The sequence below is a fragment of the Pelecanus crispus genome, chromosome 13 (genome assembly GCF_030463565.1).
Source record: "Pelecanus crispus isolate bPelCri1 chromosome 13, bPelCri1.pri, whole genome shotgun sequence".
Taxonomy (NCBI): domain Eukaryota; kingdom Metazoa; phylum Chordata; class Aves; order Pelecaniformes; family Pelecanidae; genus Pelecanus; species Pelecanus crispus.
The window spans coordinates 24,940,378-25,010,342 of NC_134655.1; the positions used below are offsets into that span (position 1 = coordinate 24,940,378).

General features: G+C 51.4%; 2 protein-coding genes across 2 annotated transcripts; one reads left to right on the forward strand and one right to left on the reverse strand.

The window, feature by feature from the left end:
• Window positions 1-2,253: 2,253 nt before the first annotated feature.
• On the forward strand, window positions 2,254-7,603 carry EDA2R (ectodysplasin A2 receptor). Its single transcript, XM_075720804.1, has 8 exons — window positions 2,254-2,340; window positions 3,033-3,211; window positions 4,067-4,152; window positions 4,465-4,629; window positions 5,175-5,321; window positions 5,791-6,281; window positions 6,888-6,936; window positions 7,308-7,603. The coding sequence occupies exons 1-8, from the start codon at window positions 2,254-2,256 to the stop codon at window positions 7,601-7,603; spliced, it is 1,500 nt and encodes a 499-aa protein (XP_075576919.1).
• A 22,314-nt stretch (window positions 7,604-29,917) lies between these two features.
• LOC104032076 (G-protein coupled receptor 83) lies at window positions 29,918-38,103 on the reverse strand. The gene is made up of 4 exons (XM_009484307.2): window positions 37,720-38,103; window positions 36,797-36,922; window positions 35,296-35,429; window positions 29,918-30,512 (listed from the first exon to the last, which is right to left on the reverse strand). Exons 1-4 carry the CDS (start codon window positions 38,101-38,103, stop codon window positions 29,918-29,920), a joined length of 1,239 nt encoding a protein of 412 aa, XP_009482582.2.
• Between the last annotated feature and the right edge of the window lie 31,862 nt (window positions 38,104-69,965).

The following is a 69,965-nucleotide window of genomic DNA, read 5'->3' on the forward strand; positions in this document are numbered from 1 at the left end:
CTGCGAGGGATGTATCCCTAGCTGCAGACCCTTCTGAAGCACAGAAGAGTCCGTAAATATATGAGAGACAGTGGTCATGTGTTCGCAGGACAGTTTCATCAAAAAGACTGCTGGTTTTGGTTTTTGCTTGGTTGTTTTCCACCAGTACGTCTCTCTTGTATTACAACAGCACTTTGGAGAGCTGATGAAAATCAGTCCCCTTGCTCTCCAGACTCCGGTGTCTTGGCCCCTTTTCTGTTGCCTGCAACTCTGTGTCATACATCTTTATGCTCTTGTTACGAGTGAAAGCCTAAACCAAACTCCGTACTCCGGAGCAGAGCATCAGCAGCGCTGACCCCCCTGCGCTGGGCAGGGGCACCGGCCGGCGGGGTGAGGGGGTGCGGGCTCGGAGCTCACCGAGAGGTTGGGCTGGGGCCACTAGCGTGCCAGCCCTCCACAGTGGTGGTGTGCCACCCCTGCTGAGCCTGTCTTCCCCCTTTTTATTTTTGCTGCTGCATCCAGCCGGTCGCTGAACCCTAACGCTAAGCCCTGTGCTTCTCCCTGGGCATTGGCACCGAGCCCCCTCTTTGCCACCTTCTGAGATGGTGAACAAATCTCCTTTATTTATTCGGTAGTGTCAGTAACCTTTACGCTATTTATAGGCAGTGATCATGCCCCTCCCGAGATGCTTGCAAGATAAATTTAGCTCCCTTAGCTTCTCATCACCAGTCCTCCCTGGCTTGCGCCGCCTTTCCTTGTAGCAGCTAACGGGACCCGGCCGTGCGCGGGAGCCGCGGCGAGGGTGACTCACGTTCTATGCTCGTCCGGGGCAGACTTCATCTCGAATGAATCTTGGTCGTTCAGAGCCTGGGGAGCCCGTCCAAGTGTCCGCTTCCAGAAGGCAGCCGGCAAGGGAGTGGTGGGGGATTAAGCAGAGGCGTGCAGAAAAAGCCTGCGGAGGAATGCTGCTGTGGGACGTTGTGTTCGGTGCCCGGGAACGGTGCGGGTGGGAGGGGAAGGGGGTGCTTGGGGGCCCCGCCGCCCGATCCCCCCTTGCTGCTAAAGCCTTGCAGGGACCGGCATCCCTGCTGTGCCTTTCCCCCTCCCCAGGCTGTGGAGCAGGATGGCTCTGGTTGAAATGCCAGGTTTTCCCAGGTGGTTCAGGCTGTTCAGGGTGGTGGTCTTCAAAAGAGCATTTCCAGGTGTTCCCTGTTCCCGGTGGGTGTTCAGAAGTTAGAGAGTTTTGCTCCCAAGGCTGGTTGAACACTGTTTCTCTCCTCATTTGCTGCGCAAAGTTATGGGGAAAGCAAAATGAAGATTGGTCTGGTGGGGGTGGATTTTATTCCGTTTCTGTCATCACAGTAAGAACCCATCTAGAATACGCAGAAATGAACAGACAGCCCCAAAACTCCAAATAAATTGCTCAGTTTTGTAGCTTCAGTCTGAGTTGCTTGTTCAAGGCGAGCCGCCGGTCCCATGTTCCCCTATGAGCCGCCCTCACCAAAGGTGCAAACCGTGGCTCTACTGAGGCTGGGGCGGTTCTGCCGCTAACTTCAACTGAGCCATTAATTAATTCACCTCGGGAAGGCTCTGGACGGTGTGTTCGAGGGAGGTGGGTGCTTGTTCTGCTGGTCCCCTGAGATGTCAGCAAGCGAGCCCGCGCTGAGCTGGAATGTGTGCAGGGCAAGAGCCTGGGCGGCCCGCACGGCTCCCGGCCAGCACAGCGGGGCTGCGTGTGCGTGTCCGTGTCCTGTTCTGCCGGGGACACGGCCGGCCACCGGTGTTTGGTTGTGTCAGACCAACGCAGCCGCGCTGGCCAGAGCTGGGCTGCCGGGTCCCAAAGCTGGGACTTTGATGGGACTGAGCTCTCTACCCATAGTCTGGGGTGCCCAGACCTACAGCCGGGGCTGGCAAAGTCCACTGGCCTCCTGCAAATCAGCGACCTGAGCAATCAGTGGGTCTAGCTTCATTCTGCAAATGAAATTTCATTTGCTCCGTGATGAAGGCTGCGATGTGGCAGCAAAACCAGGCAGTTCATCCCCAGCCTTGCTGGGAAGCCCTTCCTGAGCTGCTGGAGCAGCCTGCCGTGCGGTGGGAGCAGCCAGCCGCCTCCTGCCACAGTGCCGTCCCTGATGCATGAGAAATGCAGACTGCCATCCTGGCCAGGGTGGAAACTTCTGCCCAGAAAAGGGCATGCTGCTCTTCTTAAAAGTGTCGGGGCTGGCTGTGACCTCTCTGCCTTCTCTTCCTCTCCTCCTCAGGCTCCTGGCCCCAATGGGCTGCCAAGAGAGCGAGTACCTGGATGAGCATGGGAAATGCACCCCCTGCAGAAACTGCATGCCCGGGCAGGAGCTTTCCAAGGTAAATCATCTGCTCTGGAAGGACCAGGGATCACCTGGCACCAAGACTTTTACAGTGCTAGGGGAATCCTCTGCCAGCCTGCCTTCAGAAGGATAATCTTAGGTCCCGGCATGTTGGGAAGAGCTGGGACTCAGTGTGAAGGGATGGTGAGCAGTTTCCCTGTTGGGAATCCTCCAAGGATGGGAGGCTGAGACAATGGAAGTAACAGATGGGAAGGGATTTCAGGTTGCCGCTCGGGGTGCCCTCTTTCCTTTTTGCTAATAGAAATCCAAATTTCCTCCTGGTCCGTAGCGCTGGGTGAAGCCGCGCTGCCCGGCCAGGCTGCGGCTGGATGGGTGCGAGCAGGACGCGGCTGCAGGGGGGCTCGGCCCGGCCTCATCGGTGGGACTGGTGCTTCCCGCCCAGGTCTGCCCCGCCAGTGGTGCCTCCCAGGGCACACCACTGCTGGAGCTTTCCTCCTCCCTAAACACGGCCAGCGGGGCCCGGCTGGGCAGCAGACGGCTTCCCCGTGTGTCTCCCTCTGAGCCGCTCCGGTGGCGTCTGCTCTCGGCTGGGTTCCGAGGACCCTTCGCGTGAGCGGTAACCCCCTCCACCCTTTGCCCCCAAAGAAGGGACGCCGTTCCCCTCGGTACCGCTTTGGGACCTGAAGTGGCTCCTCGCCGCAGCCGTGCACCCGACCTCGTGTCTTGCAGGACTGTGGCGACGGCAGCGGGGGAGATGCGCAGTGCGTTGCCTGCCCTCCCAGGAAGTTTAAGGACAGCTGGGGGCATCACAGCTGCAAGCCCTGCCTCTCCTGTGCCCTCATCAACCGCGTCCAGAAGTCCAACTGCACGGCGACAGCCAACGCAGTCTGCAGGGAATGCCTGCCGGGGTGAGTGGGGCCGGATCCTGGCTCACGTGGAGCCGCGGTGGTCGCACCTGGGAGCACGCAGGGAGGGGATGGACAGGGGGGGCTTTATCTGAGGCCACCCAGAACATGGGACATAAGAGGAGCCCAGGTGACCCGGGCTGCCTCTTCGAGGACGCTGCTAATGATGTGCAAGTCAGACCCATCTGATGGCCCCTTGTAGGTCCAAAGAAGGGAACCTGAAGGCTCCCATGAATGAGCAGTGGAAGAAAACTCCTTCCAGGCCTGAGCTGTTCTGTGGGCACCAGGGTGGCTAAGCCCTGGAAGATGAGTGGCTGTAGACCACTACAGTCGGTGGTCCCCAAAGAGGAGGACAGACCGTGCCTTGGGTGATGGTTTAAGGAGTTGCAGAAATGAAGACTGCTGCATACAACCAGCCTGTGACATGCCCGAGGGCTACAAACCGCGTGCTGGCGAGCAGTGGGACTTGGGACGGAGGATCGAGTTGGGGATCTGGTTTAGGAGCCTCTTCCCAGACGCACTTGTAGGCTGGGGCGTTTCTGTGGCTTCCTGGAGCTATTGATCGCTATCGCCCACTTCAGCAGACGCGGTGAGGGGGGGAGGCAGTTCGAATGACTTCACTCCTTGGCCGAAGTGGCAACAGACATGAAAAAGTAGCTGCGGGTACAGCTTCAGCCAGCGATGGGGAGACCCGCTGCCTTGGGGCGTCCCAGCCTGCCGGGGCAGGAGCACGGCGGGGTTGGCTCTCCGCTCCCCGCACTGCCGTGGGGCGGACAAACCGCCTATGTGTCCGGAGCCGGGCTGGCCAGGGCTCGCCGCGGGGCCGTGCGCCGCTGAGACCCTCTGCTCTCTTGGCAGGTTTTACCGCAAGGCGCGGATCAGCGGGCAGCTGGACTGGGAGTGCATCCCTTGCACCAAGCAGACGCCTTCCTCCGAGCCTCAATGTACGTGCCGTGCCTCGCCAGCGGCGGGGCGAGGTGCTCTGGGGTAGAGGGGGTGGTGAGAACATGGTGGAGCGGATTTGTGGCATGTGCTAAGTCATGGTGACCCTGTCAAAGGCGTGCGCTCAGGTGTGCACCATCCTCGCACTGATCCTGCTCACCGGCCAGCCTACGCCGTGGGCCACAGCTCAAGCCGCTGTCCCGCAGACCTGCCGGGGCAGGCATGGTCGTTGCACGTGAAGAGGGACGGGCAGGGAGGGGGTGGCCCAAGCCTCAGGGTTAGGCTCCAGCGTTTCGCGGCTGGTGTGTTTGCAGGTCGGTCCAGAACAAACCTGGTGAAGGTCGCCGTCCCAACTGTACCGCCGCAGGACACAGCCCTTCTTGCACTGACCAGCAGTGCCCTGGTCATCATCGTACTGGTGCTCCTGGCACTCTCCATCATCTACTGCAAGCGGTTTTGGAAGAGCCAGTGCCAGCGAGGTGAGTCAATGCCTGCAGTGCTTCTCTTCCTTCTCCTTTCGCTGTTCACATGTGCCCGTGGCCCCCTCCTCGCTGTGCAGAGCATTGCCCCCCGCGTTGCTGCTCTTGCAGCATACAGTGACCCAAACGTTCCTCTGCTTGTACGGAATAAACACCTCATCCTGGTTTTTATATCTGTAGGACCTATGCAGATATAAAGCAGTGCTTTGCCTGCTCAAAGACACAGAGGAGCCTCCCTCCTCCTTAGTACCATAATTAGGAGGAGGAGAATGCCGTTTCACGGGCAGAACTGGCGATCCTCTCTTCCTGGGGCTCCTCGGGGGCAGGCTGAGGTTGAGTGGCTCTTTGCAGGGCAGGATCGTAGGGCTGGTGAGGGAAGAGGGCAGTAGGTTTGGTGGCTGGAGTCTGGGCACGCTGGCGTCCAGCAGCGTGCCAGGGAGCTGCTGGCTCCCGGCTCCTCGCCGGCGGACATACTGCACAGCTGAGGACATGCTGGGGAAGCAAGCCAAGCCTTCGCTCAGCCTGGTTCTCCTCTATCCTCCAAGTCTTCCTGAGGACTCAGAACTTCTCGGGCCAGCGAGCAATGTTCCCAACTGCAGCAGCGCCTGGCAGATTCCTGTGTGAGGAGCAGATGTCTGGTCCCTGCTGCCTGGGTGTGAAGAACCTGAGCCCCTGCTACAGGCAGGCAGAAGGTACCTGCTCCTGCCGCCTTCCTCTTTCCCTGCGGGGAGGGAGGGTGGTGCTGGGCTCCAGCTTGCACGGTCATAGGACCTCCTGAGGTGCCCTTAAGGCAGGAAGGATGGAGCTGGACGGTGTCCGAGTCCCACCATAATGAAGTTTGGGACCCCTCTTAGCAAACGCTTGCAGACCTTGTACCAGAAATGCTGGCGCGCAGCCCCTGCAGCTCCTGATCCCCCCAGCCCGCTCCTGCTCTCCCTGCGACTGGGGGAGGGACCCACCCCACTCAAAACTTTGCAGAAAGGCCCAGAAGTGTCTTTGCTCACGGTGGTGCAGGGGACAGGGGCCTGGCCCCTGGCAGGGTGCTCCCAGCTCTGCCCCCAGGCCCTGGGCTAGTGGGTTTGATGGTGGGGCTGGCAGACCCCCGGAAGGGGCCGGAGCAGATCTCGGGCTTTGCTGAGCCGTGCCGGTTCCTGGTTTCAGGCCCTGTGGAAGCGGTGCAGTTCATTTCAGACGGGGAAGCTGTGGGTCTCCAGCTCCCCTCTCTCCAGCCGGAGATGGACTTGCCGCCAGCCGTCGCGGTCGGTGCTGCCTCCAAAGCCCAGCTGGGCAGGAGCCTCCTGGAAAGCCAGCCCCTCATCCGGGCCTCGGGCCGTGGCGGCTGCCTGGCCGGCATCCTGCCGCCCTCCGACCCCAGGCAGGGCCAGCCGGGCGCGGCGGAGGCCCTGGCCCCCCTCTCCTCCTGCGCCTCCGAGATGCAGCACAAGTGGCCGCACGCCCCAGTCGAGTGCACCGAGCTGGACCTCCAGAAGTTCTCCACCCAGGCGGAGTTTGTGGGCAGCGAGCGGCCGGAGGACGCGGCGAGCCGGGCGGCGCAGAGGATGCCGGCAGAGAGCGGTGGCGTGGGGCGGGAGGGGGCCCGGCACCCGCCCTCCGCCTGCCCAAATCCCACCGCCGAAAGCGGAGAGCAGCCGGTAAGTTCCTCCGGCCCCGCTGATCCTCCAAACCGCTGCCGGACACCTGGGGCACAGGTGCTGGGCTCGCCGGCGGGTTAGGGACGTAGACTGAGGTTCAACAATACCTGGGACTAAGTGGTAATTACCAAAAATGATTTGCCAGATGTTTAGTGACGCATGACTCAACAAGACCTGACCTGCTGGGGCGGTTTCAAGCACCCAAAAGACCAGAGTCAATTTACTGAATGTATAAGCATAGCTTTAACTGATGTGCTCTCGGGTGGTTCTTGTCCTCTTGCTCTCCAGAAAGCTGACCTGGCAGCCGGGGGAGCTCCTTCCTCCTCCCTCTCTGCTGAGCTCCTAATGAACCCGGTGACTAACATCATTGAGGCTCAGAAAATGTCTGGCAGAGAGATGCAGTTAACAGCTTAGCTCCAGGTGACCGTTTATGGAAGCGGTTTGCTGGCAGGCCCTGGAGCATCCCAAGGAGGTCGTTGGCTCCGTGGGATGGTGCTGCTGGAAAAAGTGCCATTCCTCTGAGCCTCTGTGAGGACCTTGGGAGCAGTGACAGGCATTGCTCTTCTCACCAGCCTGCCACCAACCTTGGGGTCTTTGTCTTGCCAGGTGGATGATGCCCAGAGCCTCATGACTCAGATCAGCAGCACGGCGAAGGGTAAGCGTCTTTCCAGCCTCCTCTTTGTTCTCCAAGTATTGGAGTAGCAGAGAGAGGCAGATTCTTGGAAGGGAGCTCCTCCAGAAGCCCACCACAGCTACGTGGAGGTGCCAGGCATCACAGGGACGTACCTGACTTTCATGGCCTTTGGTGCTAGTTCACAGGGTAGATTTTCTGTGAGGTTGCCTTGAATGCTCCCACCTCCATGTTGCTGAGCTCTGAAAGTGATGTTGGAGGAGATACCCATCCTGGCAGGGTGGCATTTCACCTGCTCAGTGGGGACAGGGGCTGGAGTCTGGCTGCTCTGTTTATCCCTATCCTAGCCGGATAGGTTGGTTTCTGACCCCGCTTTGCTGTGTTGCTGCCCCCAGGTCTCCCAGTAGCAGAGCTGCCCCGTTCCTTGGTGCAGTCACTTGCCTTCTTGTTGGACCCTTCCTTGAACGGTGTGAAGAACTTCAGCCACGTGGCGCTGGAGCTGGGGGTCGCGCCCCAGTTGCTGGGACGGATATCCGGATTTGAGCAGCTCGTCACTCACTTCACCTACTCGGGAGACGCGGTCACCATCCCGCTCCTGGCCCAAGCTCTGCAGCGGCTCCAGCGGTTCGACGCCTTGCTCCTGCTCTGCGACCACTTCGCGCTTAGCCAGGCTCAGGGCCGCCAGCGCTAGAGAGGACGGGGAAGGGACGGAGGAAGCTCCAGGCACCGCGTGTACTGGTACGGGAGAGGATCCGGTAGCCCTGCGGTCACATAATCTCTGGTGTGCACGTGGGGAGTACGTGGAGATGGTCTTTGCATCGCGGAACGGAAGGACGCGAGGGGGAGCGTCCCTCCTCTGGGGAGTGCCGGGAGGCTGCGGCCGTGCCTCCTCCCAGCCTCCGCGCGGGAGGGTTTGCTCGGGCCCCTCCGGAGGCCGTTTTTCTCCGGCTCCGTTGCCCCCCGTGTCTGGCAGTGGAGCGCCGTCAGCCGCCGTGCCGCCCCGCGCTGCTCTCGCTCCGCAGTGAGCCCCGTGCAGCCCCCGCTCTCGGCGTGGGGTCCCTCGGCCACGGGGCTCGGTCTCCGTGGGCAGCAACCCTCCTAGGGGCCCAGCCATCGCCTCCCTCCCGTTCCAGCTTTCCCGTCCTCCGTCTGGCCCATGCTCTGCTTCCCAGATGCTGGTTGCTGCTTCCCCGGTTTACTTTCCACTCGCTCCTCTCCCTCCACGCTGGAGACTGTCCTCGGCGGGGGACCTGGCCGTGGCTGCGACGGTGGGCCCCAGCCCTTGGTCTCGCTGTGCCACCCTGGCGCCTTCCCCTTCGTGTCCTTTTTGTGAAGCGCTGCAGTTTTCTCGCCGGACGCTCAGACCGATGCCGGGGATGGGGTGATGTACGTCCTCTGTACAGCGCAGCGCCTGCCGGCCTGGGGAGGCTGCTGGCTCGCTCCCCGGGCCCCTGCCACGCGCCCCGGCCCCGCGGACGTCTGCGGAGCGCGGAGGCTTTGCAAACCGCCCTGCGGTGACACGGGGCGGCCGCGGCACGGTTGCTTCACTGCTGCACCCCAGGGAGCAGCCGGTGCCGAGCCAGCACCGGGCGGCAGCCGGAGGCTGCAGCCTGTGACCGCGGCTGGGTCGCAGTCAGCAGTGACGTCCCTGCGCCTGTCGCGGCAGAGACCGCTTTATTTTAAAATAATCTTTTTCTCTTTTTTTTTTTTCACTGCCTAAAAATGGCCTAATTTTCTCGTTTCTGGGAGTAGCTGCTAGGGAGGGGAGCACCCTTCTGCTTTTAATTTCCTCCTGGAGGATTTGTCAGAGCTTGCAACGGTCCCGCCTGCGCCGGGCGCCCCGGATTGCGGGTGCTGTGCCCCGGGGCTGGTGGCCGCAGGCGTGCGGGCTGTTCTCCTGGACCTGCCCCCAGCCCCTGGGGCTTTACGCGGGATTTTGCCGGCGGACGGGGCTTGGGGGATGCAGCGGGAGCCCGTGCCGCAGCCCAGCCCTGCCCGCCTCTCCGCGGTCTGGCATGTGTGTCGGGGGCGAGTGCCTGCGCGCAGGGCGAGGCGACGCGGGGGCGGCCAGGCATGCGGGAGCTGCCCCGGCACGGCCGCCAGCCGGCATGGGGCCAACGCGGTGGTGCCGGCGCCCGGCCGCGGATGCCGTTCCCGCTGAGGTCATGGGCAGAGCAGCTGGCAGCGGGGCTGCGGTGGGCGCCGGCGACCCGCAGCCCCTCACGACTGGCGGTTCGACGCCAGGCGCCTGTGAGGGGCATCCGCTGTCACCCCGGCTTGTCCCAGGACCCCCGGGCGGCAGCGCCGGGGCCGAGCCGGTGGCACTCGCTCCTTTGTTGCTTTGCTCCTCAACGCTGTGGCTGGGTCCGGCGACCGCTTTCTGCCTTGGACCCCGTCCCCGGGGTCCCGGGCTGTGGCGGCGACGCGGCGGTCGCCAGCAAGCGGCACTGTTACCCTGCCCGGGCGCCCGCCGGGCATCCCCGGCTGAGCTCGCAGGTTTTGCCTTTTCTCTGACCACAGTACTTGGAAAAAAGCGGGCAACCTTCTGGGAAGGCAGCCCTTTCCTCAGACCTGCCCCAACACGGGTATTAATAGCTGCTGTTCTTTTTTTCTTTTCCCCGTTAAATGCTGTTAAGACTTGAACGCGCTCAGGATGTGGTTAGATAACGGGAGGCATGGGCAGTTTCAGCTGGATGTGACACTTGCTCTCCCCCGCTGTTTGTTTCTTCCAAAGTCAAGGTCGTTTTACTGCTCTTTGCTCTGCAAGACCCAGAAATATTAGACCTTGTACTGTTTTAGGCTGGGGTTAGTCAGGCTCTCGTTACATACTTGGTCTGTTACGGAGCAGTCAGGAAAAGTATTGCTAAAGCAAACGCAGCCCAGGGTCAGGGTTTTTTCGTTTGAAGTTTATCTGCGGCAGGGAGAGAGCGTTTGGATTAATCATGTAACAAAATCGAATAAATATTTAATCCCTCTGTAGACACGCTTAGTCACTTCCAGCGGGAATTAAGATAAATTCAGCTACAGCGTCTGAGTAAGAGCGTTCACGCAGCTCAACTCACCAGCTGCGGCTTTGAAGTTGGAACCGGTCTGGGTGGCTTGTCCCGTGCGTCCCTGCGCACGTGTGTCACCGGTGCCACCCGTGGGTGGGCTCCCGGGGTACCCAGCGCCGCGGCAGCCGGGCAGGACAGCAGAGCTGGCCGCCTCCTGTCCCTCGGGAACAGGGGATGGGCAGGAATGGCTGCTAAATTAAAAACACGGAATAACGAGGGCATCGTCGCACGTGCGTGCGCTGCAGGTCCTCGCGTTTGTCCCTCCTGCGCATGCTGAGTAGTTCTGCTGGTGTGCCAATGGGTGGGCTCTGGACCCAGTGGATGGATTTTTTTTTTTTTTTTTTTTCTCCCTTCTTTAAAGAAATCAACCCCGTTCCCTTCATAGTTTTTAAGGTACACTATTATTTTTCAGCTGTTTGATGTCTGAGCAATATTATGCATGGTCCAAACTGAACCTCTGCCTCGAGGCTGAGGAGGTGGCGCGCAGGGTGGGTTTGTGCCGTGCTGTACGCGGTGCGCAGGGTGGGTGCGTGCCGTGCCGTACGCGGTGCGCAGGGTGGGTGCGTGCCGTGCCACACACCGTGTGCAGGGTGGGTGCGTGCCGTGCCGTACGTGGTGCGCAGGGTGGGTGCGTGCCGTGCCGTACGCGGTGCGCAGGGTGGGTGCGTGCCGTGCCACACGCCGTGCGCAGGGTGGGTGCGTGCCGTGCCGTATGCAGCGCGCAGGGTGGGTGCGTGCCGTGCCGTACGCCGTGTGCAGGGTGGGTGCGTGCCGTGCCGTACGCAGCGCGCAGGGTGGGTTTGTGCCGTGCCCCAGCCGTGCCGCTGGGCACGCTGCCTGCGGCGCTGGGCTGGCAGGAGCAGGCAGCGCGAGGCAGGGCTGGTTTTAGCCGCGTTTAAGTGTGTTTTAACTGTTCTTGGTCACACCCAGAGCCTCATACGTGGTCCCGGTGCAAGTCGCCGCGGTTGGTGCTCCAGGGAGGCTTGACCCCGCACGAGAGCATTGCGGGACGGGGCTTTTCAGCGGTGGAGCCCCCTCAGCTCCCACCCAAGGGCTGCTCCCCGCTCTCGCTGGTGTCCGTGGCGGGCACCCTCCTTTCCAGCTGCGGTGACAAAACCGGCTGTGTTTACACGGGCCAAAATTTCTACAAGTGGCCTTTAACGCCCCCCCCGGGACCCCTTTGGCCGGATTGCCACAAGCCCAGCAGAAGCCCTCGGGAGATGGGGAACCACGAGAGCCTGGAAAACGGGGCAAAACGCTGCAGCTTGGACATCGGAAGCGGCGGCAGTCCCTGGGTGGTGAATTCCTTTAGCTGGGAACCAATGGACTTGATACTTGACTTTTGCTTTTTAATAGTATTTTCAGCACAACACATGGAATGTAAGGGAAGGAAATTCCCATAGTGCTGGATCTTGCGTTGCAGCGTCAGGAAGCTGTTCGTGCCAAGCTGGCATGGCTCAAAAAGAGTGGAAAGAAATCAAATAATTCAGCATCTGTGCAAACTTTAGCTGGGGCTGAACAATGGAAATAACGCTTGTGCGGCGGGATTATTTTTTTTACAAGCGATTGTTTTTGACACCACTCTTGTCTGGAAGTCTGATTTGCAGAGGAATTTATATGATAAGTTTAAGTCCAGCCCTGTTCTGGAAAGCTCTTAAGCACAGATTTAAAAATAGGCACATACTTAAATCCTATTAAAATGTTCATTGAAATGAACAAGTGGTTAGTACATCCTTGGGTGCTTTTCTTGAACAGGGTGCTTATAAGAATTGTACCTTCAGTATGCTCTTGCAAAAGCAGGCAGTACTGAAGAAAACTTGGTTTGAATGATCTGGGCACACTTCTTGGAAAAGTCTGCAAGTGTTAGGGGGAAATGCCCTATGTCTTTTGTTTGGATTACTTAATAATACAGACTCTGGTGCTTTTTAAAAAAAAAAATAATTAAAAGAAATACATTTCTGTAGCCATGGTTTACCTAGGGGAATACATGGTATTTTTTATGGTGGATGTTATTTTTCTTTAAGGTTACGAATAGGTTATTTATATTTTTGTAAATTCTGTGTCACTACCGTTGTAATTCTGAAGTAGAGTTGTTCCTGTTGTTGTTTGGGGTGATGTCTGTATTCAAATAAAGCAGTAGCTGAAGCTCCTGCCCATTTTGTTAAACAAGGGATGTGTGCGTGCCCCACATTCCTCCCAGACCTGGTGCTCTTGAATGCTGTGTGTTTGTAGTTAAATAAATTTCAGGGTTGGAGGTGGTGATGCTCGGTGAGTTTTGATTCCTTTCCCTCCGCCCGCGGGTGTCTCTGTTGGGTGGGAGCGTCGGGACGGGCGTGACGCCCAGCCCCTTGCCCGCGACGCCCAGCCCCTTGCCCGCCCGCGGCTACGGGGCAGCCCCAGCCCGGGGGGCATCCGTGCGGCCGGGGCGGTGGCCGCGTGTGCTAGCCACGGGGGTCCCGCGGAGCAGCACGCCCGGGAGGGGCAGGTGGCCCTTTGCAAAGCGGACGCTGTTGCAGCCGAGTCCGTCGTCCTCGTGATGCTGGTGTGGGAATGGGGCAGAAGCAGCTTAAATGGGCGCTGCTGGAGAGGAGCAGCCGTGGCCCCCGGCCCCTTCCCCGCGAGGTGCCTGCCCCGACCGGGGGCAGCGGCTGCTATTTGTTCTGCAGGTTTGATCTTCCTCAGAAGGGTCAAATCCCAGGCGGGGTTTGTCGCGGGGCCTGGGGATGGGGAGGTGGCAGGGACCCCATAGACGATGCCCAAGGAGCTCCTGTTCCTGAAGCTTCGCTGAGGAGCAGTTGTTCTTTAAGCTCAGTAATTACAGTGCTCGTTAAGTCTGTTCATGCCCTTACACTTGGTCTGTTTGAAATAATTATTAGAATGAAGGATACGATTTTCTTTTCGAATTAAAGCTATTATACTTGTCCAGACTCTCGCAGGCTTTACAGGTGCTGGCACTGCTTTAGCTCATTCCTGGTGTGAAGATACCCCCACGCGATGCTGCTGCGTGCCGCCCTGCATCGCTAACCGTGCCTCTGCCGTTACAGCAGCGCGGTAGGCACGGATGGAGAAGCCTCTGACATCAAGGCCCGGAAGAACAGTCACTCATCACTGAATGCAAAACCGTAGTATCGGTAGAGGTACTCAGCGTGCGTGGCTTCCAAAGAAGCCTTTTCCATGGAGTTCCTTGGGTGCGTGGGGCCTCTGCTCTGACAGATGCTTGAAACGACACACCCCGAGTTAGCAGCGCGATGAATCTGCTGCTGCCCTGAGAACAGCCAGCTGTACTGAAGGGCTGCGAGGAGTCGGTCTCTACCTGCACCGAGCCCCGAGTAAAACCCGAGGTGGATGGCGCGGGCAGGCGTGCGGCAGGCTCCGGAGGAGCCCGGCCCTGCCACGGGTGAGGCGCAGGTCTCCTGGCCTGGCTGCGAGCCCAGCCCGTGCAGAGCAGCTCGCCTGGGGCCGCTGGCTCGCTGCAGGGAGGCTGTGCTGGAGGCGGATCTGCTGGGAGAGCAGCCTCTTGCGTGCTGTCGGGATGGGAATTCAGCGTATGCCTTGGCTTACCTTCGAGTGCCTCCTGCTTTTGGGGCTCTAACCATCCAGGACTTCTCATTCTCAGGTGTCTGAGGACCGGGCATGCTGCAGTAGGTAAGGTGTGGGTGGGTTTGGCCCTACCTCAAGGGTCTGCTCTTCTGGAGAAGTCCCTGGGGTGACCACTCCCATGTAAAGCAGATGTTTACACCCAAACCAGGAGCTCCCTCTGAAGAAGAGGTTTACACCCCGCTCTGCTTCTTGCCTCAGAGCATTTGTGTTGTCTGGTCTCGCCTCATTTTTGGCTGATGCACAAGGTATGATGATGATAAACCGTGTTCCCCTCAAAGTACTTGGGGTTCTTGTTCTCGGCACTGTGATAAAAGCAGACATCTGTGGTCCGGAGCTGGCAGGAGGGCCATACTGTATGCAAGGAGGGAACGTGGGGTTGAAAACCAGCTCCTAGGTGGTCAGAAGGCAGCTGACTCCCACCTCTGCAGTTCCTGGTGCCGCCTCGGCCACAGTTCGCAGAGAGGCTGGCAGCATATCAAGATGCTGGGGTACACACGGTCCTCACCTCAACTGCCTCCGGGAGGAACATCTCCAGCTGGGATGCAGAACTGATACAAAGGCATTCAAAGCACACGGGGTGACTGCTTGACAAGCCTCCAGTTCCAGAGCAGGATGCCAGTAAATGCCACTTGGCCCACACGAGGCATGTGCGCTGGGCGTTCTCCGAGCTGGTCTCTGGAGCAGGAATGCAGACGTGTGTCCTGCCTTTCACAGCAGCCACAGCTTGCAGCCAGTGATCCTGCCAAGCCAAATATTCCCGACCAATGGGTTTTTGCTTTAAAGAACTTGGCTGAAACGTGTAGGGTGTTGAGATACAGCACTTGCATCCCCTGATGAAGTAACTGCAGAGGTGGAGACCAGTCACTAAGTCCTTGTGTAGACCAGTAAACTCTGAGCAGACTTCATCTAAGACCTGAGGTGCTGTTGCAAGGCAAGTGGGCTCTTTGCATCTTTCTCACAGGGGGCTCCCATCTGAGGGCACGTCCTTCTGCCCAGCGAGCACTGAGTCGCAAAGGGGAGCTGATGGAGAGGTCTGGCCAGGCTGAAGGAGACATTCCCGCTAATGAAATGCTCTGCATGGGATGCTGCTTAGCAGCCTACAGCAAGAGCCGGGCTAATTAATGAGCCCTGTATTAACAAGGACTGCATGATCTGTAACAGTTAACTCACATGAGCTTTCTAAGTTTTCCCTCGTGTGCAGACTCTGGATGCACAGAGCAAGTATTTTTACAGTAAGACCTTTTTTCTGAAACCCTGTGTTTGCTTGTCCACCTTTGGGCTGAGATAATCTGGACTAAAAACAATGGTGCATGAAAAATATGGACCAAAAACCTGCACTTACAGGGAGGAGAGGCAGGAAAAGGGACCGCATGACCAGAGAAAGGCTGCTCTTTTCTCTGTAGAAAAGGGTCAGAAGAGGGAAGCATGTGCTCCTCGGGGCAGCTTGGCTAAACTGCGAAGCTGGGGTGGAGCAAGCAAGTAGCAGAAATGATGAAGAGTGCTCAGTAACACCTTGGCAAATGCAGGTTTCCTGCTTTTGCACTTCATTCGCTTGCCTACCCTACAGAAGCCTGTGATGTTCAAACGCAGCCCAACAGGGGCCGAAGAAAAGCGAGCCACCACAAGTAAGAGAGGCAGAAAACCCGCTGGTAGCAAGCGGAGGCGAGCCCTGTGCCGCTCGGCTCTGCAGAGGTGTAACCCGGCACAGCTGCTTCGTTAGCGCACACCGATGCCTGGTGGCATTCACTCGTGACAGAAGAATCTTTCACAAACGGTCAGCGTGCATTTCAGGTGGGGGAAAAACTGTCCGACCAAATTTTTGTGTCCGTCGAAGGTAACTTAAGCCAAGCCATTAACATCTACTTACCCAGCACGAATAGTTTGGCAGAATTTAGGTAGGCACCAAACCGCACCTGGACTTGGAGGCTCGCCAGTGAGGAAACCACCTTCCTCCAAAGGTTTCCTTCAGAAACCCACGACAGGCTGTCCTCGGACCCGAGGGCGGGTGTCGGGGTTCAGCCCCAGGCAGCAGCTCAGCACCACGCAGCCATCGCTCACTGCCCCTGCCCCGATGGGATGGGGAGAGAATCGGAGGAGTGAGAGCGAGAAACACTCCTGGGGTGAGATATGGACAGTTTAATAATTGAAATAAAATAAAGTAAAATAATAATAATAACAATATAATAATAATAGTAATAACAATATCCAAAGCAAGTGATGCCCAATGCAATTGCTCACCACCCGCTGACCGATGCCCAGACAGTTCCCAAGCAGCGATCGCTGCTCCCCGGCTAACCCCCCCAGTTTCCATACTGCCCATGACGCCGTATGGTATGGAATAGCCCTTGGGGCAGTTGGGATCAACTGTTCTGGCTGTGCCCCCTCCCAGCTTCTTGTGCCCCTGGCAGAGCATGGGAAGCTGCAAAGTCCTTGCCTGGCATAAGCAGTGCTGAGCAACAACTCAACCATCAGCGTGTTATCAGCATTATTCTCATCCTAAATCCAAAACACAGCACTGTGCCTGCTACTGGGAAGAAAATTAACTCTATCCCAGCCGAAACCAGGACAGCGGGAGAGCCATGGAGAAGAGGAAGGAGGGGAGGAAGGCACTGCCGACGCTCTCCGTGCTGGTCCCTGCTCTCAGCCCGGTGCCCCGGCGTGCGAGGTTGTCCCTGCCACGCGGAGCCGGCTGGCAGCAGGGCCAGGGCCGTGCCCTGAGCACCCGCCGTGTCGCCAGGGCCAGCGGCACAACGCCAAGCTGCTGCAGCGCCTTTAGGTGCGGGCGGCGGGGGACGTGGCCATGCAGCAGCCGCCCGCAGCGGAGGGGTCGGCCCCGCTCTCTCCAGCCTCCCCATGCGCGTCCATTGCGAGCAGGGAAGAGCAGAAACCCCAGGGGAGCGATGGCAGGGAGAGAAGGGGATTCGCAGGGGTGAACTCAAGGAGAAAGCCAGGAATTAAATCTCAGCTCGTTTTCACGTCAGGAGGGACAGGCCCGGGTGATGCTCAGCTCCCTTGTGCTCTGCTGCTCCTCGCGTGGGAATTGCTCATCCCCGGAGGCATCGGTCACACTTAGCGCCGGAATAAACGACCTCTCCCGCTGGGCTCATCTTGCTCAGCCGTACACGTCTGCGCTCTGCTTGACAGAGTCATTGTGGCACTGAACCTTTTAAATTGGCTCTGCACCAATTTCCGTGTGCGCCTGTCTCCTCTGCATAGGGGGCTAGAGGACAGTTAAATTTCACTGCTAAAAATGAAGACTTAAATCCATTAGAGAGAACTGTATTTCCAGTCCCAAGTTTCTTTCCTTCTCCACTTTCGTCTCCTGCCCCACAGATTATTTTTTACCGTTCTCTGATTTTCCCATTTTGTATTTCCCACAGGCTTTCCCCTGCGTGCACGGTTCTCATATTACTGCTTCTCTGCAGGACACCAGGGCAATTAAAAGTGAATGAAAAAAACCCGCACATTTTACAGCACGTATTATTGAATGTGTTTGCCAGGAGACAGAAATCCATTTTTCTTCTATGTTCCAAACTCACCTGTCAAACCTGGGGGCTGACTCACAGGGACTCTCCAGATGCAGCCTTCAAAAAGCAGCTGAAAAGCTTCGCAGCCGTGCGTTTGGGATGCCAGCGCCTCCAGCTGCTTTGCGTCACCCGCGCAGTAAGTGCAAACATCACCCCGTGGCTTTGCTGGGCAGACGAAACCGCAGCCCGGGGACTGGCTCTGCCCTTCGATTCCCACCAAATCCGGAGAAGGGGACAGCCCCCCCGGCCCACGCTGCCCCGGCTGTGCGGCCGGGGCTGGGGAACCCGGCACGGTGTTCGGAGCGTCAGGGGGACACTAGCGAGAGCAAACCCTCTCGATGGAACCAAACTGGGAGCAACAACGACCACCACCAAAAACAACAACAAGAAGATTAAAAATGGAAGCCTGATTCCTTTTGTTGGCAGCAGAAGTTCATTTTTAAGGAAAAAACATCGCGGCCCCAATCATAAAGCCTTACTGATGAAAAACACTCTTTGTCTTCAGGGACAGCCTGTTGCCAATAATTATTACTATCTGTCAAAAACACATTATTATCCCAGTGAAATTCCTGTATTCCTTCCCTGCGTCCTGGTGGTAAATGAGTTTTTTTGTGACTGGCCAGCCTATTTCTGTGTGACAAATACTATGTTAACGGGAGCCAATAGGCTGGATAATGGGCTGATTTTGGATTCGAACGCGGCTGCGTTGGGGAACAGAGTTTTAGCAAAAGAATAAAGTGGTTTTGCAACCCACTCAATACCTTTTCAAACTCACCCTCATCTCCTCTGAGCTGGTTTTAAGGAATTATTGGATTAAAAATAAACACCCCAATCAAGTACAATAACAATAGGGCCAATTTGCATCATTTCTTGCCTCCTACAGTTAATTTAAAACAAATAGGAGCAACGAGCACGTGATGCCTCCGAAGGCCGGCTCTGTCCTGCGCCAGCCCGATGCTGCTTGGGCGAGCGCTGCAGGACCCGGGGCACGTGGCCGGCTCCGCTCCGTCGGCAGAGCTGCAGCAGGAGCGGGGCAGGCTGTGAGCCGCGCTCCTGTCCCCGCCGAGGTCTCACCCTGGTCGTGTCCGAGAGGGTCCTCCCAAAGCGCGGCCCCCGTGCCCCAGGCACCGACTGAGACGTGCACGTGCAACGCGCCACGGAAGGGTATTTGAAATGGCATCCTGGCATCCACAGTGTGTGTATGTATACAGACATGAATATAAAGAAATAGAAATAATAGAAATAGAAATATATATAAATGTAATGGAGGAAAGGCTCATATCCTCCACTTTGTATGGAGGGGGGCAGAGAATATATTAGCAATGCTTAAAACAACAAACAGGAGACCAGTGCAGTTCCTCCCACCTTTACCCTCAGTCTCTCCTTCCTTTGCAATTACCAGGGGAAATGCAAAGGCAAAACAAAAAAATTGACGCCTTGGCTTCAGCAAGCACAGGTAAATCGATTTAGGCTTGGCGGCTGAGGCTGCTACCAGTCTGGCACAAGCTGAGCCCAGCGCAGGGGGACAGCAGCGGCTGCCTGGCCGAGCTGAGCCGGGAGGAGAGGCCGGGGGAGGTGGGATGCGGGATGCGGGAGAGGCAACGCGGGGCGGAAAGCTCGAGGTGCTGCTGGGCTAGGAGGGGGAAAAGCAGGAGCCGTCGCCGGGAGCGCCGAAGGTTCACGTTGTCCCTTGGCCATCACACACCATCGCCCCAGACAGGAGGGTGTGCGGTGCCATGAGCACCACTTTCCAGCCAAGAGCTCTGGTTTTCACGGCCATTGACTTTGCCTCACTAAGTAACTTCCATGCATTTTTTTACCATACTCTGTCTGCCTCAGACTAATCCTGTTTTTATTGGAGAACTCCAGATGAAAGAATAAAGCTTGTCCCAAGAATGAGGTTAGTGGAAAACACGTTTCATACAGATACGCATGTATAACATTTCATTAATCATATCTGGCAGACTTTTAGCTGAAAATGGCAGTACCTATAGCATAACGCACAGCAAAAGAACGCCAATTTTCACGAGCAGCCTTAATTCCCTACCTTTTTACTGTTAGGTTCTCCAGCTCTCATGTTCTTTACAGCCATGTTTTAGAATGTTTTGGAGCAGAATGTTTTGGTAAAACCCAGCATAACTTCCTCGAACATTTTGCTTTGGCTTGCAGGCCAAGGCAGACGCAGGCTGCGGGCTGATTCCCCGGGGGTACCAGCGGCCCGTGCCAGTGAGCACACCGCCTGCAGCAGCGTTTGCAGGCGCTCCCCCTTCCTGCTCTGGTTTTGCTGGTACGACACACAGTGTCCACACCCCCCTCCCCATGGAGAGGAGCTCCGAGAAGATCTCAGCATCTTTTACAAGCAGGAGCTAGGCTGCCATTAAACCCTGTGACCATTTTAGTTTCCAGGCGCTTGGTGCCAAACGTGGAGTCACCACGCGGGAGCCAGCAAAGGGGCGATGAAGCACGCATGGTCAGCCAGCAAAGGGGCGATGAAGCAGGCACTGTCAGCCAGCAAAGGGGCGATGAAGCAAGCACTGTCAGCCAGCAAAGGGGCGATGAAGCAGGCACGGTCGGCCAGCAAAGGGGCGATGAAGCAGGCACGGTCAGCCAGCAAAGGGGCGATGAAGCAGGCACGGTCGGCCAGCAAAGGGGCGATGAAGCAGGCACGGTCAGCCAGCAAAGGGGCGATGAAGCACGCATGGTCAGCCAGCAAAGGGGTGATGAAGCAGGCACGGTCAGCCAGCAAAGGGGCGATGAAGCAGGCACGGTCGGCCAGCAAAGGGGCGATGAAGCAGGCACGGTCAGCCAGCAAAGGGGCGATGAAGCAGGCACGGTCGGCCAGCAAAGGGACAATGAAGCAGGCACGGTCAGCGCTACCTTTGCCTCTGGCGAAGCCAGCCAGGCTCCTCAGCTGCCCGCGCGGATGAAGGGGTCTCTGTTCAGGTCCAGCTGCATGCACAATGCGCTCCTGTGAATGGTACCTTAGTGTAAAGCATCCCTTCCCTCTGCCTTTCCTCCTTTAAGTTCCCTGGCTTTGGCCACAGCCCGTTTTATTTCCCATTCTATTAATTTGCTGCTATGCCAGTTTTCTGAGCTAATGAAAATACGGTCGATGTTCTTCACTTACCAAGCATTAGGGCTAGACATGATAAGTGCTCAAAGGAGCAAACAGATAAAAGGTTGTAAAACAGAACTCTTAAAGTTTCTAAAAGACCTTTAGTTTTTCCAACAATAAAAATCATGGAAACCAGCATACTACTTGGGCTTTCCGTGCTATTTTAAGCTTCTATAACAGGGGATAGTAGCCAAGCTGATGTTGCCAGTGTCCTTCCTTTTCTGTTTTTTTATGGTCCCTTTTTATACCAGTCTGCAGGCGGTCAGCTGAGCTGCAGGCTGGACTCTCCCTGGGCACCCTGCAACCCGGTGCCTCTCCCAAAGGCGCGCCCTGGGCGCCGGGCTCCTGTGGGGCCAGCTGTGCCACAGCTGGCTGGGCCGGCGTGTGGGCACTGGGACCGGGGCAGCTGATGAGTGAAATCATCCACAGGGAAAGGGAGAGAATCTTCCTCTAAAGCCTGTTCTAGAGCTGAGGCGTCTGTCCTCCTGAGCAAGCTCTTCTGTCACCCTCAGGTAAGACCTATATATATATATATATATATATGTGTGTATATATATGTATAAATATATAAAATAACCTTTCCTGTGGCAAGAACATGTGAGCCAGCTGGATTTTATGTTTGAGTTCAGAGGAAAAGAAGAGCACAAGCCATAGCCGGTCCTTTTTCCTGAGGCCACCAGCCTCCCTTTGCTCTCACTCGCAGGCTTCAGCAACCCCGCTGCTTTAAAATGTAAGGATCGCTTTGCAGGGATGCACCGAGGACTAAAATGAACGTCTTAGCTGCTAATTCCCCGGCCCGAACCCCAAGAGCCCATGGTTTCTGCCTGGCCCCCTGTGAAATGGAGGCAAGAGCAGAAGACTGACGGCTGGCAGCGGGGGGCTCCGGCTGGGCACAGGGCTCCCACCGGCACCCAGAGGGTCAGAGGGCGCTCGGCCGGGGGCCGTGGACGGAGCTGAGGGAACCAGCATAGGAATTGCTGCTGGAAGGTCTTGCACACCCAGCCAGGTTTGTCGCTAACCCTCAGAGTGCTCTTTTTTTTCCGTCCCTCCGTTTCTCCATCCGCACTGTGAATCACACTATAAATGAAATAAAAATCTGCCTTTAAATTAGAATTTCTGGCCCCAGAGCTAACCAGAAACGTAAGGCACTAAAATTCACATTTGCAATGTACAGTTTAGAGAGGCAATCCTGCAGCTTCTCACCAGAAGCATTTCACAAGGGCACCAGTGAGTCGTTAACGCTTGCTCACCCCGGTGACTGCGGGAAGGAGGAACGCGATGGTGCCTGCGAAATCTGAATGCCGGGGGTCAAACAAGATTAAGGGTCATTTTCAACCTGTTCTCATTACAGCTGAGGTGTCTGAATATATTGCTAAATATTCATGGTCTTTATTAGCTATGTTAATCATTACAGCTCGCCCAGAGGATGAATATATTTCTACATTACGCCCTGCTGTCTGTGAAGGACAACAGAATTCTTCTGTTCCACTAAACAGAAGGCAAGGTAATGCAATTTAACACAATTCTTTTAAACAGAGCACAGTGTAACCTTATGTTCAAGTCAGCTTTAGATTTAGGTTTCTTTAAATTAACCTTCAAATTTAATAAAGGGAAAAAAAATCTATAGCCTGCAATAGAAACGTGAAGATAAAGAGGGGATACTGCGTTGCGGTATTTATTTGGAGCTGTAGCTGTTGCCATCTCCACGCAGGGAACTGTCGGCATTATTCACTGTTTGTAAGCAAGAGCCACTGGCGCATTTACTGCAAGAACAGGGTAGAAAATGAAGATGGTCTGTTAAATAACTGACCTGTAAAGACAGAGCCAGGAAAGACACTGTACTGTGAAGGGAACCCAGGAAATACCCTAACGGTAAGAACTAAAACTTGATTCCTTTCCGGTCTTTGGGAGGGACTTGGTTTATTAACCTTAATGTGAAAGGTCCGAGCAATGTATCACAGTTCAGAAGGAAACAGAAACTTCCAAAATAGCCCAGGGTCACCCAGTCTATTGCAGCTCCTAACTACTGAACTTTTGTGGTAAATCCGTCATGGAAGTTTTGGGTGATCCAGGAACTCCTTATAATTCTGAATTCTGCCTTGTTTGGCATGTGTCACCAGTAAAAGATCAAAATGAGCGGTGGAAGGAGAAAGAAGCTGCAAAAGGCTTAGGCCATTGATTAATTGATCACTTAATTCCTGTTACAAATTGCCTGAGACAAGATGCAGCAGCAAGCAAACATCATCTCCATCTCAAAAAAAGGAACAAAATCTCTTGCTCTAAAACTTGCCTGCCATCATTTTTATTATGTATCATAAACTATCTCCTAATAACACCCAAAGTCTGATTCTCCTTGGAATCACACTGATTATGGTACTTAAGCTGGCTACAAGTGTGGGTTGGAAATAGATTTGAAATAGCAACGGCTTCTGCAGAGCTGGTTGAGGAATAAGCTGCGGTGCTGGTAGAATGGCATGAAACTGTCAAAAATGATGTTTTGAAAATCACTGTTGCTACTTTCAGCCACAAACACCAGCTGAAGATCCTTGCAGAGGGGAAATCCTTGGGGCAAGACACCACCGAGGTTCGACAGCCTGCCCGGACACAGTACGGATTAGATGATTATGTGTGCAATGAAAGCGTGTGGGTACGTTAGACAGAGATGACACTTGGAGAGGATATAAACCTGCTCCGAAGCAGCATTAATTGCAAGGCAATAAGCAGAAATTCCATTAATGGGGCCACTCCCTATAATTGTCCCTTATGGTGTCCCATAAAGCAATTGTTTTTGTCTCCGGCAGACAAATTAGGTGATCCATCAATCTGATTTTATAAAGCAACTCGTCTGTTCTTATCTGCCAAGGAGATTTTTATGAGGCCTGTCATGGAAAAGTCTCCTCAAGTGACAGACTATTGTGTTGTAAAATCAGACACATGGTTTCGGCAGGACTCAGCCTGTTGGTTTTTTGGCTTTTTTTATTACTTTTTTTTTTCCTCTCACCTCTGATAAGTGACAGCTCCTTTTCATTGACAGCTCATTGCAGAGGGCAGTGTCCTCATGTGATTTAGCACTGCTGAACACGGCATTATTAGCCAGTGTTGGCTCATGGGAGAATAAAACTTCATTACTAGGGCCAAATGCATTAATTCAACCCTTATTACTGGGGCAAAGGGAAACGTACTGGGGGGGGCAGGGCAAGGAGTGCTTTTGCTTTGCTGGCTGGGGAGACCTCCAGTACCCCCCAGGGAAGGGCTTGCTGCAGCGCAGCAGGCGCAGACGCCTGCAGACCTCCCTGGCTCGCTCCCCCTACCCGCTGTCACCTGCCCTCTCCAGCGCAATTCGGAGCAGCGGTCGGTAAGCTGCTCCGGCACGCCTGCCTCGTACCGTCAGCCGGTGACCCCAAAAGGCTCTAGTCCTGCACCAAGGCAGACACCCAAAGCGCAGCATTACCAACAAGTCTGGGCAATGAGATTGCCCCTGACCTACCTGCTCGGCACAGGAAGCTCATCGGGATGAGCTGAGTGACGCGGTCATCATGAGAAAGGTGCGTGCACCGGGAGGGCTTGGACATCAAGCTCAGGGAGCAGTTTATACTGGAATTTGGGTAGAGATTACTGCTGAGCACTGGTGGGACAGGGCAGCTTTGTGAAAAGCCTTGAATCTTTAAACCGAGAGCTGACTGCAGCATTGTGCTTGGCGCGATAAACCTGCCCTTACCCCGTGAGTATTCCTGCTTGGGCTTCATCCAAAGTTTGAGGAGATCAGAAGCATTTTTCTCCCTACCACAGCGCAGCAGGCGATAGCTCAAGGGAAGCAGGCATGTTTGCTCCTCAGTCGGTGAGAGGGTAGAGCCGCCTGCCCTGACTTGAGGGAGACTCTCCTTTGCTGCCCATGGCAGAGGGCTTCTGCTCATTATCTGCCAAGTGTTAATTCTGGGTGTGCCCTTTGCATCCCAGCCTCCTCGGCAAGGTTCGGGCTTTTTCCTTCCTCTTCTTCCCCTGGTCTGGGAGTGACCCAATCTGCTGAGTTATATCTCAGTGCAAGAGGATGGTCTGTGATGCTGACCCAGCTATATCCCCACTTCCCAGGGCTTGGTCTGCATTAAGTGAGGACATTTCCATTTATTCCTTCAGCATGCTTTGGACAGCCCCTTGGTACTGTTTTCCACTTGAAGAGCTAACTGATGATAATTTTATTCTGTTCTCCTTCCTGAGCTAATTTTCTGACTCATTGTGGGTTTTTTTCTGCTTGCTTTTTGTTCATCTAGTTGGCATTTTGTGGTTTCTTTGTTCATTATGTGATGGGGCTATATAAGGGGATTTGTCTCTGGAATTCAGGTATCCCCTGCACTGTGTTCTCTGTTATCGCCTTCATCAGCAACTATGCTGAAGGCAGTTAGATGCATTTGGCATGAGCTAACGTTAATAAATCTGGGTTGTTAATCACTCAGACATGTCTCTTGAATCTTTGCATACTGATTTGTGTGAGCTCAAATAGTTTCTCTGGAGCAGACTTGTGGTAACTCAGTGTTTTAATCATCTGCCCTCCAAATTCACCCTCGGGGTCTTGCCTCCTGGGGCTTTGCCTGCCAGGGACAGCTTCGAGTCACCAGCCTGAAGAGAGAGGACGAGGGCTCTCCGGATGGCACGGGCTTCCCCGGGGACTCTTCTCCCACCCCACGCTCCCGCCCGCTCCTCCGGCCTCGGGGCTGTCGCAGCGTTGGGCTGCAGGGAGGAAACCGCGCTGCGGCTGCTGCCCGCACGTCACCTCGGGCTGCCCCGGCGGGGCAGGTCTCTGTGCACGAAGCCCGCAGCAGCCCGCTAGCACAGCCCTGCTGGGAACGGGGAAGAAAACAGCCAGCAGGAAGCGGTGGTCCCGTTTTTGGAAGCTCTCCCTTGGTCCTATTGATCTTGGACACCGGGCTGCCTCCGGCACCACTCAGGAAGCCGTTCCCGCAGGTGAGTGTCGTCTGAAGACAAATTAATGAATGTTTAAGCATCTATTTACCTGATGAGTTGGCTCAGACCTTGACCTGTTTCAGCAAAAGCAGAATTTCTTAGATTCTCTTTTCCAGACCGTGGCTAGGTAAGCCCTCTGACTGCCGCAGCAAGCCTTGTGCCTGCGGTTCAGCAGAGATGCAATCTCTTGCCCCTCAGTCACTGTGCCTTGCCCAAGTCAAACAACATAGCCCAGTTTATCTTTTTTTTTTTTTTATGTTGTGCATCCTATGATTTGCCTGAATGCAGCTGAGAGAGTGCTGCTGTGTTAGCCAGGGCATCCTCAAGAGGTGCAAGAGCCTCCAGGCGATGGGCAAAGCGGTGCGCGGCTTTGAGCCTCATTCAGGCATTGATAATTACCAGTTTAGATAGCTAAGCCATTACGAAGAGGCAATACAGTCAGCTTTTACATCATGCCCATTTAGGGGAGAAAAATTCAGCAATGAAGAGATGCTACGATTGAAAGATCCAAGGAAAACCAGCTAGGTTATTTTTCACAGCAAGTGATAGCTAACTACATGGATTAGCAGATCAAGGGAGTATGAAGGGAGACCCATGTCTTTGGAATGAGGTCTTTGATTCCTCCAGAAAACAATTATGAAGCCATTTAAAGAAAGAAAGGAAGGGGGGGAAAACAACCTAAGCAATATTAAAGATGGGCTCAACGCAAGGTGAAGAGACTTCTGCTTCATCCATAGCCACTAGACGTGACAGGGGCTCCCAGAACAGCTCTTATCGCAGGGATGACGGGCAGGTACGACTCCAGGGTTTGCTTGCTGCTTCCCAGAAATTTGGCTGCTTCTGAGGAAAACAGCAGCTGGTCTGTACCAGCATTCTTGGACAAACATCTCAAGAAACTACTGAAATTTTCTGTCTACCCATCTTGCACTGCAAAACAGCTCTAGGAATGGGATTTAATCCCCGGCTTGGCTTGTACCCCAGAATTTGCCAACAGCGAGGTAGATTTCATTTCAGAATCACAGTGAGAGCCATAGCTTAATATTTCTCACGGAAGATACCAGCGTTAGTGTCGTTGCTATGGTTATTTCATAGAAGCCCAAGATATAATATGTACATTGAAAGAAAACATAGAAATATCTCTAGAAACTGTGTGTTTTGTGTGCAGCGTGCATCCTACAGCAGCCTATGGAAAGGCACACTGAGACCAACGGGCTGTGCACGGGGCTGTGCGGCCAGGCCAGCACTGCCGCTTGGGTGTCGGGTCACGCACAGCTCCCCGAGCTCTTTCAGAGAGCTTTGGCGGGGCGGGATGCGATTTTTCCATCTTTCCATTTGTGAAATGTTTGCTTTGTGGGTGTTATTCAAAGAGCCCTGGAAAGTTTTGACCAGGGCAATAAAACAGCGCAAATAAAGAATAGGCTCGTCAAGGATGAAAATTTTAAGTGAGTGTTTTTGTGAAACTCTGTATGGTTTTCGGGTGACACCAGTGGTGTTTTTCATCAGTATCTGTCTGAATCAGTTGAATAACTGTGAACAGCAAATAAGCACATGAATCACAGCTAACCAAGCTCTGCATCGTCCTTATTGCTGATGGATGCTGCTATCACAGGTCACTGAGCACTACTGCTACGGCACTACAGAGGTGGGTACGCTTTCTCTTTACTTATGACTTGGCATGAAACCTGTTACCTGCTGGCAAATAGTGCGTTTAAACCCTGTTTTCTGAAGGGGCCCTGCGAGAGCATGTCAGGGAAGTTCAATGGCCCAGCTCAAGTCCTCCAGATCCAGAGCAAGCACCAGCTGGGGGTTTCGGTGCCATGGGGTTGCCCCCTCCTGCCTCCAGGCCAGGTCCTGGGTGACTCCATGCTTTACCCAACCGTTGTTGAACTCTCTTTTCTGCTGATTTTTCATCCCTGTTCTCAACTCTGAGGAGGGGGGAGGCTTTTTCCAGTTAGTCCTTTTAAAGTAGGACCTCCCAGGTCTTTTTTCCTTCCTGTGCCCATATGACTCCCAGGCTTCTTGTGGCCGTCTCCCATTTTGCCCCAAGGCTGCCATCGCTCACGTTTCCACTCTCAAAGGAAACTTTCCTGTTGCTGGGAGAAGCCCGTCCACTGTACCTTATAACTGCATCTCATTTACAGCCTCAGCTCATGCTAAAAACTTGTGCTACAGCAACCAAAGGATGAAGGATGCTGGTTTTTGCAATCTTGGGGAAAAAGTCTCTTAAAGTTCCAAAGATATTTGAGTGGAAACAGGCTGCTACATTCTGTAGTTGAAACCAAAAATGCCATACTGTCACTCACCTTTCCAGAGGGAAGAAATAATATTTTAATAAAGTATACATGGTAGTTTGAGGGCTGGTCACTAAAAGTTGGTGAGGAATGAGGAACAGTAAAAAGGCAAATGACAGCTTTTCTTAATAATTAAATGAGGTGATGCTTATTAATTAGAGATATTTTTAACATTTTGAAAAACTCACAATGATGTTTTTCAACTAAAAACAGACCCTGCTCCACGCACAAAGAGGGCAGTGCCTGCACCCAGCAGCAGGCTGCCTTAAATTCCCATATTCAAAGAATTGTTAGTTTCCAAGTGCAGTGCCTCAGGGATCGTCTATTCATCCATTTCTGCTGCCGCTCATGATGCTCTGCTCTCTTCTTCTCGTGCAGATATCGCAATGTACACCTGAGGTGCAGGGACGTGGCCGAGTGGGGTCAAGTGGCCTGGAAGTGAGGACCTCCCCTCTTTTCTCTCCTGTTCCTTCTCACTGCAAAAATGGGAAAAAAAAAAAAAAAACAACAAAACAAAACCCAAACCAATCCTTAGTTTCCTTCTTTGGTCTGTCTTATCCTCCCCCAGGAAGCTGGTGGGACCACGTCCTCATCCCTGCCAGCGACCCGGGATGCCCCCGGCTCCTCCCCGGGCAGAAGCCCAGTCCAGCTATCGCCAGGGTAGACCAGGAGCACCCCTGACCCTGAGCAGCCGTGACTGCCTTTAAACTACTGAAAACCATCACCTGGTTTTCACCAACTAGACAAACCCAAAGTCCTCAGCTACTCCTCAGGACATTCCTTCCAGCCCTGTCACCAGCTTTTTTGCCCTCCTCTGGATGCATTCAAGGACCTTCACACCCTTCTTAAATTGTGGGGTCCAGAACTGCACCCAGTACTCGAGGTGAGGTCACACCAACACTGAATACTTTTTATCCAAAGCAGTTTGTTTGGGGGTTTTTGCTGCAAGTAGTGTTTCCCTATGAATTTCAGGTCTGAGGACCAGAGAGTAACAGCCCCGGCTGGTCCGTACCAGAGCCCCCCTGTCACCATTGCAGCACGTACTGGTCGCCAGCACTGAGTTTCGAAGGATTGCCCAGGAACTGTCCGGGCTCAAAACACACATAGCTTTATGTATTATAGACTTATGACTACTCAACCCAAAGTCTGGATGGATAAGTAAGTAATAAATATTTTCCCATCTTCTGTCTGCCTTCTCCAAGTAAGAGAAGTCCCTTTCTCAAGCTCAGCCAGGGAAGCTGAGAGGAGAAGTTGAGCCTCTCTGGTCTGGGTGCAATTTTTAAGAGGGACGGTACGATGGGGAAAGGGACATCGCTGCCAGGCCAGGAGGTCCTTCCAGTTCCTGCTGCCAGTGTCCAGCCACTGCTCCACACTGCCTGCGAAATCATGTAGCAATTCTAGTTTCTTTCTGCCTTTAATGTCTCTTTTCCCTGCCTTCCCGCCCCGGTACTAAATCTTTCCTTTGTTCTATATCCCTTTTTTCACCTGCATCCCAAGCGTAGCTAAATTAAATTGTATTCTTCCCAGGACTGTAAACAAAACCTTCCCTCTTAGTCAGAGTCAATTCTGTTGGTTAAATGAAACTCTTTTACAGCAATTAGCAATTATGCAGAATTCTTTCATTCTTCAGCTAGCGAATGCTACAGGCCTGATGAAATATTTTGTGGCCTTTTGTTTAGTGCCAGTGTAGGTTTATTTCCTGAATTAATATATTTATAATAAAAACACAAAGAAATTCCCAATGGACTAAATTTGTCCGCCTGAGTGCTGCCTGAGGCTGCTGCCGCCGATGCCCGGCGTGCGTTGCCGCTCGCCTCTCGGCTGTGGCTGGGGTTCCGCTGCTGGCTCTGCAGCTGCAGAAGCGGCAGAGGGAGGGGTGGGATGGAGCCGGGGCAGGAGGAGCGAGGGGAGGAGGAGCAGCACTGTCTGAAGGGGAAATTGCTGTTGACGACCCTTACCTCTGCTGGGAGGCTTTGGTATAAGTTACCTGGTGAAACTCCGTATGCATGGAGTCAACCTGGATGTCCAAGTCCTTCCTTCAAATACGTATCAGGATGGGTCCATTTGCATTGCCCTGCAAAGCCCCGTTGGTGCCGTGGCACATGTTACGAGCGCTGAGACAGGCCAGCGACTTGGGACAGCAGAAGCAATGATGGAAACCCGGGTCCTACTCCCTCTGCTAGTACTAAGATGGGAAACCCCAAAAGCACATCACCCTGTCTGTGGACCTCCATGGCCCCTGCACATATACCGGCTCCTTGGAGCAGCTGGAGCTGTGGGCTCCCAGGGAGGGTGCTTGAGGGGCCGTGCTCCACTGCACCGAGCAAAGGGGGTGCTGCTGTGGTACAAGTCAAAAGTCAGCAGTAAAACACCAGAGCAGCAACATCAGTTCCTGAGGAGAAATGGGGAGATGCCCTTTGATGTCCACTGAATCCAGCTAACTCACCTCGGCCCTTTGGCTCACAGGTCTGTGTCGGCCGTCTGGATGTTTGCGGTGGAGCAAATGGTCTGCGAGGCAGGTCCCTTCCTGCACCTGGCCTGCTCCATCCACGCCTCGCGGCAGGACGTGACCACAGGCGGCAGCGCGTTGTCCTGCGTCTCAGGCACCTTCTGGCACATGCAGAGCAGGGACTTGAGCTCCGAGCGGAAGCTCTCGTTCAACCAGCAGTAGATGAAAGGGTTGTAGCAGGTGCTGCTCATGGCGAACCAGTGCAGGGCGAAATAGAGGGAGTTCTTTGCCTTGATACCTAGACTGGAGATGAGCACCACGTAGCAGTTGAGAGGGAACCAGCAGACAGCAAAGACCACCACCACCAGCATCAGCATCTTGATGCTCTTCTTCTTGTTCTTGTGGTGAGTGATATACTGCTGCGTGGTGACGTCTCCAATGGCGTTGCGGAGCCACAGCTTCTTGGCCAGGCGCGTGTAGGTGACAGTGATGATTAGCAGAGGCAGGAGGTAAAGAAGGAGAAAGGTAGACAGGTCCAGATACTTCCAGACCAGCTCTGCGGGCTCAGGAAAATCGGGAAGGCACAAACTCCGGACAGTGGCTTCCCTTGAAAAGCAAAGAAGTACATATATAGCATGTGGCCATTGCTGTGCAAACGGATGCTGCTAATTTGGTAAACCACAGTGGGGCTTCCACACCACCCACAACCACCTCCGCAGATTTGTAGCACGGTCAGAGGAGGGCCAAATATTGCTCACCTCAACAAAACAAAGCTCAGCCAAACCTCTGTTTCCCAGAAAGTCTTCACATGGTGTTCTCTGTATCTGTCTCACCAAGGATAAGCCTAGCTACTGTGTGTCGTTATCTCCTTTTCCCTTACATTGTTGTGTTGTCTGATAAAAGAAATTCTTAGAAAGACAAACTGGAGTTTCCTCTTCAAAGCTGCAGTTGATTTTAATTGCATGAGTCCCTCGCGTCCCCTTAACATGGCAAAAGTCGTCCCTGATGGCCCATTCTTGCAAAAGGGGCTGTGGAAGAAGCACTGACCTGGCTGCATCTGCCCCTTCCCCGTGTGCATGGGCACAGAGACGCGGCAGTGCTGGTCTCCTCTTCCCCAAAACCCAGTGCAGGAAGAAAGAGGGCAGCGGCCGACACCCACCTGACTCCTTTTCTCCAGTCTCACAGGCGATTCCCATGCACCTGGGGAAAGGGCATGCTATTTAGGTTTCCCCGAATGTGCCCACCCAGCAATCCGGCCCGGGATGTGTTACTTCTCTTGCACGTGGGTTGCGTGAACCATTGTCTGGCCAAGCACAACTGACCTGATCTTCCTGGGACACGGCAGAGTCACAGCACGTGCTTGGATCACCGCTGCAGCACGCTCGCAATAGCTCTGTCTCGTCTTTGCCACGCTGGATCTGCAGCCCTGCACGGGTACACCCGCCTTTCTGTGCCCCCGGGCACGTACAGGACCCCCTCGGCCAGAGCAGAAAAGTGCTGCACCAGCTGGGAAGTCAAAGCCGGTGTGGATGGAAGGGGAAAGCCGGAGGCTGGGCGCCACGTGAAAGCCTTGCAGGCACGAGCCCACCTGCCCGGACAGCACTCCTTCCTTCCTGTACCAACCACCCCCTTTCCGCCAGCTTTTCAGGAGACCGGCTGTTAAAACCTTATGCTACATCTTAAAACAGGCGTGATGATTAGAAAACCTGGTCGCTTAACTCAAGTTTAACTTAAGCCTGACAGTTGCACTTCTGATGGTTAGCTAACAAAAGAACTGAGTTTAACTACATGCGATAGTTTATAGAATCATAGAATCGTTTAGGTTGGCAAAGCCCTTTAAGATCACCCAGTCCAACCATTAACCTACACTACCATGTCCACACTAAACCAGTCAAGGGTAGACCAGACTGAACCGTGTCCCCAAGTGCCACCTCTGCCCGTTTTTTGAACGCTTCCAGGGATGGGGACTCCCCCACCTCTCTGGGCAGCCTGTTCCAGTGCTTGACCACCCTTTCCATAAAGAAATTTTTCCTAATTTCCAACCTAAACCTCCCCTGGCACAGCTTGAGCCCATTTCCTCTTGTCCTAGCGCTAACTACATGGGAGAAGAGACCAACACCCACCTCACTCCAGTTTAAATAATAAACTACTGTGTATTTTAACAGCACTTCAGCAATCTGTCCCATTCAACCCAGCGGATCCAGGCTCCGTTTGCATTTTCTGGCTGGCAGCGGCTCTCAGCTGAGGCACCCCAGCACCCTCCGCAGAGCACCACGTGTCCCTTCCGCCTCCCGCAGTGACTGGAAATGATGAAACATTAGGAGAAAGGAGCACTCACGCATTTATTTCCGGGGGATGTTTTCTCCTTTTCTTTCCTTTCCCACCCCCTTTCTCTTTCTTCTTTTCACTCTGTTTTGCCCTTCTGTCTTCAGCCCTTGTCCTCCGCTCACTTGTATTCAGCACAGACTTTAGACCCCATCAAGCCACATTATTGGTCGCAGTATTGATTAATATCTTTAATATCCTGTTTTGAACCTCTGGAGCTGGCTTTTGTGCCGCAAATAGATCGCTTGAAAATGGACGGCTGCGAGCGGGGATGGCTCTCGGAGGGATGACAAAGGGTGGGGGAGCAGAGCTCCACCGAGAGCGGCCGTGGAGGACCCTGAAGATGTTTGTCAAGAGGGGAACTGACGCAGAAGGGAAAAATCATCCTTTGTGAACCACGCTCCCGACCTTTTCCTCCCCGGGATCCGTCTGGCCACCGGCACAGGCGAGGCCAGCCCCCGCCTCCAGGCAGCTCTGCCTGCCTGCCCGCCGCAGGGGACCTGCCAAAGTAACCGGCGATCTGGCAGGGGAAGCCAGCGCAGCACCCACGGTGACACCGCAGCGTGGGGTCAGAACCACCACGGCCGAAGAGCAAAGCCACAGGGAAAGAGCAGAACCGGCTGGGGAAGATGGGGGACGAGCGGGGTGGTCATCCCTCACCGTCCCCCCGGGAACCAGCCTTTTGGGGAGCAGCTTGAGCACCATCAGGATGGTGTCGGGGCTGCAGCCGTTGGCGCTGGAGCGCAGCTGAAGGCTGGCGAGGGTGATGCTTCGGTGCTTGCAGAGCCTAAAAATGTATTTGAACAGAGCAGGCAGCAGAGCGAGCCCACAGGTAATCAAAAAAGCAGCTGCTGCCCTCGCTGCCCCCTTCCCTCTCACCATCCTAAGAAGGGGCGTGCAGCGCTGTAGAAGAGGCTCACGATTATTTCAGGGAAGAGGCTGGTTGAGAGCAAAAGCAGACAGGACGCTGTATTTTGGTAAATTCTGGTATGACTGTGGACTTGGCCATGCTCCTGTGCACTGCAGCCAGGGAGGTCTGATGCTGGTGGAGCCCACGTTCTCCCGTCCCCAGAACCCCAACAGCTCCCTGGTCTGACTTCTCAGGAGCTCCGGGCCCTGCAGGAGCTATTACAAGCAATATTACAACTGCGATTTTTATTCAATGGAAAGCAAGGATGAGAATAGCACGTCCTGGAAGTCCTTATATTGCCGAGCTGCCTCATGCCGATGCGAGGCTAGGTTTCCTCTGGCCGTGCTAAGGGATGAGCAGAGACAGGTGCTGTGAAACAGATAGCGGCGTTTGTTCATTCATAAGCAATTTGTGCAGTAATACCCTGAACACAGCTGCGAAGCAATGCGAGTACAGGAGTAACCCAGCACTTTGTTTACAAAGTCTGAGCAGTTGAAGATATTATATCCCCCACGGAGGTATTTCGGTGAAATCAAGCACAAGCACAAGTAAGGAAGAGCTGCGAAGCCCCAGGTTACACCCCCATTTTGTGTAACCTCTCGCATACAAACAGCCAGACAAAGCCTGTGCAGGCAGGCAAACACCCAGCAGCGTGGCAGGGAGAGAGGGAAGTGGCTGTGCCGTAGGAAGAAAGGTATTTGTCCTTTATACAGAAGCTCAATATCTGCAACAGAATGCTTTCTCCTGCTGCCTATTACTGCCTCCTTACCCTGCTCCCTGGGACGCTGCTCCCAGGTTGAAAATACTGTTCACTGTAAGATTATCCCTTGGCCTCGAGTCTGGCATTCCTGCGAAATGCAGGCACCAAGCAGTGTGACACGCCACCTCGAGAAACACCAGTTTGTGTAGTATTATGGACTGTTTTCTAGCCAGGAAGAGTCATAGCAGTGCCACAGGCTGGTGGGGACGAGAGGACCAGAACAGGTTGGGTACCATGGAGGAACAAAAGATCGCAATGGCAAACCAGCCCAAAGCTTCTGGTTCCTTATTTCTACCTGGTAGAGAGGGTGGCTTGCCAGAAATGAATGCCATCACTAGACCAGCTGGGAGGGGGGGAAGATAAGCTTTTTTTTTTCTTTCTTCTTTTCTTTTTTTCTCTTTCTTCTTTTCTTTTTTTCCCCTCTAGATCAGAACCTGCACTTTCTTCTGATACTTCAGAAGTTCTCACGTAGATGTGAAATTCCAGTTCATCTCCTTTTAATAGCTTTTGTTGCCATGATCAGCCAAGCTAAGAGCTCCGTTCCCTGCTGGGCAAGGCAAAGCAGCACACTGAGACGACTTCGTTTCCCTGCCGAAGCCCTGTTCCTCTCACCAGCCCTTCACTGCAGAGGAAGAGGTTGAGGTTTCTCTTTCGCTTTTCTTGTTTGTGTAATGCTGGGCAGAGGAGCCTCAAGCTTTAAGGAAGGCTGGTCCTGTTCCATAAATCCAGATGGATGAAATGCAAGGAAGCTAAAATGCGTGAATCAGCGTATGAGGTCTTGGAGACCTGGGGTTCATGGCCCTGCTGATTCACAAAGGTGGTCTTCTCCTCCCTGTTCTTTCTGTATAGTCTTGCTAATCTCAGTACCAGATGTTTACACCGTGAGTTTTATTTTCTTTCTTTCTCAAACTGCAGCTTCAGCTCTCTCTTTCCTCCTTGCCTGAGCAAGCTGGCTAGACATGGTCTTCTTAGGTCTAAGGAGCTGAGCAAGCGTGAGGAGGGAAGAGGAAAGGCCCTTGGGAGAAAATGGCCTTCTTGGGACAAATCCCCTCCTGATGGTATCACGACGCTGGAGGTTTGTATCCGTGCCTGGAGCCTGCCACCAGATGAGGCTGGGAGGTGAGCCTCCCCGCCTTGCCCAGGAGTGTGGGGATGGTGAAACCAAACCCAGGTCCTGAGGACGTGCCATGCCCCGCAGTGAGCCGGGCGGCTCTTCCAGCGGGCCAAGCCTCTGCTGTGGGAAGTGAGATTTCACCCACACACAAACTCCCACCGATTCCACTACGTCCTTCCCCGAGCCCGGGAGCCCCTCCGGCAGCTCCCACCACTGAGAGCCACCGCCGCAGAGAGCTATCGGACCTCTTCACGCTCGCTTGGAAGGGGAAATAACTCACCTGTAGTTATACTGGAAAAGCTTTTGATAGATGGCATGGGGCAGGGAGAAACAGGTTGCCATCAGCCAGATAACAGAGATGCTCAGCACTCCCTTCGTTAGTGACATCCTCTGCTTCAGCGGGTTCAGGATGACCTGCAACGGAGACTTCACCGTCACTCTTACCGCACGGGAAAGCAAAGTCCCTTCACCAATGCACACAGCAGAGGCATTTTTTGGCATGATCTAATGCTGTTAAGAAAATGACAGCAGAGGCATTTTTTGGCATGATCTAATGCTATTAAGAAAATGACAGCCATGATTAGGAAAATGTCCTGCTTATTAGAGTGACCTGGAAAATGGGAAACCTTGAACTTTTCAATTCGCTCAGAAGTGCTTTCAAATAAACTTTTTCCTCTATTCTATGAGGACAATTTTCCTTAAATTGTGAGTTACATTAGGTAGGAAAAAAAGAAGGTATCTACACAAGTCTCTTCACTTGGTATGTTTGTTTATTCTATAGGAATTACATAAAGAAATGTCTCTTGTTCTAGCTGAACCTGTGAAGCTGAGCCCCCCTCCTCTCTTTTGAGGCATTAACTCACCTTTTTTGAAATTTTCTTTGTTAGATGAAAAGGTAAAGAGCTTATAAAAGCTGAGAGTCTGGAAGATACTATTTGACTGATAGTACAGGAAAGGAGAGTGATTGCCGAGATAAGCGCATGGGCTGGGCTGCCCTCTCTTTCCCGTGCTGGTAGTGCAGCGAGAGTTTGTCATGGTGGGCACCTGACACAGCCTGGCTGCAGGCAGGCGGTGGGTACAGTCTCCTCACAGCTCTGAAGTGTCCTCCCAGTGTTGCCAACAGAGATTTCCCACTCTGCCGCTCCCCTTTATACTGGTCCAGCATTAGTCCCATAGTTACACCACGGGACTTTAGTCTCAGAATTTCTCTTTACTCCGGCTGTCCTGCAACTTCATGATGCAGCAAATGCCCAACGGGAAAAGAAAAGCAAAAGAACAAACAGGCAACTGTATCAGAATTTAAGCCTAGGATGCTACAAATTGGTGTTCCATGGGTTTTGGGTGGTAAACTAAAAAGCTTGGAAAAGTTCCCTGTACAGCTGAAGTAATGCTTTGCATTCAGCCGTTGGCTCTGCTGCCTTTCAAGACCCCCCATGTAAAACAAAGCCTCTTGAATTAACTTGCCCTGCCACATTTGGGGGCTAGGCTGGACCCAGCTCTTTTCAAACCACTTGAAAAAGGTGTCTTCATGCTTTTCTACTCAAAGTCTGGGAGTGTCCTGTGAAACCTGTGATGCCGCATTTTGGTTTTTCCCTCCTGCCCTGTACCTGGGAGGCTATAGAAGTCCATCAAGCCTTCCTGCCCTTGACACACAAGGGGCATGTTTGAATTGAGCCTTCTCACTGGATATGGGTTTAATCCCTTGAACCCATGGCTCAACCGAGACTGACAGGGGCTTGGGAAGAGCCTTGCAAGGGAACAGCGGACGGGCGGCATTTTACCTGGTGCCTGTCCAGGGCGATGGCCGTCAGGGTCAGCGTGGAGACGTGGAGGGAGCAGTACTGCACGAAGCGGCTGATGTGGCACATGGCCTTTCCAAAGATCCATGTGCTGTGCACAAACCGAACCTGAGGGGAAAACAGCGGGTCATCAGCCAGCAAACGTACTGAAAATAAATCCACAGGAAACCCTTTGGATTGCTCCTGAGCTGGCACATGGGTTTTGGCTGGCTGGCTGCGCAGCTGCGCCTGAAACCCAAAGAAAGATTAGCTATGTTGGATTTTAAAACAACTCTATGTAAGAGTTTATAAGGTCAAAACGCACAGATTAAATGAGTGGTGCTGTCACAGCCCTCCTGGCCCATTCATATAAACACCATTTGTGAATAGCAGTAATGACTTTGTGATTATACTAACAACTATATTTGGAAAAAGTGGACCGAGTTTTGGTCACACAAACCCCCCTTCAGGTCTGGACAGCTTTCACTGAAGACTTCACCCAACTGGCAGCTCTGAAAAGCTTGACTACTTTCTTCCAGTCCCCTGAGTATGACTGGCATTCAAGTTGTTTTGACCCACTAAGTTTTAAGTGTGACTCTCTAGTGCTCTCCTGCGTGTACATTAAAAGTACACGTTCATCCAGGCACTTATTCTGCATTCCCCAAGAAGCTCTTGCTGTGGTTTGGTGGCATACTTGGAGAGACTTGGCAGTCTTTTAGGAGATAGAGTCTAACGGAGCAAAGGGAGCACACAGGTTGCTGAGCAGTGTTTTACTTGCCTGGCAGAGTTGTCTATTAGACTTGATTGTGTTGGGATCACGCCTCAGTCCTAGAAGAGCATGCACAGAGAGGGTGTGACCACCAGGCAGAGCAGTCTTGTGAGAGACTCCTCTCCTGGCTGAAGGGACAGCACGCTGGGCCACTTACCAGGGTAAACGGCGTGTTGAGCAGCGTGATCATAATGTCAGACACTGCCAGGTTGACGATGAAAAGGCTGGTGGCTGAGTGCATCCTCTTGTTCTTCAGCACCACGTGGCACACCAGCATGTTCCCAAAGAGAGACATGATGATAATGACCGAGTACGCCACGATTAGAAGAGCTTTCACTACTGGTTTCTGGGATTCTGGCTCGTATTTAGCCAGCTCAGCAAATTTCTCCCACTCAACAATGCGGCTGTCTGTCCAGTTGAAGGTGGTCCTGTTGGTTGCTTGGTAGATTGACAAGAGTTTGGCCAAGGAAGAGTAGTGGTCAAACTCTTCAAGAAACCCCACCATCTGTGACCTGTAAGACTGAAGCAGCAAGCGAGGCATGGTGGGTTAACCTGCGTCTTCACTCAGCTCGAGGCCGCTGGGATGACAGCTCCAGGTGACACAGCAAGTGATCCATCAGCCTCAACTGCTTGGTTCTCCAGGAAGCTGGCGAAGATGCAGCTGCCCTTACAAACACCACCTTAAAACGGAAAGCTGGAGGGAGCCTCTAAAGTGCGATGGGTTCCCCAGGGGCAGAGGCAGCACTGGAGAGCAGTTCCAACAGGCACGCTGGGAAGGGGCTGGTTTGGGACGACACGCTCTCAACCCCTTCATATATCAAGAAGGGCAATAGCTCCACAGGCAGGCTATAAAGAAGAACTAGTTATTACATGTAGCAAATGCAGGAAAACCTCAGGTGGGTTTTGAAGTTGTTTTAATCCCACGTCAGCTTTTTCTTCTTTGTTCTCACCTGAGTCCATTTTTCCTCCGAGTTCCACAGAAGGCTGCGCTGTTGGTGCTTTCATCCTCTACTTCAAAACACCCAGCTCTTTTCTGTTGAAATGTAAAGGCAGAGCCATTTGGGGGATCATTTTCAAGAGCAGAGGTAGCTTTTGTCTGCATCTAGCCCCAGTAATTATCACAAAGCGATTCAGAACCTGGAAATCACATCAGAAGTTGACTTTAGTCTATCTCATATTTTCTCCTCCAGACAACAACTGAATTCTGCTTCCAGTGTTTCAGTTTCAGCAAGAAAAGTCTTTCCTGTAAAAGGCGAGACTTAGCAGTAGAGGCATGCAACTCACGGAGCAGCCACTCGCACTGTATACAAACCAACCAACACGCAGCACTAGATACACAAGAACAATTCCCTAGGCACAGAAATATCTGCTTCCTCACCTTTTTCTCACCTCAATATCCATTTTTAGATATTTCTGGTGATTTTAGATCGCACTGATCTACCGATGTTAGGTGGAGCCTATTAACTATGCATATCGGTATTTACAGATATGCTACATATGGGAGGGGAAAGTCGTTTAGAAGCTCTGCTGGGTTCTCCGAGAGGGTGTCTGGTTTGTTTGGTACATGCCATTCCCGTCAAGCCCCGTGGCTGTGTGCACAAATCAATGGACCTCACACAGCGTCAGGGATTAATAAGCAGAGCTTTCAGAGCGCTAAAAGGCTCCCCGATACCTTCCCACCCAGCAGACTGGCAGGCTACCCAGGGCAGCCAGCTCGCTGCAGGCAGGTGGTGGCCTGAAGCAGACATCCAGCAGACCCCAAACCAACACACCTCTGGGTCACGGCGGTGGCCTCGGCTGCAAACGCCACCAAGCAAGAGTCGGGATCAACTGTTTTCTGTTGGAAATAAGGTGCAGGGGACTGCGAGTGTGTGTTTGTACCTCTGCTTTCCCATAATACAACCTGCTTTGGCTTGTCTGCTTACTCTGGGGATGTCGGGAATACCGGAGGACCTACGAGAGGATGCCTCTCAAAAGCAAGTGGATGTTAGAGCAACTTGGTGGGGTGGAAGGAGGGAGGAATCAGCCAGGAGACAGAGAAGAACAGCTCTTGAAAGGAGGCTATGGCTGTTTCCTGGACAAGTTTGTGAGTGACAGAAGCCTGGGTAGGACAGAGAGCATGACAAATTGCTAGAGCAAAGCAGCTGTAACGAAGCAGGCATGTCAGCTCCTTGTCAGCTCCCAGTGCGGGTGGTATTGGGAGCATCAGGACCAGCCCTAGACCAGGTCCCAGTCTGACTCTCTCACAAGACACGAACCTGGGGAGCTGCCACAAAACTGGGAGCAGAGGTGAAACCAGGGAAAGGGATCGTTCACCTTGTTTGAAAAGGATGGTTGGCACGCGGGACTGAGTACAGCAAAACATCTCCGAGACTGGGAGCTTGGCACGAGTCAGAAAGGACTTAATGCTTGCACAGGAAATGAGAGAATCCAGAACTCCATCCCTCTGGGCTTCTGGGGCGGGAGGGCAGACGGGCACTGAGGGCCTTAAGAGACCTGCGAAGTTTATCCCACTCCTGGTAAGGCACGCAGGGCTCCACACCTCTTTATTGTCCACTGTGCTATACACTGAGGATGTCATTTTTACGGTGCACAGCAGCTCTCAGTGGGAGCTGCACTGAGCTGTAAGGGTAATGCAGCATGTATGCAACAAAGAAACCAGATTTTAGTCAGCTCCAGCTGAACCACTTTGATCTTTGAATAAACACAGCTGGGATATTCATGCTACACTGAAATGCCATCACTGAGCTCGAGAGAGGATGCTGTGGATGATGAAACACCTATTGCCCTCCCTGCATCAATTTACATTAGGTTCTCACGTGGAAACTTGTCTTTGCTGCCTTGAGATGAGGCCGAGTTTCAAGAAACTGCTCTAATGCATGGGTCAAATCAGATTTGCAGCCCATATGCTTCAGACTGGTGGATAGCAAGAAGAAACTTTGTACAGAATATTCAATTTCAAAAAGCCAAACAGATTTTCGGAAGTCCCCGTGTGTTTAAGAAGCCCATTTCTCAAGGACTGCCTGTAGGACCCGCACTCGTGAGCAGCTCACGGTGACCAGGGAACCGTGGCCTTCAACGTGGATGACCAGTGGGGACATCTCTCTTCTTCTTCCTTACTGCATACAGCCATTTCTCTTGTGCCTATGTCCAGGTCCCTGTACAATCAAATCAAAAAGCTGATCCATCTGTAAATTAAATAAACAGTGTTTTCCGCTGGATCTGTTTCCTGACCTGACCCACTGCATGGCCAAACCTTGTTCTTTCCAGGGAAGGCTCTAAGGAACAAACCACAGAATCATAGAGTTCCTCGAGTTGGTAGGAGCCCATAAGAATCATTGAGTCCAACTCCCTGCTCCTCACAGGACCACCTAACGCTAAACCATATGACTGAGAGCGTCGTCCAGACGCTCCTTGAACTCTGACAGGCTTGGTGCCGTGACCACTTCCCTGGGGAGCCCAAGGGGAATGGACAAGCTTAAGGTGATGGAGCTGTAACCTGATTTTCTAACACAGAATTTCTCCTTGGATCTTTCTGTATCCAGTAAAACATGACTTTCAGTAAGAGTTGACGCTCTCAGCATCGGCTGCTGCCTCAGACAAGACCACAGGTGCGGCAGAGAGGACCTGCTGCCTGAGAAAGGCTGTGTTTAAATGCAGGTTATGCTGATGAGTTGAAATACTATGGTTTCACGCAATAAGAGGGTTTAGCTTTCAGCTTTTATAATCTGACATAACTCAAAGGGGCAGAGCGGAAGAGCCTACGGCAGGACAACTTTTCCCAGCTCTTCTAGCATCTGGCTCAAGCGGGCTGGCTGAACGCTCCTAGCCGCTGCAGCGATCATTTCTTCCCGGTGCAGAAACATTAACCTTCCATCCGCTCTAACAGATTTAAAGCCCCCTCTCCCCGACAGCGGCCCGCCCAGCATCTGAACCCTGCGCAGAACCCAGCGCCTCCCTCGCTCGGCCGGGTGAACCTCCACGGCACTGCCTGCCCCGCCAGCCCAAGGCACGCACGGCTTCCCAAAAACCCAAACCCAGGGAGGAAACAGCCCAAAAAACCCCAAACCCAAGGAGGAAACAGCCCAAAAACCCCCAACCCAAGGAAGAAACAGCCAAAAACCCAAACCCAAGGAGGAAACAGCCCAAAAGCGCGGCCCCGCGGCACTCACCCCCCCGCCGGCCGGCCGCTGCCCGGGCTCGCGCGCCCGCTCCAGCTCGTGCCACCGCCCCGTGGCCCCGCGCGCCGCCAATCAGGGGGCGGGGCGGGGCGCGGGGGGCGGGCACGGCTCCATTCATAAAAACCGCCCCGGGCGCGCCCGCGGAGCCCAGCCCCGCTGCAGGCCCCCCCCCCCCCAGCACTGCCCCCCCCAACACTGCTCCCCACGCTGCCCCCTCAACTCTGCTCCCTCCATCACTGCTCCCCATGCTGCTCCCCCCAACACTTCTCCCCACACTGCTTTCCCCCCACGCTGTCCCCTCCAGCGCTGCTCCCCCCAACACTGCCCCCCCAACACGGCTCCCCCCGCTGCTTTCCCCCCCACACTTCTCCTCCCAACACTGCTCCCCATGCTGCCCCCCCAACACTGCTCCCCCAACTCTGCTCCCTCCAGCGCAGCTCCCCCCAACTCTGCTCCCCACGCTGCTTTCTCCCCAACACTGCTCCCCACGCTGCCCCCTCCAGCACTGCCCCCCCCGCCACCTTAAACGCGGGGCTCCCGCGGCCCCGTGTCTCCTGGCAAAGCTTTGCAGGGGAGCGCAGGGCCCCCGCTCTGCAGGGCCCGAGCTCCAGGGAGCGCAGGATGCCTCCAGGCACGTACGTGTTGGATCGGAAAGCGACACCATGGGTTAATGATGCTTTTTTGACTTATTTCCATGCCACAGGTTTGCATACACTTTATAGGCATTAAAGGAGAGGTCCAGATGAAGACAGGCGTTTGCAGCCTATGGAACTCTATAGGAATCATAATTTGTGTGTTCCTCTGTGGCATCTCAGCAGAATGAAGAGCTGCTTACAAGTTTCACGTTCCTCTTTCATTTTAAAAGTGTAAGAAACAGCAGATAGGATGGTCAACGCATATAGTGAAAATTGTCAGTGTTCCTTTTGAAGACAAGCTCTTTATAAGTTCTTGTGAAAAAGGAATGAGATTCTTCTCTTCTAAGCGATTTAGCTGGTCTCAAAAGTCATTAACAGGAGCTAGAATAATACATTGGTTTTTCTTCCAGTAGGTTGCCAGAACACATACACACTGATGCTGAAAGTCTGCTCTCCTCCCCACATTAATTCCCAGAGCAGGTGGTATGGAAAGCTAGTGCCTGTGGCACCTTTCCGAAAGGGGATTGTTGCAAAGTCTGATTCGAAGCCCAGCGCGCTCAGCAGAGATCATTGTGTTGACCTCTCTACGCTCCGGATCAAGTCCTGGGGCAGGGACGGGCAGAGCTGCGGTGCCTGCGGCCGCCCGGCGAGGATGCAGCGACTGCCGCAGAGCAGAGTCTGCCAGGGCCGCTGTGCCGCAGGGCTGCGGGCACAAAACCAGGCTGGGTGGGCTGCGAACGTGGGTCCTTCGCGCCTTTTCTAGTATGGGCCATCTGTGCGTGCAGAGATGCTGGCACTCTAAGTAACAGGAAAAGAAAAAAAACCACCCCTCACAAAACTCTCCGAGCCCGAATTTCTGAAATGATGCTCTTAATGGATTTTCAGCACTGGCAGATTGTTCTTAGATAAGTGTTTTTCCCCTGTCTGGATTCCTCTTGACAGATGCTGACAGAAATGTGGAGAGAAAAAAGACAGTTTAGGTTTCAGACAAAGATTTTAGATGACATTTTTAAACCAGATATTACAGTCTTTCTCATTTTGCATGCTGTGTGTGTCACTCATACCTTATTTCAAAAAAAAAAAAAAAAAAGAAAGAAGATTTTGTTTTCTGCCCACTTCCAGTCACCTCTGTGATCTCCTGATCCTGCCCGTGCTCCTTTCCCCCGTCCGGTTCTTGCCTGGCACCGCTGCGGCCACGTCGCGCCAAGCTGAACCTGGCTCCGTGTCATCGGCAGGGGAGCAGCTACGGGATGGGCAACGCACAGGAGGGACACGGGACATGGAGAGCATGCCTCCTGCTAGATTCAGGATTTTGTTTACAGGTAAGAAGGTCACACACTGATGTGTGGAGCCAATAATTCACATTTATTGCGAGTCTACGGTTTTAACAGTCCGGTCCAATTCAACAAGCAGTTGTTGGTAGTCCTGTTTGTTAAAATGATTACACTTTTATTCTCCAAATGATCTAATTATTGCTAATTCCAATTAATAATGCATTTAAAATTGTTATACACAAGCTTCCTAACATCTGTCCTGTTCTCTGGCATTAAGTTTACCTTTTCCACACGCTGTTAGAGCGAGAAGTCGGCATCCCGAGTTCTCCTCTGGAAAGGTGGTCTAGTCTCCAGTAGCGGTTACTACCAAGAAGTAAAACCCAATAATCCAGAAGCACCCTCAAGCTCAGCTTTCTGATGCTGGGAGGCTGAGGTGGTGCTGGGAAGAGGTAACTCAGCATGTGCCCTCTCCTATGCTGCCCAAAGCCGGAGCTGCTGGTGGCCGTGGAGCCATGCCTGGGGCTGGAGCGATCGGTCCTTGTGCTCCCGGCCGCTCCCTGCGCCTTGCCGGGATCGCGTGTCCCGGCTCCAGCGCCCACCCTGGTCTCCAGCCACGTTTGTAAGCACTGGCAAGGCAAGTAAACAGTGATAAACTGGTGAAGATCTTCCTAGTAAATAGGAGAAAGAGAGCACCTAGGCAGACATAGGAATTCCTTCTGCGGGAGGAAAGCTATGTACGTTTGATGTGTATGTTTCCAGGGAACCAGTTCTTTGCTCAGAATTTGTATTTATTGCTTCTCAGGGTCTCAAAGCTGCTCTGGTTCCATTTGCTTTTGGCAGAAGCAGAATGAAGTGTTGTATTTACTGTATGAAGTTTCTTGCCTGAGGGCTGTAGAAAGGACATGCTGTACATTTATTATCTGCTTTTTTTTTTTCCCTGAAGTCATTCTCATCACAACTGTGAGTTTCCCATGTATCTGAAGAGTCATTTTATTATCTTTTCATATTTTTCCTGCCTGGCACATTATTACTGGCTTTATAACTGCAAGTATGCTCAAAGAGGAAAGGTATGCCTTTAGTCAAATCAAATTTCCAGCAAAGTCCCAGGCATGTTATCTTGCTCCAGGTGCAAATTATATAATTACAGGTATGTGCTAGAACCTCTTGAAACACTCTACCACTCACTAGTTGAAGAATTAAGACTTGATTCATTACAATTGCTGTATCTAGCCTTCCTTTATACAATAATCCTTGTTAACTCTCCTGACTGGGGCCACAGACTCTTCCCTTTGCAGCTGGTCCCACTACTGCCCACTTACACCTTACGCCTTGCTTAGTTTCTGGACTGAGGACAGGCAAGAAGATGGATGCCCACTACTCCTCCTGGCTTTTCCTCTTGCCCCTGGGCTACTGCCCATCTGCTCAGTGAAGGGGGAAGAGGAAGGGATTTGACCAGGAGCTGCTCACCTTCTCCACCCCGCTCTCTTTGTACGCTTTCCTGATGGCTCGAATTGACCTTCCGTGCTCAGCCGGCCTGCACGCAGCCTCCAGCAGGTCCCCGCTGGCAGTCACTGGTTGGGGTGATTCAGCAGAGGAGCATCCAGGGGTCCCAGAGCTGCGGCAGGTTTGATCTGCTGCTGCAGTCAAGGTTCATGCATGTGCCTCAATGTCTCGATGAACTGAACATCTCAGGTAGTTTGCAACCTGAAATCCAAGTGGAGGCTAAAATCATTGTCAGCCATGCTCCCAACGGCACGGTCCAAAGCATTTGGTTGAAATCAAGCTATTTTAAAAGAATTCATAGCAAGGAAATGAGTCTTGCTTTAAGGTTCCCATGACATTAATGCTTTGACTGACATCGACGCTGCGCACTCTTGCCTTTGCTCCGTGCCAGCCACCTCCTGACCCACGGATGCTCAACGGAGCTGCCAGTCCTTTGTTTTCCATGTCATTAGACAAGTGTCTAATTGACACCTGTCTGCTTTTTTACCTATCGGAAAGCATTTTAGGAGCAGGAATGGCTGTGTTATGGAATAAAATTGCTTAGACTTCTCTGCCTGCTTTTCTTGGGCAAAATTCAAGTTGCCTGCCTGTCTCTGCGGAGACTTTGCAGGCTGGAGATATTAAAGACATTCAGCATCTTTCCTTCTTGTGTCTTTCTTTTAAATGTCAGAAGGTCTTTTTGCTTCCTGGAGGGCTAGATGCCCTCTAGACAGATGAATTAATAATACCACAGATACACAGGCGCCAGAGGCATTGTAACTTATGAGCTGCAAGAACTCCTCCTTTTGCTCTCAAATACTGGTGTCTACTCTTATCACCACCAGATTTTAAGGCACAAAAGGTAGAGCTGAGTCCCTGAAATATTTGTTATCAAGCCCTTATACCTGCAGGCGCTGTTTAATGTGCACCGAGGGGCAATGTGTAGGTCACTCACCCCTTCTCGCTCCCGAGACACACATTTAAAAAACCAGCTCGGGTTTAGCTAAGGTGGCAGCAGCACAGCCAGGGGTTGAATTAATAATGTCTGAACTGCAGGGCAAGATCTTCCGCACCGGACTGCTTCCCTTCATCTTACTGTTTCCTCTGAGCTGGGCTCACTAAGCACGGACTCCCAGCCTCCCTCCAGCCGGAGCCACTCCGCAGCAGCCGTGCGGAGGCTTTCCTAACCTGGGATAAACACGCCGGATTTCTAAACAACTGACATTTCACATTTAAAACAGAAACTACAACCAAATTTTAAATTCATCTGCAATCTGAAGTAAAATTAAAATTCAGGTGGCAGGAACTGGGAAGTGCAAACTAATCTTCCAGTGATATTCAGGGTCAATTTCCCCAGGGCCAGAGTGTGATCTAGCATTAGCTGCCCGTCTAAATGGGAACAGTGCTTTCAAACACATTATTTCATATTAAAGTCTGCCATTAGTACATATTCTAAATAGCACTTATATTCATCACAAGTGAGTGGAGGGGTAAATTTTACAAAATGGGCTTCAATCGGAGAAATAAGGAGAGAGCAATAATGCAATAGCAACTGCATTTGATTTTCTGCGGACGGTTACAATTTAGACTTTATTATTCAAAATACAAATGGCAAGTATGTAATAGCTACTAATAATGGAACTTCAGAGCAGTTGGAAAAGAAAGGCTTTAAAATGGATTTGATAGTCCTTGAATTTTCAGCTGAAAGGCTTGGGTGACAGAACAAAGAAAACGAATATGACATTGTAAATCTGCCCTCTCTCTGAGCTGATGGGTATTGTCTAGCGACTCCACTGGGGTCTGGCTCTTCAGCCTTGATTTTTTTTTTCTTTTTTTTTTTCCTCCTAGAACTCATACAGAATGCCACTGACAGCATGTTCGGTTCCTGCCTGACAGCTGGCCACATGATTTCCATTGCGGTATGAAAAACCAGCAAGCGACAGCCAGCCAGTTCCTACCTGTGCCTCCGCGGGCGCCGGCCGGCCTCATCGCGCGGGTCGGCAATCCTGTCCTTAGGATCGGGACAGCCCGCATGTGTGGGAAGACCAAGCCCTCCAACATTCTCTGAAGAATGCATCTTCCTTTGCTGTGGTAGACTCTTGGCTCCAGAAGCCTCCAAGCCTTTAACACCCCTCGGTGTACGTTTTCTTCTTAGGACGTTCTTCTGTAGTTCTTCTTCAGCCTCTGTGTAGGAGTACGGGACAGAAAACCAAACCAACCAACCACGTTTTCCTTAAAGGAAAGCTCATTGCTAATAAAAGTGACCTGACAATGAGTGGAAAGGATAAGTCACTTCTTGTGTGCGATGTACATACAACTGCTACTGTGCACATTTATTTCTTCATCTCCAACCGCGGCTGACTCTTGGGTGCACCAGCCAGTGTGCATTGCTTTTAGCCTGCCTGTGAAGATACAGAAACAGTAAACAGGGGCACTCCCAAGTTCAGGCGAGACCAAGCAAAAACTACATTTAAAAACCACACTTCACTCGGGTTCATGAGGAGCCCTGTTGCCTTTGATGAAAAGTTCAAAACTCGTTCACTTTTCACGGTCTTAAAACTAAGCCTGTCTACACATGCCTTGCCTTGAGGCCAGAGCGCTGAAACTCTGCGGGCAAGATTTGGCAACAGGAACATTGTCACTTTGAACCCTTTTGAAGGTGTCTGAGACTGGGAGGCAAGAGCGCCGGCAGACACCGCAGAGCCCTCTCATTTGCACCTCATCCGTCGGGAGCTAAGGAGGCAAAGCCTGAAATTTGGATGCATTTGACAGGGTGAGGAAACTTAGGTAGCACCTTAGCATTTGCTGTACATTTTCCTGGCTTTTAAATAATGGCATCCTGTAGTGGCGCATCATCTCTGCTCTCTTTAAAGGCCTGATTAATTTAAAGGCATGACAGGTTTGCCAGGATGACTCACATACCAAAGGAAGGGAGGGATAAAGGAAGATGAGACTCAAAAAGTAGTGGTAAAAGATACATTTACTTCAAAACTCTGTCCCTTTGTGCAGCTCTGACCAAAGGGCAGAGCCCGAAATTGCACAAGCCAGCAAAGGACGGTCATGTAGAGAAGCTGACAGCAACTGCAGCGTCCTTCCAAGCTCTAACTGGGTCCAAGTCACCCACCAGGCCCCTGATGGGGACCTTAATGTGGCGGCAAATGTGCCAGCGGGCAGCTGTTAACAGACATGTCAGGTCAGAAAACCTCTGAGCTCTGCTGAAAGCTCATCCGCTCAGCTGGGAAGGATCTCTCTGCATTTTCCCCATCTTCTGGATGGGGGAGAAAGGGTGGCTAAGATCAGTGACGGATACCTTCCTGCATCGCCCCTCGGTCGACCAGCATCTTGCCTTGAGCCTTCTCCCGTACGGCACGAGCAGAGGCTTGCCCTGGCCGTGGGCACAGCTCTGCCCGCGCAGCCCGGGGCGCCCAGGGCTGGGGCAGCAGCAGAGGACGGAGGGTGCTGGGGCTCTGGCAGGTTTCTGAACAGCAAACCAGCCAAGCACATCAGCAGCATGCTCGCAGGGAGGACGGGGGGGTAAAAGCCTTGGGAAAGCTGAGATTCCGCAGGTGACGGGAGGGGTGCGAGCAGCGCGTTGCTCTCTATTTGCAAACAAGTGGCAGCAGAAGCGAAAACAAGCGGGAAAGGAGGGGGGTTTAGACAGTCGCTCGCTCTTAAGCATTTAATATTTAGTTTTCAGCTAATTCAGTCAAAAGAGGTTATGAAATTATAACGATGAAATCTGAAGAGCGTACTCCAAATGGCATTTCCCCAGGAGGTCTAAAGAGCTCAAATACAAAATTACTGATCATCACGCTTTTTAATTTATAAGTTAAACCTGCCTTACCACCAAGGGAACGGAAAAATGGCAAATGTGGCATTCTTTCTAAAATGGGCTCCAGGGGCAATCCTGGTTATTTTACATCCAACTTCCCTTCCAAGCAGCCTGAAAAATAGGATTAATACACATGTGGAGAAGTGTGATTAACTGGAGGAAGAGTCCAGGCACCTTCGTTCCAGAGAAAAGGTCTCCTTGCTTGAAGGAGGCAAGGTGGATAAGGAGGACCCCCGAGGTGCAGCCAGTTTGGTCCCCAGGAAGATTTCAGCTGGGTTTCTCAACAAAGGCTTTTGAAGAAATTGAGCTGCTGTGGGACCACGGGCACGGGGCAGCCCACCCAGCCCCAGGAACGGGCAAGCCTGGCAGAGAGCAATCGACTGCCTGCTTTGCCTGTCCCAGGATAGCGTCAGTCTGTCCCGGGGTAGCGTCAGTCTGCACGCATAGGATGCATGGACAGCCACAGCAGGGCTGCAGGCTCAGAGAAATTCCTCGGGGGAAACACTGCAGCGCAAGAGGAGTAACTTAACTGATCTGAAATGAAGAGGAGCATTTTTCAATGCTGTGAAACGCCTCAGGTTTGCTGAGCAAGGCTGGGACTTTCCTGAAGGGCTGGCCTTCAGATGCTGGAAAAATACCACAGTTTAGCCATGTAGTTATGCAGCACCACACCTCCACCTCTACACCTTTAAGCAAGCAAACAGTTCGGGGCTATAGCGTCTTACCAAAATGCAGCACTTGAGAAAATTGGAGCCTCAAAATCTCAGGTCTAAGGAGCTAAATAAGAGCACTGGGGAGTGACCTCTGGACCTGGGACCAAGCACTACAGAAAGATTTCCAGAGCCACTTGGAGACTTAGGTTTCTGTCATAATTGTGGACAAGGTAGTAATTTTCTGTTTCTTTCCTTACTGGTACAGAATCCTAAACAATCCAGGCAAGAAATAAACACACAAGCCACCCAGCTAGCATACAGCTGTAGAATACAGCCAGCCAGCATCCTCTGTGAAGACTGCTCCTAGCTTCAATTATTCGACAAAACACATTACATGTGCAAACTTTGGTGCTTTTATCTGCAATGTTTTCTACAACTTACTCAAATGGAAACAGTCGCACAGTGCAAAGTTAAGGCCCATCAACGTGCATTTCACTGCTGAGTAAATTTGGGGCAGATTTTTCCCCTCTTCACTACAATATCAGTATACTGTTTTCTATGGAAAAAAAAAGCATAAATACAAATCTTAAAAAGGAGGTTTTTCCTATTGTAGATTGATTCTTAAAAGAGCAGGTATCCAAAAGAAACCAAAGAGTTTAAACTGGGAATGAAGTCAAGCACTGGCCAGCCCCTTCCCGTTCCCCTTCCCGAGGAGCCAGCCGGAGCTCCGCGCTCGGAGCAGTGTGGGCACAAGGCTCCTGCGCCGCCTGCCTCCAGCAGCGGCCGCGGGTGGATTTTGCACCCTTGCTGCTCTGGATTTTAAACTTAAATCTTCTGGAACTGGGATTGGGGAACAAGCACAGGAGTCGGCAAAACCAGAAGGGAAACACATTACGGTGTACGGCCCCTTGTCCGTTCACGGTCCCTTCCTCTCCGGCAAGCTGCCAGGGCTTGAAAGAGCCGCTGCCTCTGGTCTCTAACCCAGCCTCCCCCTGCCCCCGTCACCAGAGCCTCCTCCCGCAGAGAGATCCGGACGTGCAGCAATGGGTGCGCATCTGTGAGCAAACCCAGCTCCGGGCGCTGCCGCCCAGCCGGACTCCCTGGATATTCACCTGCACACGCTCCCTTTGGGTTCGTTATCTCCAGGGAAATACCAAGCACGTGGCAGCTTCTGCCAAACTCCTGCTTAACCCAGCTTAATAAAACACACGCAACTTTACCACATCAGAAGATTAGGCTCTCACGAAGAAGAGAAAAACACCTATTGTTAGCGAGCGCAGCTGGCAAAGCCTTCCAGGCTCTGCAGCAGCAGCGGGGTCACATCCCAGCCACCACGGCTGGCGCGCGGCAGGAGCAGCGCGCTGCGTCCCAGCTATCGCCCTGCACCTCGTGGGATTTCTGCAGTGGTTGATCCCCCTCCCCAGCCAAGGTGGAAAACGTTCTCCTTGCCACCGGGTTCCAATGAAGCTTCAAAATGTTTTTGAAACTCTCAGGTTTCCCGCTGGATTTAGGGGAGCCTTGTTCAGCTGCTCGGTACCTGTCAGAACAGGTGAGAGGTTGTTAGCCCTCTCCAAAGCTGAGGTACCTCTGGTACAAGGAGAGGTTTCAGGAATGCCGATTTCCTGCTTCTGTTCGACTTTCTTGCTCAAGGGACCGATCTAAATCACAGTCCTGCGGGGTTCCTCCCTTTCCAGATGCGAGAACAAAAATTGCAAAAACCCCTTTCTTGCTTTTGTAATGCATTGCTAAGGAGAGGAGGCACTAAGCGTTCAACAGGTCTGCTGCTGCTTACCGCACATCCTGGCTTCTCCAAGAAACTGCCTGGGATATGGGCGAAAGGAGCCGGGTCTGGCGAGAGGATGCTCGCAGGGGAGTGCCGCTCCCTGCCTGCCGTCCCCGATGCACACCGCACTGCACCCAGCACATGCCCGAAACGCGTAATGTGAGGCTGCAAAGCATTCGGTGTCAAAGAGGAGGAGACCCGCACATTGCACAAGTCTCCTGGGGGGCAAAAATACAGCGAAACGCTGCTGCTGAAGGCTTTTCCCAGGAGGAAACGCAGAGCAGGATTTCAAAGCCTTCGGTCAGCTTAACGCTGTCCTGCTCGGCGCCAAGGCCCACGCAGGGACCTCTGGAAAGCCTTCCCAAATTGTCTGTTCATCAGCCTCCCTGGCAACCCGCTGCTCATGGCAGCAATGCATAATTACACCAGCTGATGGATTAATTTGTGTATTTGGGGCTTATCCAATCTGGAACTCAGGTCCTATCCAGTTTTCTTCCATTTTTTTTTTCCTGTCCTAGCTGATATCTCAGTCAAGGAACTTCAAACTGAGAAAGTCCCCTCTGCTTTTCTCTCCCCAGACTAAGGCATCAAGTGGCCACGGGGATCAGGTGGATATAGCTTTCAAATTTTTTTTTGTCACTATAGAGCGCCTGGGGTTTAAATGCACATTAATGTCCTGTGTTTTCTGTTTCACTGATTAGCTTGGCAAGCACAGAAGCCAAACCTTTCCCAGAGGCAAATGAATGGCTGCAGAAAAGGAATACCAGGAACTTCTCTTTGTTAGCTTACGAATATGAACGCTTAAAATGAAGAGACAGGCATTTCCTTTTGTACAGAAAATTTATTGCCAAGTGCTGGGCCTGGAGAGCAATTTTCCTCTTTCTATTCAGCTCATTTGTGCTAATCAACAGGGTGTAATCTAAGTGAAAAAAAGACAGTGCAGGTCAGCGACCCTGGTCACTGATGCGGTTTGCTGGCTTAGACCAGACTAAACCGATTTGTGGACCTGAACCCTAAAACCCTTCTGTGATGAAACAGTCAACTGTTGTCAATGTTGGAGACTTCACATGAGAGCGGAGATGCACCGCAGGGCTGGTGCCATCTGCTTATTTTTGCAGTCTAAGCCCTCCCATTCTGATTCAGGAAAGAGCATTTGTTTACCTCAGAAGGTACAGAAGCGACTGTTACAGTTGCATGGAAGCTGTGAAAAAAGACGGGCTGATATTCTGCTTTGCTTGCAGTTCACACGATAGTAGACAGCTTCCCCAGGCGCCAGAAGCTCATTGTCGGAAAAGATTTGCTAAAGCTAGAGGTAGTTTTTGAGGCTGCTGTATCTCCACATCTCCTAATCATGACAGCCGCTGTTTTCTGCTCCAGTCAATCAGGACTGCAATGAAGCAATGGAAGCGACTTACAAAGCCACCTGCGTACCTTCGTTGCCACAGGGAGGAGGATGAAGACCTTAAGCAGGGAGATTCTTCTGCCAGGCTGCTCAGCAAACAATTTTCTCTCTTCTCTCCTTAGTATGTGATTGGGATCATAAATGCTGACAAGGAAATTGAAAGGAAGATTTCAAAAAGAAAGGAAGAGTTGTGGGTACGTGTGGAGAAATAGGAAGAACAAAATAATAGCATCCTGTAACTCAAACCATGCCACAGAACTCCTGGTGGCTCCTGCTCGGCAGAGCCAGCTGTGCTCCAGCAGCAGCCGGCAGCTTCCCACAGCCAAGCACCACAGCTTCGGAGCACAGCATCCTCCCTGAGCTCAGAATTATTTCAGACTCATCTGCAATTACAGCCAAAGGAAACTGCCTTGGTAGAGCACTGATAAATGCCAGAGTGAAGATTTCTTGTGCAACATGAATCCTTGCTGCTTATGTGCCTGGTTTATGATAGTCCTCATTTACGCGGTCCAGTCCTATTTCTCCACCAGGACTTCTGTTTCTTCTCCACCAGGACTGGATAATGTTTATTTAATGAGTGCTTTATCAATACGCAGTTGCTTTCTGGAGATGAGCTGGGAGGGCATGATGGAGTCTTTCTGCTGGATGACATTCAAATTTTTTACATAGGCATTTTTATTCAAAAGTAACTAGTTTTCTAACAAAAGCTTTGAATCAATCTGTAGCTCTCACTACTGGATGCCATCCTGGAGACGCTGGGGTGGTCTGGAGATAAACAATGAATATTCAAAACTTCAAATCTAGATCAAACAATGTTTTTTCTCCATGTTAGCTCATGCCTCCTTTCTAGAGGTCAATGCATTAAAATGAAAAGCTGTTCAGTGCAGCAGTACTTCAAAGAGCTTTGAAATCATTTCAAGAAAACGTCAGCCCCAGTCCTTGGCAAGCGTGCGCCAGTCCCCCCGTACAGGGTGCAGGCGTGGGCTGCGCCAGCTCCCGCTGCCTGGCCCCGGCGCCGTCCTGCCTGTCGTGCCGCTGGAGCCGCTCACGATTATCGACCGAGCCCTTGGAGCTCAGCAACGTTAACCAAGCAGGTTTGTATTCTCCTCCAGAAACACAACTGTCTTATCAAATCTGCTTCCTCTACCAAATGCTGTGCGTTATACCAGAAGAATATAAAGTTGGCTTTGACACTGTTATCTGCATTTGTTTGCCTCTTTCTCAAATGCTTCGAAATACGCGAGCTCTCCTTTTACAGACTGCATCAAAACACTCCCTTTTCTGCAGGGCTCAGCAATTAATACTAATCTGAACTCTGACAAATATTGAACATAAAAGGGAACCAGAAGACACAGGGCAGCTCTCCACAAGCTCCAAAAGTGTTTTTGGAGTTGCAGCAAGTAAAGTCTTCCTAGGTGCTTAGGCAGCTTTGGTAGAAAAGAGTTTTCCTGGGAAAGTCCCCAGTTAGCCTGAGGGTTTGTTTCCTTAAGATGCCAGAAAAACACCATCCCTGTTCTTACACTCTTCTGCCTTGAGCTGTATCGCAGGACCGTCCATTTCTTCCCAAACCAGGAAAGACAGAAATAAGTTTTCTTGAAAAACTTGTAAAAATGTACGAGAGGTTTGCAAGGATGACCAAACAGGCATTGTTAGTGATGCTGACCTCCTGAACAGATGGGACGCAGGAAGGGAGGAGGAACCCTCACCGGCGATGGGGTGTGCTGCTCCTTCCGTCCTTTCAAGCTCAGCCTCGTTTGCTTCATGGCCTTTAACGTAACCCAGTCCCCGGGCTTTTATTTTTCCATATCTGAGCACATGCTTTGCTTTTAATGCTCCCTTAGCATTAAAAACTACACACAGACATTGATGACCGTGACCTTAAAAATCAAAAGCGAAGGTAACTGCAGATGAGCTAATCTGTGTATTCATCGAGATGCCTTTTGAGATTGCAGACCGGATATCATTTCCTTTAAAGGGTGCTAGAAAGCAGGATATTTTCTGAGAATTTAATTGTCTTTTAGGGCAGTAGGCAATGGTTTGCAACAAAGAGTTAAATTTGTACCTCTGCAGGCTATTTCACTACTGAAGTGAGGTCATCACAGAAACAAGAAAAGAAATACCAACATAGAACTATACTCATTTTTAACACAGATCAACATCTTTAATGCTGGATTACTCAGACAGCAGATGTCTTTCATTTTGCTCTTTTGGTGATGTCTAAATAATTCTTCTCCCTTCCAATAGTTGCCTGCTGCCCTGTCCTGTGTTATCTCCCATCATCTGACCAAGCCACGATGTTCTGCTACCCTCTGCTCAAAATAGCATGGTCCTCACATGGGAGAAAACAGGAAACGGGTGATCTAACTCAGTGCATCACCGCGCTCCCCACCACACAGCAGCTCAGAGAGAATGATGAGTGCAGATAAAGGGGAAAAATATACTTTGGAGCTGTTAAGTGGAGAAGAAGTTTAGAGTCTCCTTAATTCTCAGAGAAAACGAAATTGCTTGCTCTGTTTAGAGAATCTTGTTTGTTTTTTTTTTTTTTCTCCTGAACCAAACAGGCTTATCTGAGTGGCTGTTGTTTAAAGCCTGAGGCTCCGGCCATGCAGAACAGGTCCCAGAAGCCAGGGTGCTTCCTCCCCACCACGGGGAGCGGGGTAATACGTGCAGGGCTGAATTTCCATGAGTTCTGAACCAGCATTTCCAAGCATCACAAAGTAGCATCTTTCTGGGCATTGCAGATCATTTATTTGGATAATTAGTGAGGCTAGCAGAGGCAAAAAGGGCAGTTTTGGCTACGCAGGATAATCTAATGCCGTTGAATTCTCACAGTACTACAGCTATGCTCAGAGAAGCGAGAGTTGTGAAACAGCCTTACCAACAATAGAGGAGAGAGGTATTATGGAAAGATTCACAGGAGGGAGAAACCACTTCATGACTTTGAAAAGCAGACAAGAATGGGCAATTATACTTCTATGGGTAGCAAATAAGGCTTTTAGTTGCAAAGTGAAGTCTAAACTCCTACTGAAACTCCTAAGTGCTTCAAGATGCAGGGACTGAAACTTTACTTTGGCTGCATCTGTGAAAAGCACAGCCACTCGCAAGGTGTGGAACCTGAACTGGAGGAATCCAAAGACATCAAGCACAACCAGACCTCGCTCTGCCTCGCCACAGCCCACCAGCCCCAGCTCTCCGCAGCCCAGGAGGACTCGGGTCTTTTCCAACCTAAACGATTCTATGAATCTCACGGCGTTCCTCCCGACCGCACGCACGCCAGGCTCCGCCGCCCGCAGAGCCAGGGCATAGCCTCAGCCCTTCTGTAAAACTCCAGGGCTCGGGTGCCAAAAAAATCCACTCAGAGGCGTGATTCCCCTGGGAAATCTGCCCCATTTGCCAGCAGGTGTGGGAGGCAGGGGCAGAAATCATCCCTGCAGGGAATGCTCATTAAATACCCAACAGCTCGTGCACAAACCCTGGCGTAGCCGACGCCGCAGGGAGCACATGGGGATTTGCTTCCCTTCAGGTACCATTTTCCAGTGACATAAATTAGGCTCCACTGAGCTCCAGGCAGCGTTATTGGAGCTCCTCCTGGTATCGAAGCTTACCAAAGACGAGGATGAATCTCTCTATTCTACACCACACTGTGCAGCATAAGCCTACTCACAGACTGTGAAGGAATTATCAGACACCCAGGAAATGTTGGATAATCTGTACCTATTCTCATTTTCTATTCCCCTCTGGCAAATCACCCTGCAGTTTCCTGCTGGTGCGGTGCTAAAATAGAAGGAAAATATTTTCCTTATGAATCAGCACCACCAGTATCTTTTGCTTGTTTTATCCGGCTGAGTAATTTGTTCTTGGGAGGGAGAAAATTGTGCCTATAATCCCATGAAACATCCACAGTCAGACACCCACAGACCCAAGAGAAGGCAAGTGACTCTGGACTTGGGAGCCAAATATTGAGACAGATTTCTAATTATTCTTGCCACCTACCAGCTTTTGATTAGACGCTGCAGGCTCTGCTGAGGTGCACAGGCAGCGTCTTCCATGGTCTTAGGGGGACCAAAGCACAGAGGGTCACCTGAACACCACCGTGTCATTTTGTCACGCACGGCTGTTCTGGACGGTCCCGCTCCTGGAGTGGGACCTGCTGGGTGCTGCTCTTACAAAGCCGGGACAGCGAGCAGAGTTAATTTATTGCAGAGAGACCATTGCTGCTCTGCGTGCTTGGGAAGTTAAGAGTTGCTGTGGAGGCATAAAGAGCAGGATGTGACATGACAACTCTGCCCGTGACCTAGAAAAACTTATTTTTAACAGAGTATGCATGCACATGGCCTGGGTGCCCTCCTGGGTGCCAGAGCTGGGTGCTCTCCCGCACACCCCAGGGAGTCCCACTGCAGCAGCGTCCCCAAAAGACGTCTCGGGACAGTGTATGAAGAATCCCACAGATCTCTGCTCGGGGCAAAGGTGGGGCTTTTCCTCTCTGCCTCTGCAGAGGGTCTCACAGTGACTGGATGAGGGAGGCTGTGTGCATTACATTTATGATGGAGTGAAAGCAAGTGCTTTCCTATAGCAGAAGGGGTAAGGTCAGCAGCTCAGGTGAGTAACAAGCCTGGGATCTCACTCCCGGTCCATCACAGCCCCAGGAGCAGAGCCCAGCGCATCGCTCTGAGCTGCAGGACCTGCTTCCCACACGGTGCTGGCAGGGAAAGCACAGCAGAGCCCTGCAGCACGCACCGCTCCCATCTCCTGCGGTGCACTTGGGTGGCGATAACAGGCACGGAGCAAAACCAGGGGTAAAGGAGAGGTACAAGGTCAAGACAAATGCAGGCTGAGGGTTAACCTTAGGTTATGTCTTTGCTTGCTGAAGAGCAGGTAATTCTGTGCTCCCTATGGCCTGAGCCACAAACCAGCCTACTGTGTTCTGACTTCAGTGACAGCCTGGATCCTGAGCCAAAATTAGGAAGAAACCCACACTGGCATTGATAGTATTTAGCTCCTATCAAGCAGATCTCTCGCCTTGGCATGTTTCTGCTGCTTGCTTCTGGACACGGGGACAGCCTGCCTGGCCATGGCCGCGTCACGGCCGCAGCGCTGGGACCACCGAGCAGCCAGCAAGGGGCAGACCCACCCCGCCACATCTCACCCCGCAGAGCTGGGGATGAGCGCTCCCGCACCACAAATCAGCCGCACATCAGGGTTCCCGTCTCTGGCGATTCCCCGCAGCAGGCTCCCCAGGCGCTCGGCCGGATCCTGCTCTCAGCATCCCCGGGCATCCCTTGCTGCCAGCGCTCCCAAGGTGTGAACGGACCCATGGCCAGGACCCCCCGGGGCAGCCGAGCCTCCAGGGCTAGCTCGTGCTGCTCCATGCACAGGGTGTCGGGGGCAGCACGGGGCACCGGGGGCTCCCCAGCAGCATCCGAGCAGGACACGGGGGGCTGGCACCCGCCCCACTCCTCTGAGGCACAGCAGCAGCTCAGCCTTTTAAAACCCACGACGGAGCCTTCCCTGCCAGCCCTGCAGGACGGTCCACCTGCGGCTCTGCCACCGCAGAGCCGGCTTTGGAGTTTTATAATGAGCCTCGCTCACAACAGGCACTTTTCCTTGAAATTCTGTCTCTTGCAGTCATATCATTTCACAAAGAATTGTGGCTTTCATAAGTGAGTTTATAATAGTCCTCTTTCCTGAGACAATGTGACTTGACACAAGCTTAAAGGGCTTTTAAAATGCTAATCAAGAGGAAGCTGGAATTTATTACTCTTTACGATCACGTTAAGCATGGGATGCAAGGAGCTCAGCAGGAGCACTGCCGTGTAACGCTGTGAACAGCGCGAGGCGATCCGTTCCTTTGGGAGGACTGCAGAGAGCCAGAGACCCATCTGAAGGGCAGCGCTGCTGTCCCCAGCTCCTCGTGCCCTTTAGAGGCCGTGTCCCTCTGGGACATCCCCAGTTCCCCCTCTATTAAAAGCCAGCCACGCTGAGCTGTCCTGTTACTCTCACCTGGATCACTGGGATCCCATCCACATGAGCTCAGTCTCTCTGTGGTGCTTATTTGAAAGGTCAGGATCTGACTCATGACTCGAGCATGGCGATATTTTCGGCTCTCTTTTAATCATTTTCTCCTGTATGTCTCATGCGCCACCTACCAGAACTTCTTGTCCTCCCAGTTATGGGGAAAATAGATTATTAGTACTGGACTAATTCAGGAGCTACTCTGGAATTGATGAATACAGAATAGATGAATACAGAATCTAATCCAACAATATGAATTCCTTGTTTATCTTCCTCACTCCAGTGCTGGTATGGGGATAAAAGTTGGACCAGGCTTTCCACATTAGCTGGAGGGTAGAAAGCAAGGGAGATCACTTGTGTCTGCTGCTGTGAACATTTCTCTTAAAGTCCTGATGTTCGATGTTAACTTGCCAATGCAAAAAGGAAGAAAAAAACCTCCACATCACTAGGATCCTTGCCATTAACTCGGGGTCTCCTTTCCATTTCCAGTGAAAGAATTAACACTTTTCCATACTCTGCAGAAAACCAGTGCCCTGCTCCTTAAACCCCACAGTCTCACTGCACCAGCCGTAGGCATTCCAGTCCCTATCACATGAACGCCCAGATCTTTTTGACGTTAATTCATATTCCTCAGTCTAGACCCATCACACCCAGCTATTTCACCCCTGAGATTCGCAATAATTTTAAAACTGCATTTCTTCTGCAGCAATTTTATTCCACATTAATATCATGTCTTTTATGTCTCGTATTATTTGGCAAATGTTAATTCATACCCAGCCCTCCTGTGAAGCAGAGAAATTGCTATCATTAACCTCATTTTATGGAAAGGAGAGAGTGGAGAAATTAAGTGATTTGCTGAGGGCAAAGAGAGAGAATCAGTATTAATGTGGGAGTAAGAGCTCAAAGGTCCTGTCTCTGAACCATCCCTCTCCTCAGCATCCCGAGTGCCAGGCACCCTTTTTCGGGTAGCCAGCACAAAGACCTACGTCACACTTTGCTCACATCTATTCTGCTTTATCCCACATGAGCTTTTTAACAAACACTGGGGTTGCCCAGGCACCAGAACAACAAGGACAGTCTGCCTCCCTTTCCTCTTCCATGTGGCAGCAACGCACCTTCAAGGTTTCTGCACTCGGTGCCCTTTTTCTTCAGCCTGAGGACGGCACCGTGCCCCTCCGCAGCGAGAGGGTGTCCCACCCATGGCCTGTGGCCAGGCGCTGGCCTTTGCAGTGGGACCGGCCGCGGCTGCGGCAGAGCCGCTGCCCAGGCACTGCCGCCACGCACCGTGGGCACCGCGCAGCTCTGCCTTCGGCGAGGGTCTGCCGCGCCCGCGGGAGCACGCCGGTACGAGCCCCACGCATCTCGCCAAGGTGAAACAATAATGTTGTTCCCTGACGCAGTCACGGCTCTGACACGCAGAGATGCTATCTCTGGTTTCCCAGAAGGCAGGGTTTTCTCAGCTGTTTTTATTTTTGCCGAGTGACACGTTTGACACACAGGAGCAGTTCGCTGGTTCCCAGCTGTCACAGGGCTGAGCTGCAGCGAGCATGCCAGCAATACTTGACACTGGAACAAAACAAGCGCTCTCCTCAGCAATCACTGGGTGTCCTTTTTTAATGCTGCATGTACTGGAAACTCATATCTCAGCTGGCAGAAGCCTGGATTACCAAAAACTACATCTCAGCCTGTGGAGGTGTCAGAAAAGATACTTTTGAAGTTCTGGACAAGCTCAGTCAGCAAAGTGCGATTACTGTGAAAAACCATTTGTACAGAAGATTGATTTTGTTGCACACACAGAGAGGATGCTGCACTCCTCAAATGCAGCCAAAAGACAAAGCAGAGCGTATGCAGCAGCTTAGGAAAGTTTAGCACTTTCCTGTTACTAATGCCTCAGAGATATTTATTGATACTTGAAAGAGGGGAAAATCATCTCACTGTAATACCAAGACACTTCATTTTACTTTTCTCTCATTTTATTTTGGAGGGGATTTTATTTCTCTACTGCATTTTTCCTGGTCTTTGGGTTTGTGTATATCTTTCCAAGAAATATGTCCATTAAGTTTTCTTGTAGCCTGAGGTATGACTTTACCACCAGAAAAAAACCTCTATTGGCTGATTGCTGAAGGCTGAACACAATTAATGAGACTTCTCCACTATTTAGGACTCATGCATGACTAGGGTCACGACTAGGGCAAGGGGAAGTATTTAAGACATGAAATGTTTTTTCCTATGAAGAGGTGAAAGTTAAAATAGCATTAGTAATAGCAGAACTGGGTTGCAGCAAGCTTCCATTCCCAGGCTATCAAGAAACCCAAACATATAATTCATAATAATTTTGGTGTCATTTTCAAATGCTTTAGTTTTTGTTAAGCAATTTGCAGAAAACTGAGTAAGACTCCAAGAAAAAAAGGCTTTTCTGGCCACTCTTTGACTGCTTTAATATGATCATCATATGATCAGGGTCCCATTTTATCAAACAACAGGGATGCTTATCAGTGCTGAACTTGCCAGGTTTCTCTTCCCAGATAAGTGCTCAGCCACCAAACTGGGACAACCAGAACAGGGACTCTGGAGTTGTGTTTAGAAAAGCAAGCAAGTTTTTGAACAAGTTTTTGTCCTTGCCAAGGTCCCAGGGATGTGGTACCACACACATTCCTACTTCAGTGATCATGGTGAAAAATGAGTCGATTAGCTCTCTATTAGACTGCAGAGTAACTAATTCTTTCTTTAGATTTTTTTTTTCATTTCCACATAGAAATGAAGCAGAATAGCTTCCCAGAGGAAGGTCTGCATTTCAAACACAGTCTTTCCATGTGGGTGTCTGCTGGAAGCAAGGGCATTCTCCAAAGAGGGGAGGTACACAGGCCAAAGCCCCCTCCGGCTCAGGAGGAGATTTTCCCACCGAGGAGGAAGGCTTCCCCCTTGCTGGGCAAGGGATTTAATTGCGCAGTTTCAGTACAAGTGTAGCTGTGAGGATCACTCCAGCTCTGCCTGCGTGTACCTGGCATGCCTTGCAAGAGCTTGCCTGACCAAGCCCCTCGGAAGACTCTAGTGTCCTATGCAAAGTACCAGCTTCCTAAGCATACTGCCTCTTTCCAAAGCATGGGGCTTTCACAGGAAAACAGAGGAAACTGGGGTTATTAGGAACAACCAGAGAGGCACCCTCAATGGCTAGAGCTGTTCGAGGTTGCTGCTGCAATATTCCCTCAAGGTGGATGGTGACACATGCACAAGGGTGTCAGCCAGTTATGCTCCTGGCCCTTTAAGCCTTGATCTGAAATGTAATACTTCAGGAATATGATGGTTTAAACAATTTTAGTCAGTGAGTCAGTTCCGGATTATCAGCCTACAGCAGGAGGGTAGTGACTCTCCCTCATAAATTAGCAACCAACAAGCTCTTCCCTTTGATGAATGTTATTTTAAATACTCGTCTCGCTTATTAGCTCCAAGTACACTGCCCATTAATCACTGCAAAGGAACATTGCACCCTCCTCCCCCGATGGCTTTATTCCTGGTATGACTAGTTCAGCATCACCAGAAGAGAAAAGAAAGGGGGAGAAGGAAACAGAAAAGGTTCCACCAGACATGGAGAAGTAGGTGCCATAAGGGATGGGGTGACTTTCCCTTTTCCCATAAGGGAAAGTCACCTCAAGTAATGGGAAGGATGGGAAGTAGCTTGCAAGGTTTCCAGACCTAAAAATACTAGAAAACAACTAAACCTATGTCTGTCAAAGTTTTGCCTGGCTTGGGAAAAAGGAGTGGGAAAGGTCCTGTACCAAAACATGAGCAGGTCAGAGTCTGGGTAGAGCAGGCTCTGGTTGCCTCCTCTGACAGCATCCTACCAGTTGCCACACACCCTCTAAGATTTTGTGTGAGCTATGCTTATTCCCATTGCCTGTTGCCATCTCACCAGTATTTAACTCTTCCACTAAAATGAGCTCCTCAGTTTGGCCATGAGTCTGTACCTCTATTATTCTCCACAAGCTGTGATTTACTGAGGAGGAATATCAGTTAAACAGTGAAGGTGGCTGCTGAGAAACAAGTTCCTTGCACATGGTTTGGATTTCATCTCTCGAAACTGAGAGAATCTGTGATTATCCCTAAAGTAAACTCAGCAATACCAGTGAAGAGCCTCTGGGTATGACCGAGCAGAAAAAAAGTCCCAGAAGTATCAGTTCAGTGAATATTTATTCTAACTCGCAAGGCATCATGGAAGGGTGGTGACTGCAACAACTGCCAAGAAGTGATCCAATCCCCTAAGATCTCAGACCAAGTTTATTTGTCATCTAATTCCACTAGTTTCTGTGAAGATAGAAAAGGTCTGCCCTTCACATTCAGTATCTATGAAGAGGATTGCATTTCAAGTGAGACTTGTATATTTATTTCCATATACACATATACATACACGCACTTTCTCAAGGGTGAGGGGGGAACCGCACTCTCTGACACTGTGAACTAGAGACCAATGTTGCTTCATATTTGATTCAGAGCACGGTGAGGGATTCACCCCTGGTTTAAAAGGGCTCACGAAGCGATGGGTTTTGCCCAGCCTGGCAGGTCCTAGACCTTTTCAAGAATGACGCTGCCCAGATGCTCTGCTCCCATTATGATGCAGTAGCAGAGGAATGCTGATGGCTTGTAACTGATTGTATGCACACAGCATCATTTCTATTTATTCCTCACAGGCTTCATGCCACCCTAACATCAGCTCAGCCCAGACAAGCTAAAGCATATGCTTATTTGGAACAGCATTTTAAACTCTTCACTCTTCCAGGTGAAATCCATCTTTCCAGAAACCCCTTTTTCTGCCTTCCCAGGAATCTGAGACCCCTTCCTATCTTGGAGTCTTGTTTGGAGATTGGCCATTTGAGGAGCTAGGCAAGATTTAAGAGACTCGCAGTCAGTGCTGGTCTTGTAGACTTGCCCATTTGCTCAGGAGCTTGAGGACCCCATGGACAACACTGCTCCTGCCACTACTTGCTATTGCTTCAAACCATGAACTTCTTCATACAAGAATTTAACAACTGGCAAATCAGTAAGATACATTGACAAGACAAAGTAAATCTTCACTTGGCTTATGTTCCACCACTGACTATCAGCAGAGAAAGGATTTCAGTTATAAACCTTACATGATGGTCAGATACTGTTGCAGCACCTCTCCCTGAAAAGGGCCCAAAGCGTGTTAACCAAGGCAATTACTCTAGCTTGCCTTGGTGAAAATGAAACATCTGATGTCTACGGACACTCATGGGAAGGTGAACCCTCTTCCCTGATCCCATAGGCCCAAGAAAAGTTTTGCAAGGATTTTTAAAGCCCTGACCAGAGGTCATTGAAATTTGTTTCAATAGGCTTTAAAAATCAAGTAATAAAAGGCCATGAGGATCCTCTCATGAACTTCACTGGGCCTAGCAACACACCACCATTAGTTTTACGATTCTGTCTTCCCATTGCTTCTGCATTTCACCTTCCAGATCTTTCTTTTTTCTGTGGCTTACATTGTATTATCAAGTGCTCCCTGAAGAAGCAAAAGGAGACTATCACACTGTTATTAGGTTGGCAGGCTCATTAGCAAAGGCATTAAAATCAAGTTTGAATGTTTTAATATTAATAAAGCTAGATTGTGGTATATCCAACACCTTTACAATTGTACAGGCTACAGGAGAAAAATGGGGCAAGTGCCTGCCTGGTTGCACAGGTAGCCCCTGAGGAAGTGATTTTCCAGGGAAAGAGGACTGCTGAACAGCAACAAGGTCCATCTGAAGCAGAGAGAAAAGTTTCTGTCATCACAGACTTGCTAAATTAATGAGGAAACCTTTAAACTGAGATTGATGAGGTTGGTGACAGGACCCTACAGGTGGGTCCAAACCACAGAGACCTGGAAGGAAGCCTATGCACAGGCGGTCAGAATAGGGACAAGGAGGAAAATAATGCCTCAGTTCTGTTCACCCTCTTTGATGTCTGTGTCCTAATGAAAGAAATGCACAAGCAAGCTCTTTGCCAAGAACACCAGAAGATTCCTATACAAAATGTTTTCAAGCAGTCAGTTGTCTGCAATAGGAAAGTATCATAAAACAGGAATTTTTTTTAAATTGTGGCTGGAAAATATTTTTCACCCAAGATTTTTTTTCAGTTTAAGGTTGATAGTGCTAGTTTGTATTTTAAGCTAAAAAAAAAATAATCAATTTTTCCATGGCAATTGGTGACTCCTTTTGCTGGCTATGTCTCCTGTGAAACCAGTCTTTTTCATAAAATATTTTGAAAGTCTTGTGTGACTGACAGCTGTCATACCAGCTCCACTTTTATCCCTTTCATCATCTCTTTCCTTAGATCACTGTGGCTCTGAACTGTCCCAGGGATTTTTGGGAAGCTGGCAAAAAGCCTCAGCAGAGGAACAGCAGAAACCCCTGGGATGCCTTCTTTTTCCTCTGCAGCGGTTACAGATCATAACCCCCACCTCCAGCAAACGATGCCGAAATCACCAGGTCCACAAGCGGCACTGATGGGTCCGGTTACCGTTTTGCAAAGGTACCGGCTGGTGGCAGGGTGCAGTGCCACGTCCAGCACGTTAGTGAGGTGGGTTCCACGTCAAGTGCCGGATCTTTGTGGTAGAAAGCATGGATGGGGCTTTGCAAAACCATCAGGACAGAGCCAGGGACCCCCCAGGTGCCCCTCGCCTCGACCGCTCTCTGCCATCCCCTCCTGCCCCAGCCCTGGCAGGTTATCACACACCCGACGGCCTCTAGTCTCTGAGCTGAAATATGAAAGCAATAGTCTGCTAAAAGGCACACATAGAAGGCTTTCTTTTAAAAACAGCACCTTTGTGGTCTTTTTTCTGTTGTTGTGTTTGCTTGGTTTTAAGGCAGGTAAAGTATTCACAAAAAAATTTATAGTTAGGATTTTTCTTTACCCAGAGGCAGAAGTCTATCTTTTTCACTTAATATTTCTAGAAATAGCAGAAACAGTTGCTTGAGAAAACCATGCGTATTTTCAGAAAAAAAAAAAAAGAGTAAAGCCTTCATGGTTCAGATTTGAAGTGATTTATGCTTTCTTTAAACATACATGCCAAAGTGTAGCTTTTCTTTCTTTTCAACTTTTAAAAAAAAAAAACAACTTTTTTCATACAGGGAGCAAAAATAGAGCTTTTTGCATTTTAAATGCCAGATTTTAAAGCATCTGGGGTGCAAGATGCCAGCTGGATGCTAGCGACAGCCCTGGGGGAAGAGCGAGCAGGGGGACGATGGCATCCGCAGAGGCGCGGGGCAGGGGATCAGGACCGGCTCCTCCTACCTGACCCACGGCAAAGCACCGGGGTCAGGATTGCACCCCCCGCTCCCCAGGCCTGCCCGGAGCCCTGGGCAAAGCTCCAAGCTCATTGAGCTGCACAGCACCCATAACAGCACCCCGGCAAGCACAACGGTTTGAGGATTCCAGGCAAGCAGCGCGTATGAGGAGCCCAGCACAAGCGGGATGGGGCTTTCCAGGGAAGCAGGAATCCCCTGCTATGCAGAACCCGAGCGGAAGGGCCAGACGGACACCACGGGTGTTTGTCTCTTCAGGTGCGCACAAAGGCATCATGGTAACTAGCACAAACAGTGTTTCAATAGACAGACATTTGTTATCTTAGGAAAGAACAAGATTATTTAGTTCATCTGAAAATCTCAGACCACAAAGAAAATTGAACCGATATTTATACACACACACTAATTACCAGGGACATTAGCACATCATATGAGTTTCCTAGACTGAAAATATCACAAACTTCTCGTTGCTAGGTACCTTGCTTTGGGAACTGCTGCCTGAAAGCCCAGTCAGCTTCTGCAAATTAAAGAAAGGCAAAATTGTATCTAATCACAATGGTGACCGAGTTCACAGTCGGGATCCAACACAGCAAAGGTTAAAACACAGACTGAAAAAAAAAATTCCAGGAGAGAACAGACATTCTGGGGCAAGATTTAAGTGCTTTTTTTTTTTTTTTCTGTTCAAAAGAAGAACCACAAATGAAGCAAAATTACCACGTCAACTTCCAGCCCTAGCAGTGAGCCCCAGGGTGGAAGCCAACTCTTCTCAGCAGACAGAGCAAGAAACCAAAGCACACCCCTAATCCCAAGAAGACATCCTGCAGAGCACATCTGAAACCTGTTCTTGGAGACATGGGAAAGGCAAACGGCCCTTGAATTTCTGTTACCTGGTTCTACCTGGACTCACACTTCACAGCACCTGGCTTTCTCTAGATCAAGGATGCTTCCCCAAAATGCTTTTTGGTACATATCATGACAAGAAGACACAGAGGACTCTAGCTTAATATCTATTCTCCTAAGTTTCTTAAGGCAAGCTCATCCTTATCCATCCTGCAGGGAAGGAGACCAACTCAGGAAATCGGGGAAGAGACATGAAAAGAAAACAGAATAAGCCACTTTGTGGCAGTGAGCTCACCCTTCTCCAGGATCTGGATGCAATGGATCCATCCATCTTGCTGGGAGCAGCAGGAGGAGAGCAGGGTGCTGAGGAACCAGAACCAAAGGTGCTGTGGGGAGCAGGCTCCTAGAAATAAGCCCTGGGTGATGAGGTGACGAGTTGCAGCTTGCTCGGGGGACGCACACAGCCGACACCTAAGGGGATCGCCACCATCGCACCTGGCAGTTTGATTCCTTTTCTCACATTACTCAACGGCATCCACAATCTCCCATGGCATCCCAGTCAGCTGCCAGCATTTAGTACCCTAAAAGCATGTATATACTTTGAAAAAAAAGCCCTGATGTTTTAAAGCAGTGTGCCCTAATTAGCCATCTCATCCTTTGTCATCCGTCCTGACAGCAACGGTGCTGTGCTTTCCCCAGGCTCTGTGCACGGTTAAGCCTGCTAAACCCCAGGAAGGTTTCTGTGAGTTTAGGCAACATATAGGGCACTCTCATCAGCTTCATCTCACACAGAATAAAAATCTTTGGGGTGACCTCTCACCAGAAGTTCACTTTAACTCTGGAGTGTATTGGAGAGAGAAGAGGAACAGCAGCCCTGGCTCTCTGAGCAGCCCCTGACGCCCAGTCCCCGCTGGAGCAGGCAAGATGAGATATAAAAAATACCAGGTCTTGTGATTTTGAGACTAATGTAGAGGACTCAGGAGAAGAGTGGACAAAAGACAGAATGCCCACTCATGAGAAGAAATGGAGACAAAAGGTGGCACGTTGTTCAAAACAGCCTTCAGAGCAGCGATGAAACTCTGGAAGACATGTTAATGACAGGGAAAGTATCTGTGGGATCCATCTGTTTGTTTTAGCTTCCCCAGGGCAAGTGTTTTCCAATCGCGGGCTTTTGTGCATATTTAGGTGCAATATTATTACTAACAAATCATAAGCTGGAAAGGAGAGACGTTATGTCAGAGGATGAAAACTGATACCGTCAACATTTGGTTCAACTTCACCGGAGATTTGTCACCAACCTTTGTCTTTTTTGGAGGAGTCCAAAGTTTTAAGTTCAGTGTATCACTGGTATTTGGCTACTCTCTGCTTTGGCTGACCATTGCAATTTAGCCATCAAGACCTATTTTTAGTCATATGAATAACGAAGAACTTTTGGAGTGGATCCTGAAACGCTCTGAGACTCAACAAGAATGTGATAGTGGCACTCAGCGGAGCTTACTTGCAAGTGCTTTATTTGTTCATTTGCACAGTGCCTTTTTATCCCAGTGTTTGTAGTGAGTCACATTTCCTCTGCCCACGGCTTCCTTGTAAAAAGCAGTGTAATAATGAGGTACTCTTTGGCTAACTTAGTATTCAGCATAGGTCCAGGAAGTTAAGCTTTTCTATTGATTGTTTTCTATGGTTGCGAGTACAAAAGCCTCTGCCAAAGTCCCCTCTGCCAGGCTGGCTGGGTAAGATCTGTCAGTGAAGTGTTTTGAACATAATTGCTCCACTTCCTTTGCCTATCTGTGCTATCACTTCTGGGAACTCAGGACTCGGTGTAGTTATCCAGCTGGGCTGCATTAGGAACTCGAGGTCAGGCTACCTTATCTTATTTATTTTAATGTGTTCTTTTAACTTAGATACAGAACTCCTCAGATGTATATTACATCTGAGGCCCAAGAGATCTCTGCCAAGGCAGTAGGCAAAGCTCCAGAATTACAGCACTGGCATTAGCAACGAGTGATTTAAGCTGTGGCACATCCCTGAAAAAGGCTGGTTGTCTGGTTTATCAGGACCTTGGGTGTCTTGAATTGCAGGTGAACTTCCAGGGACATGCATGCACAGGCACAAATAATCTCTTATCATATATCGATAATCTCATCTCCTATCGCAGATGACTAAAATGCTCCAAATAGGTGCCCAAGTTTGCGTTGTAATTCTCAAGTCTCGAATTACATTTTGATGTGATTTTTCAAATTCTCCGAGGAACTTCACTCATACTGCTATAGCACTACTGAAAACCAGCAGTTTATTGAGGGCTGCGTGTATGATAGCCTTCATCCTACCTTCCATTGCCAAAGCAGCTTGAAAAATAATAAAGTTGCCCGTCTCGGGTCACAGTTTGGAGGACAGGCTAGTTTCCAGTGCATGACATCCCTTGCTGGCTATTCCTGGTGGGCAGAGGCAGCCGCACAGGTAGTTTTCAGCAACACTTTGGGAAGTCGGTGGCTGGCTCAGGATGGAGTTACTGATGTCTGTCTGCTTTTCTCATTTCTGTGTGTGTATTTTCTTTACTCTCCTCTTGCTCTTTCTTGAAAAATAAGAGGAATGACAACCAATAATACGTGCTGATGAAAGAAAATATGGTTGGTTTAAGTGCAACTCTTGCAACAATGTACCCCTCAAAGCCACGCACTGGAACAGAGACCAGCTGGCCCATAGTTTAATTTTGTCCCGTGGTGGGATCAGAGCTAATTCTAAACTTTTTGATAGAATTACCAGAAATCAGCTCCTCATCCTGTGGAAATCCGGGCAAGCAATTTTCCTCTGACATATTTACTCTTTACCTGAGGAAATCCTTCTCATCCAACCTCCTTGTTTCTTCTTGCCAGCCACCCCAGTGCCCCCCAGCTCTGCCAGCCATGGGCTGCACCTGCACAACTCAGAAGCTCCTCCTGCCGATGCCGGTGGCATCGTTGTTGGAGCCTTCACGCTATTGCAGCACTCACACCGCGTGCATCGTGAACCCC

Bases quoted from the DNA above. Each gene is read 5' to 3' on its own strand.
- EDA2R (XM_075720804.1), top strand. From the start codon at position 2,254: ATGGGCTGCCAAGAGAGCGAGTACCTGGATGAGCATGGGAAATGCACC. The intron at 4,153-4,464 runs GTACGTGCCGTG...GTGTGTTTGCAG, and splicing joins GCCTTCCTCCGAGCCTCAAT to GTCGGTCCAGAACAAACCTG. The intron at 6,937-7,307 runs GTAAGCGTCTTT...TGCTGCCCCCAG, and splicing joins GATCAGCAGCACGGCGAAGG to GTCTCCCAGTAGCAGAGCTG.
- LOC104032076 (XM_009484307.2), bottom strand. From the start codon at position 38,103: ATGCCTCGCTTGCTGCTTCAGTCTTACAGGTCACAGATGGTGGGGTTT. The intron at 35,430-36,796 runs GTAAAATGCCGC...TCTCCGTTGCAG, and splicing joins TCGCCCTGGACAGGCACCAG to GTCATCCTGAACCCGCTGAA. The intron at 30,513-35,295 runs GTGAGTTATTTC...TTGCTTTTCAAG, and splicing joins CTTTTCCAGTATAACTACAG to GGAAGCCACTGTCCGGAGTT.